Source organism: Oncorhynchus mykiss, chromosome 12 (assembly GCF_013265735.2).
Source record: "Oncorhynchus mykiss isolate Arlee chromosome 12, USDA_OmykA_1.1, whole genome shotgun sequence".
Lineage (NCBI taxonomy): Eukaryota > Metazoa > Chordata > Actinopteri > Salmoniformes > Salmonidae > Oncorhynchus > Oncorhynchus mykiss.
In genome coordinates this window covers 44,968,991-45,029,698 of record NC_048576.1, presented here as the reverse complement: position 1 = coordinate 45,029,698, position 60,708 = coordinate 44,968,991, and the positions used below count along the sequence as shown (strand labels likewise).

The 60,708-nt window shown below is 42.5% G+C and overlaps 2 protein-coding genes and 1 long non-coding RNA gene across 3 annotated transcripts; 2 read left to right on the top strand and 1 right to left on the bottom strand.

The window, feature by feature from the left end:
- Positions 1–3,552: 3,552 nt before the first annotated feature.
- Positions 3,553–6,875, top strand: LOC118937886. Its single transcript, XR_005035297.1, has 3 exons — positions 3,553–3,998; positions 4,582–4,663; positions 6,042–6,875. It is a non-coding gene; the product is annotated as an uncharacterized LOC118937886 (long non-coding RNA).
- A 1,684-nt stretch (positions 6,876–8,559) lies between these two features.
- On the top strand, positions 8,560–57,701 carry LOC110537669 (calpain-5). Its single transcript, XM_021623883.2, has 13 exons — positions 8,560–8,765; positions 25,504–25,676; positions 32,655–32,786; positions 42,346–42,554; positions 43,227–43,419; positions 46,481–46,674; positions 47,973–48,050; positions 48,328–48,523; positions 48,702–48,824; positions 49,271–49,467; positions 49,956–50,077; positions 51,175–51,311; positions 51,491–57,701. The coding sequence occupies exons 2-13, from the start codon at positions 25,512–25,514 to the stop codon at positions 51,671–51,673; spliced, it is 1,929 nt and encodes a 642-aa protein (XP_021479558.2). The 5' UTR covers positions 8,560–8,765; positions 25,504–25,511; the 3' UTR covers positions 51,674–57,701.
- Positions 37,315–39,098, bottom strand: LOC110537670 (olfactory marker protein-like). The gene has a single exon (XM_021623885.2). It carries the CDS (start codon positions 38,896–38,898, stop codon positions 38,407–38,409), a length of 492 nt encoding a protein of 163 aa, XP_021479560.1. The 5' UTR covers positions 38,899–39,098; the 3' UTR covers positions 37,315–38,406.
- Positions 57,702–60,708: the final 3,007 nt, after the last annotated feature.

The following is a 60,708-nucleotide window of genomic DNA, read 5'->3' as shown; positions in this document are numbered from 1 at the left end:
CCTGGTGGGTGAACGAATCAAATAAATTGTGTCATGCTCATTGCAAGTTTATTTATTTAGGAATTTGTCAAATGGAGTCCTTTTGAAAATATTTTTGAAAGTTATTGTTAACTCATGTGGAGCCAATTTCCCCACCCCAGATTAAACATAGTTCTGGAATAAAGTGCACTTTCAATGAAGATTCTTCATTGAGAATATTTTTAAAACAATCTAGGACTAATGTTAGTCTGGGTCCAGGAACGACGTCACGTTTTAATGCAGTGTTCGCATGCTAGTCGGAACTAAGAAACTCTGAAATTTCGACTTGCTTAACGCAGCACCTGTATAACTAGAAACAGTTAGTCGAATGATGCAGGGTTTGCTTTGTGAACTGAAAAACTGCTTGCTGCAATACCCACTTCGAATCCCGTGTGTGCAATATGGTTTATAGCCTAACTCTAGACAAGAAGCCTATGGTCGGGATGCGTCCTTTATAATCTCTCTTTCCTCCAGAAGTTTGCTCTCATTCACTACTCCCCACAAATGTAGACGCATTTAATTGGTGTTGGCATGGGCTAGACAGAGTTTCCGTATAGCAGTAATTTCCAAGTCCATGAAGGAAAGAGAACAAGTATACTCTTCGAAAAACAGTAGTGCTAATTGGGGGACACACCTGGTCCCTTGCGCTATAGGTTCATTCCAGTCCATGGGTTAATCTTTTTACACAGTATTCTTATCTGTTGCACATCTTGACCACACGAGTGGGGCAGAGTGCAGCCAAAATTTTTCAATTCAGTGATGTGATTTCTTACCAACACTCATCCATTGCATTTATCAGACAACATTAATAGCGTATTGAAGACATTTCGCGCATAATGTTTTAAAGTCTGAGCAGACCATCACAAAATTAGCCCGTTTAATAAGATTTGCACTTGCTTTAAGTGTGCGTTTGGTGTCAACACCGACACCGCACATGCTCAGTCCGCAGCTCCTTGTAGGCTCCTCCCTGGCGTGCACTTGGAGAGGGACATATAGAAAGCCAAAAGGTTCAAATCGTCTTTCCCAGAAACATGCAACACTTGTGATTAGTATTTTTTTTCAAGTGTCAAATGTAATTTTCTTTACATGTGCATTTTCCACTTGTCCAGTGTGCTTTTACAGGTGATTTGAATGCTTGTAATGATAATTTTCACTTGCTTTTTTAAAGTGTCAAATGTCATTTGTGCATGTGTTTTTTTTTCACCTGTCCTGTGTGCATTTACAGGTGATTTGAACGATCGTTATGGTCAAATTTTACACATGTTCATTACACCTGTCCAGTGTGCATTTGCAGGTGATGAGAACGCTTGTTTTGGTCCATTTTTGCACGTGTTTATTACACCTGTCCAGTGTGCATTTACAGGCGATGTTAACGCTCTAACCCAGAGACTCGCTCTAGTTACTGGGTGGGATGACGCCCTGAAGGCCACCAGAGGGCGCAAATACAGCCAGCTCCCTTCCCCAGTGATATGGGGAGAGGGCCAGAGAGGACTGAGGCTTTCCCAGGGATGGGGCCCAGACCCCCGTAGAGGGGTGCTTACCCCCTCCCATGGCCACCAGGGGGCACCAGTATATCCAGCCAGCCCCCTGCACCAGGCCAGGGAGATGAGGGGAGAGGGCTGAGGTCGACCGAGGGAGAGGGGGGTCACCCCCCAGAGAGTGGGGCCAAACCCCGACAACGGCAAACAGAGGGCGCCAATACATCCAGACAGCTCCCTGCCCCAGGGATATCGGGGGTGAGGGCCAGAGAAAGCTGAGGCCATCTCAGGGAGGGGGGATCGACCCCTGCCCAGGGCCATCGGGGGCGACACTACATCCACCTATCTCCCTGCACTAGGGATATTGGTGGAGAAGGCCAGAGAGGGATGGGGCCAACCCAGGGAGAGGGGGGCTGACCCCCGCCCACAGCCACCAGGGGGCGTCACTACCTCCACTGCACCAGGAAGAGAGTATGGGAGACTGCCAGAGAGAGATGGTTCAACCCAGGGAGGAGGGGCTGACCTTGAAGAGAGGCCCCGACCACTGCCCGTGGTCACCAGGGTCACCACCTAAATACACCCGGAGAAAGCTGGGGCTGACCCAGAGAGCAGGAGCTGACCCTGATGTATTCCATATTTCCCACTTCCTCACCATACAGTAGCAACAAACTATTAGAAACGGTGCTAATTTCATTCAACCTTTTAAAAATTGTAGTATTTACAGTAGACATTTCCATATCATAGTCTAGTCCAAAACTAATGACAATGTTTCAGAATGTAAAAAATAACAGTACAAAACATACATAATTTTAGCAAACATTGCATTAGAACAACCACTAGATACACTCTTAGAGAAAAAGGTTCCAAAGCTTTCTTCGGCTGTCCCATTAGTATAACCCTTTTGGGTTCCATGTAGAACCATCTGTGGAAAGGGTTCTACATGGAACCCAAAATGGTTCTCCTTGGAACAAAAAAGGTTCTACCTGGAACCAACAAGGGTTCTTCAAAAGTTATCCTATGGGGACAGCCGAATAACCCTTTTAGGGTCTAGACAGCCCCTTTTTTTCTAAGAGTGTAGTTTTATCAGAGACATTTTTAGGAAAAGCAGCTCATTTAGCAAGCGCATAAAATGTCTATCGGATATAAATAGCTAGTAGTTATTGTTCTATAGGCTTTCCTCCTTGCTAGTCTGCAGGTGCTTGAGTACTTGATTATGTTGTGGCTGTAACATTTCCTGGACATTCCATAAGTACAACAACAACTAGAACTAACAACTTTATCAGATATACATTTTCAGGAAAAGCAGCTCATTTAGCAAGCCAATAAAATAATGTATTGCATTGGTTCAACCTTGAAATCTAGCCACTCAAGACAGAGATCTTACCTTTTTGTCTCTGTAGCGGTTTGCTCTAACCTCATCTGGGCACTGCAACAGCCAGATAGAAGCAGCTGCACATCAGATCTTATTCCCCATTCTCTATTGTCTAGATTCTACAGGGAGGTAGCCTGTTCTCCTAAAACATGAGCTACTAGCTAGCCAACTTGAGCAAATACATCTCAGCTTGCTAACTAGCAAAGCCAACCAATTACACAACAAATATACACAAAGTAAACAATTACTTTCCAAACTAATGTTAGTCTCAACCAAATTACAATTACAAAGACCTATTGCTACATTCCACAAAGTAACAACCATTAGTTACAGGCAAGACAGAAGACTATTGCTAGCTAGCTAACCAGCTATGCTATTTCAATGAAAATAAGATAGCTAGTGAGCGTCAACTTTGTAGTTGTAATGCAACATGGAAACACTTTTTTAAATTTCGCCTTGCTGTATTGTTTACATTAGTAAATGTAATTTACAAATTTTAACTATTTGATCCATATTTAGCAACACCCCCCCCCCCCCCCCCCCCCCCCCCGAGTAAGCAATTCACCCTGACCAGACGGATATCAAACAAAGTCAAACTCCTGGAAATTGACAAGGGAGGGCCTACAAAGTGGTACTTTCAGACCCTTGAAATTGTGCTAGTTACTACATAGACGTTCGAAACGTGTGCGGTAGCACAATTTCATGCGTCTGAAAGTACAACATTCATGCTTTCTAACCGATTGGTGTACATTTTTAAACTTAATTCTTCCGCATGTCCTTTTTGCGTGAACAGGTGAATAAAACAGGACTTCTTAATTTCACACATTGTGAGCATTTTTACACTAGATTTTTTTCACCTGTTGTGTTTGCATTTCCAAGTGTAGGAAACGCGTGTCTTCTGTGAAGTTACTTTTCAAAGTAGGAATTTCCCTGTTGAAGGACAATTATATGGTTGATTTTCTCTTTTCCAAAAGCCATAAAGCTTTTCGTAAAGCCTTTAAATTTAGAAAAATATAACTGTTTTAATATACAGTATATATAAATATAGAAGCCTACTGATTGATTCCTTCAAGCAAGCTTATGATCAAAAAACATCGATGGAGGAGCTCCTTCGCTAACGTTACCTATCTGTAAGTGTGCTATTTTATTTCCAGATTTTAGATATCATTTTATACATTCCATCGCGTTTTACAACTAGTACTGTATAGCGTTTATGAATGTGTTTTTCTCTTCTATAAGTCCGCTAGCATGTTGTGCTAACTAGCTTCTCTTACCATTCTATTGTATGTTAGCTAGTTAGCCGGTTATCTTTCTTTTGTACTGACTAGCCAAGAGGATGTTGTACCTAGTTTGTTTACTAATTTCATAGTAAAGATTTCGCCCTTTTCTGACAAGTTATTTGCCATTTCATGCCACCTGTCAGCCCAACAACTTGTGATAGAAATGCATGGCGCCATCGTTATGTTACTGTAACTGACTTTGTTATCTATTTAATTCCCAGTACGTTACGCTTTTGTTTTTCATTTATTTCTACTTGGAAAGTTCCAGGTTCATACAAGGAGAACAGATTGCTATGTTGTTGTGTGCTCCACTATAATAAATGGTCTTTTCACATGTCATAAATACAGTGGATGGTTACAGGGCATTCCTTTCTTCTTTCTTGACATGTGCTTATAGCTCAAGGTATTTAATCTCTGTCATTGTGTTGTACAGCAATCGGCTTCAACGTGGAGACTGTGACTTGCAAGAACCTGAAGTTCCAGGTGTGGGATCTTGATGGACAGACGAGTTTCAGGTAATTATATGAATACCACGACAAGCCTTTCATGTATATGCATAAACACATAGACATTGTTGAGTGTAAAAGGAAGACTGAAGCTTCCTCAAGGCATCACAACATGCCATACATTATTTTGCCACATCTCTTTGTATAAATGGTTTGGCCTTACTTGCCTCTGCTCGCCAGTCTTTCCCCTAAACCTTCTTTCTCTTTCCTCTATCCCCATTTTTGTACCCCAAACCATGAGCTACTGAGCTAATTGATCAATTCAGTTATTGACTTAATTCAACACACCTGGTCTTCCAAGGTCATTTAAATAAAAAACAATGTGCCTGCAGCACTCCAGGACCAGGATTGCCAACCTCTGACATACTGTATCGGAGGGAACACACTGCTTTCATTTTGAGATTTCTGCAATACAACCCAACAAAAGTGGCCACGCTGTTGATCCCTCACTTAAACCACACACACATACAAACATTTGATTGAAGATTACATTATATGCCGGTACTTTATTTGAAATCATAAATTACATTACATTAAATCACTTTTCGCTACACAGCTAGGCTGCCCATAACAGCTAAAACAGAGCAGTACTTCACCAGTTGCTTTGCTCTACTCTTAGATAGGCCTTCAATCTGGAGGACACATACACGTAAGCCTATGTACGTGGCCAAGACGGTATCCACTTGCACTTATATCCAAGGCAGTCCGAGCATGATACAAGATTATCTTATTTCAGATGCTTGTCAGCAAAGGCCTGATCCATTTAACAGTGAAATAGCAGTGCAGCCCCCCTCATCATCATCATCATCAAACCAGCTTCCGCTTACATAGTAATGTTTATGGAGGTGTGTTTGCTGTTGGTGAGGCTACATTTCTCACCTCAATGGCTATCTGGTCATTGAGATGGTCATGTCTAGTTGTATACTTGTCCTTGTATGGACACCAACCATTCAACACACTCCATTGCATTTGACAGTGTGTAAGATACAGAATGGCTAATGTTTTGCAGTGCACCAGAGTGCTACAACGTGTTTTTTAGAAGAAAAACAATTTAAGCACAAAAGCACAATTCTGGTAAATGGAGACAGTGGTCAGCATAGTCCAGCAGTGAGTTTTCCCTGCAGCCTTAAGCTCGACCAATGGTGCCACACACACAGTTGTTTAATATGGCGTATTTGTCTTCCCACTAACATGCCATTCAGTAATATAAAATGAAGATAAATACTGGCCAGGGTCGAGTGTATAGAAAAATCTGCAGTGACATTCAAGTATGAATGTAGTGTATGACGAATGATTTGTTTTACATTACGCAATTAACATCAACTACTACTGAAAAACAGGAATTATTCTAAACTTTCCTGTGTTTTCTGTGTTGCTTTTTTCACAGGGAAATGCACGAATAGTCACCATGCAGTATGTCTGAAGTTGGGAAGCAGCCTCAACTGGGAAACACAAATGGGCTGTTCACACAAGCCAACACTTTTCGAGTGAAACTGTGGTATCCAGTCACGACCATATTCTGTAATAGTCAGATTCAGTAATAGTCTGTCATGAATTGCTTTGTCTTGAAATCCATTTTCCTTACCTTATCCTGACAAGGATTTTTTGGAACCTTTAGATAGAAATGTATTGTGTGGAACAAACAAGCCTCACTGACTGTAGAATAACAAATCATGTCAGCCTTATTTATAACATTTCTATTGGCAACATTTGCCTACTGAAAGTGCCCCTGGAAATCGAGGGGTACAATCAGGGGTGTATTCATTACACAAAATCTATTGCAAAACGTTTAGTCTGTCACAAAACGTTTTGTAACAGAAACCGTTTACTGCCGATGCTGTTCAGTTCCATTTTGTTCTTAACTCCCTTTCCTCTACTATTACTTTTCCTAGCTTCCTTTCCTCGTTTCCTTTCCTATTGTTTGTGTTTCCTTTCCTGGATTGGGATTGGGATATTTTAAATTGCTATTACTTTTTTTTACATTTGTGAATGATGTATGCAAGGTGGCTGACTGTACATAAAAAAGCAATTTTATGTCAGTTCTAAATTTAAATTACACTTCAATTGTTGTGGCAATGAGGGCTTCAAATAGTGATCAAATAAAATAAGTGTATTGGTCGCATACACAGTTTTGTACGTCAAAGAGCATTTGGAATTTTACACCAGTGACAAAGTGTACACACTACTTTTTTCCCCAATATAGTGATTTCTTTTTAATAAACTCAGCAAAAAAAGACATCTTCTCACTGTCAACTGCATTTATTTTCAGCAAACTTAACATGTGTAAATATTTGTATGAGCATAACAAGGTTCAACAACTGAGACATAAACTGAACAAGTTCCACAGACATGTGACTAACAGAAATGGAATAGTGTGTCCCTGAACAAAGGGGGGGGGGGGGGGGGGGGGGGGGGGGGGGTCATTAAGTACTGCATTAAGTACTGCAGTGCATCTCCTCCTCATGGACTGCACTAGATTTGCCAGTTCTTGCTGTGAGATGTTACCCCACTCTTTCACCAAGGCACCTGCAAGTTCCCGGACATTTCTGGGGGGAATGGCCCTAGCCCTCACCCTCCGATCCAACAGGTCCCAGATGTGCTCAATGGGATTGAGATCCGGGCTCTTCCCTGGCCATGGCAGAACACTGACATTCCTGCCTTTCAGGAAATCACGGTACCACATGAGGGAGGAGGATGTCTTCCCTGTAACGCACAGCGTTGAGAATGCCTGCAATGACAACAAGCTCAGTCCAATGATGCTGTGACACACCGCCCCAGACCATGACAGACCCTCCACCTCCAAATCAATCCCACTCCAGAGTGCAGGCCTCAGTGTAATGCTCATTCCTTCGACAATAAAGGTGAATCCGAACATCACCCATGGTGAGACAAAACTGCGATTCGTCAGTGAAGAGCACTTTGTGCCAGTCCTGTCTTGTCCAGCAACGGTGGGTTTTGCCCATAGGCAACGTTGTTGCCAGTGATGTCTGGTGAGGACCTGCCTTTCAACAGGCCTACAAGCCCTCAGACCAGCCTCTCTCAGCCTATTGCAGACAGTCTGAGCACTGATGGAGGAATTGTGCGTTCCTGGTGTAACTCTGGCAGTTGTTGTTGCCATCCTGTACCTGTCCCGCAGGTGTGATGTTCGGATGTATCGATCCTCTGCAGGTGTTGTTACACGTGGTCTGCCACTGTGAGGACGAACAGCTGCCCATCCTGTCTCCCTGTAGAGCTGTCATAGGCATTTCACAGTGCGGACATTGCAATTTATTGCCCTGGCCACATCTGCAGTCCTCGTGCCTAAGGCACGCTAACACAGATGAGCAGGGACCCTAGCCATCTTTCTTTTGGTGTTTTTCAGAATCAGTAGAAAGGCCAATTTAGTGTCCTAAGTTTTCAGAACTGTGACCTTAATTGCCTACCGTCTGTAAGCTGTTAGTGTCTTAATGACAGTTCCACAGGTGCATGTTCATTAATTGTTTATGGTTCATTGACAAGCATGGGAAACAGTGGTTTAAACGCTTTAGAATGAAGATCTGTGAAGTTATTTGGATTTTATGAATTATCTTTGAAAGACAGGGTCCTGAAAAAGGGACGTTTCTTTTCTTGCTGAGTTTATTTATACATTTTCAATATTTTATAACGTATATAATGGCCTAGCTTACTGCTTGGGCTTATTAGTCACCCATGAATAATAATAAAAAATGCTACCTGTAAATGTGCACTGGACAGGTGTTTAGAACACTTGTAAAAATGACATTTGACACTTGAAAAAAGCACGTGAAAAATGATCATTACGAGCGTTCAAATCACACGTAAACGCACACTGAAGTGGGAAAAAACACGTTAAGAAAATCTACATTTGACACTTTTAAAAAGCAAGTGAAACATGATAATGACAAGTGTAGACATGTTCCGGGTAAAACGATTTGAACCTTTTGGCTTTCCATAGGGGAGAGCGAGATTGCAAGCGGTTCGGAGGGGGGTGCGTTGCTCAGGCAGGACCGAGGAGGAATCACAGCAGCCCCGGCTGGGACTGCCATACCTGACCCGCTGGATTCCCGGAGGAACAGAGAGAACACGTCGCCCAAGGGAGAGGAGCTCTGTTCAGGTAACAGTAAAACAACACCGCCTCATTTGCATTAGGGACCTCGCGGCAGATGCCGCTTTTGTAATCCGTGCAATACGAGTGAGTGTGGTTGAGGAGGTGATGGGAGGCGGGAACCGTAGTTGGAAGGAAAATACAGTAGGCTAGTCATGCGAGCTGCTCGCTGCTCGTTGTGTTGTGCTCAAAGCAGGGTGCATATACGAGAGACATGATCAATTACCAACGGAGTTAGCCTATGCCTCGCCGTCCGTTGGGAGCATTGTTTGACCCGTCGCGTGCACTGCTGTGGGATACCACGCGCGAAGGAAGTCTTTCAATATGTGGTTATTAGCTAGGATCTGCTCTTTCCACAATTGGCAACAGAATAACAACATCTTATCCCACCAAACAATAGACTACTGCAACCTTGATTTGTAGCTACAGTTTGCCACTAATGCTATAACCCTATGTTCTTATTTATGCCTTCCAGAAGGGCTTGCAGTAGAGTGGTGCTTATTTGATCATTTTGATATTTCAGGAGAATGCATTGCTAACTTGCTCCTTCTGATATGTGAGGACCAAGTTGATAATTGTCTGGTTTTAAGACCAACACCCACGCGGATACTGTCCTCTCCTTGCCCGACGACCCTGCATTTAATTCCGTTGCTCTATCGACTGCTGGTTGGCCAGAGCGATGTGGATGGATAGGCAGCTGTGTCCAAATTATAGGCTCTTATTATTACCGTTACGACCGTCTAAACCTTCAATCTTTCACCTAAACAGTTACACAGACATGAGTAAATAGCCTACTGTTATAGGCAGACAAATGGTCAGATAGATCTAGGTCAGAACACTAACAGTCCATTGCGAAATAAGAAATGTCTACAGTAGGCCTGATTGCCTTAAATTATGTCATATGCAAGCCATTTGTAAAACTATGTGTAATCTGATTCTTAAATGTAGGTCCATGTGACACAACTAATATAGCCTACTGGATGCTAGCTCTCTCTCTCTCTCCTGTAAGAAGCCTTGCCTATTTGTCCCCCAATGCAGCTTCCCAACTCCAGTCATCGAGTACACCCAACAGTAGGCTACATATTTTTGTTGTGGCCCTGGACAAGCATACCTTGACAAGTTGTATCATGTGTTTTTGTCTGGGGTTACAATTGTGCTCTTGGGGGTACTCAGGCACCGAGGTTGGGAAACACTGCCATAATGCACTCATCTTTTGTTATGACTAATGCATCTGGCCTATAAAGGCCAGCCTATTAGTTATAGCAAATTATGATGCATGTAGGCTGATAGGTTAAGAGAGTGACGGAGGATGACGAAACGGAACGTTCCTATGGAAATGAATTGTATAGAGCGCAAATGATTGTCTGTCAGATAGAAATAGGAAATTGTGTCGTCTCTATTCATTCTATTTCTATATGCAACATTCAGGGCCCGGTTTCCCAAAAGCATCTTAAGGTCATAACTAGACGGATCCATCTTTTACCAATTGTACATCATAATTATATATTTATTTTTTTGCTAACCATATCCCTTTTCTGACTTTAACTTAATTCTCCTAACCTGTTACGTTATTATCCTGCTGCGTAAGTTATCCTATCTGACGTTAATTTGACAAAAGCTGGATCCCTCCTAGTTTTAAGGCTAAGTTAATCGTTAGAACCTTCATAGGAACATCGCTGAATCTCAGAGCTCTTTCCCAAAATCATCCTTCCTAAAGTTGCACATGAAAACACTTGTTATTTACCGACTTCCTCAGACCACTCGTAGAACAGCTAAGTTCGTCGTTAGATTCGTTTTTTCCCTACTGCTTCACTTTATATGCATTACCGCTAAACATAGAATCAATATTGTATCTGTCTCTTTGTGAGCGCCAATAACTTCACAACAAAGATGACTACAAATACAAAGTTGCCAATGTCTTTGCAATTGTAACAAACAAATAAAGGACAAAAATATGCTCAAAATAAAAACTGAGATGACTGCAGTTAAAGATAAATAGCTTGCCTACAGTATAGGCTTCATATTAATATTAAAATCAATTTCATGTTCATTCCATTTCTTTTTCTAGTTGGCTACTGTCTGTAACTTTTGTGTAGCCTGACAGGTGCGCAATGATGTGCCAGATCTTAATTTTATGCATTATTATAGGGTCTTAATATTTTCAGCCATAGGTGATAATATCTCTGTAGGAGCTGATCCGTTGTCATTATTGTGGAATAGTTCTAATGTTAAGGTAAGATTTGAATGGAGAAAGGCAGCGCTGCAATCAGCTTTCTTTCGATCCTAGCAGTATCAATCTAATCGGTATCGATGCGTTCCTCAACACACACACTTAGCAAATGTTCTCTCTGTGTGGTGTTTTGGGAAACACTGTTTAAATCTTCCGCGTTGCAGGACAGATGTATTGTTAAAACACTCGTAAGCCTAAGTTCCTTCGCTATCAGGAAACTGGGGCCTGAACTTTTCAGGTTCCTGAATACACCACTGATGTCAGATGCATGGATCGGCCAACTTCTAGCTTGCTAGAGGAGACTGCAGAGAGGAAGAAAGTATGGCATAATGCTGCTGGCTGGGATAGCCCTCCTCATAACACATTCAGGAGGGGGTGAGGGAGAGGGGGAAGGCCCTGCCTGCCTGTGGTGCACCCCTCCACCAGCCAACCAGTGTAGGTATCCCCTCTTTCAGTTTTTTCTCTGCACTACCACACAGGGAGATGGAGAGAGGTGTAATCTCTCTCTTTTGCACATTCTTTTTCTGCACTACCACACCAACAAAGAAAAAGAGGATCTCTTTCTCCCACGCTCTCTTCTTTGTCTTTCTCTGCACTACCACACCACCAAAGAGGGAAGTGTGTGTGTGTGTGTGTGTGTGGTACTGTTCCTCCAGATCCATGGGTGTAATCAGGATGTTGGCAGTCCTCATCCTAGAGACAATCACTTTGTCTGTGTCCTATCAGAAGAGCAGACATGTGTCCCAAATGGCTCCTTATTTACTGTACTACATTTAAGGGCCCTGTTCAAAATGTCTGAATTGCATTATTTATATTATTTGATACTCTAGTAGTCTCATTAAATGAACCCTTGCAATGACAAACCATATACTGACTTTGTACATTTTTTATTTTCAGATGATTATTGATTTCCAAACTGACGTGGAAATGTGTTGTACGTGTTGTCTGTAGTGTAATATCAAAATTCTGGATGATTCATATTGACTATAGAACTAGAAACGTCATACACTACATGAACAAAAGTATGTGGACACCTGCTCGTCAAACATATAATTCCAAAATCATGGCCATTAATATGGAGTTGGTCCGCCCTTTGCTGCAATAAAAGCCTCCACTCTTCTGGGAAGGCTTTCCACTAGATGTTGGAACATTGCTGCGGGAACTTGCTTCCAGTCAGCAACAAGAGCATTAGTGAGGTCGGGCACTGATGTTTGGCGATTAGGCCTTGCTCGCAGTCTGCGTTCCAATTCATCCCAAAGTTGTTCGATGGGGTTGAGGTCAGGGCTCTGTCCAGTCCAGTCAAGTTCTTCCACACTGATCTCGACAAACCATTTCTGTATGGACCTCGCTTTGTGCACAGGGGCATTGTCATGCTGAAACAGGAAAGGGCCTTCCCCAAACTGTTGCCAAGAAGTTGTAAGCACAGAATTGTCTAGTATGTATGTATGAATGTATACTGTAGCATTAAGATTTCCCTTGACTGGAACTAAGGGGCCTAGCCTGAACCATGAAAAACAGCCCCAGACCATTATTACTCCTCCACCAAACTTTACAGTTGGTACTATGCATTGGGGCAGGTAGCATTCTCCTGGCATCCACCAAGCCCAGATTCATCTGTCGGACTACCAGAGTGATTCATCACTCCAGAGAACGCATTTCCACTGCTCCAGAGTCCAATGGTGGTGAGCTCTAAACCACTCCAGCTGACACTTGGCATTGCACATGGTGATCTTAGGCTTGTGTGCGGCTGCTTGGCCATGGAAGCCAATTTCATGAAGCTACCGGCGAACAGTTCTTGTGCTGACGTTGCTTCCAGAGGCACATTTGGATCTCGGTAGTGAGTGTTGCAGATTATTTTTTACGTGCTACGCGCTTCAGCACTTGGTGGTCCTGTTCTGTGAGCTTGTGTGTCCTACCACTTTGCGGCTGAGCCAATGTTCCTCCTGGACGTTTCCACTTCACAATAACAGCACTTACTGTTGACCGCACTAATCCTAGCAGGGAAGAAATTTGACGAATTGACTTGTTTGAGGGGTGGCATCCTATGACGGTGCCACGTTGAAAGTCACTGAGCTCTTCAGTATGGGCCATTCTACTGCCAATGTTTGTCTATGGAGATTGCATGGCTGTGTGCTCCATTTTATACAGCTGTCAGCAACGGGTGTGGCTGAAATAGCAGAATCCACTCATTTGAAGGAATATACACATACACTATACTGTATATAAAAAAGTATCACCAACATTTCCAAAACTGAGACAGGCCTACAGTATATGGTTCTATGTTGCAAGGCTCAAATGGTACTTTGAAAAGCAAAGTTTTTCTGTATGAAGAGTTTTAGTATTAGCTAATTAGCCTTTTGGAGGCCCTGAGTGAGATTTTGCCATTGGGTGTAGAGAAAATGTTGCAGTTTTGAAGCATTTTATAATAATTTTTTAGCCCCTTTTCTCCCCAATTTCGTGATATCCAATTGGTAGTTACAATCTTGTCTCATCGCTGCAACTCCCCAACGGGCTCGAGAGAGAGAGAGAGAGAGAGAGGCGAAGGTTGAGTCATGCGTCCTCCGAAACATGACCCGCCAAGCTGCGCTGCTTCTTAACACAATGCTTGCTAAACCCGGAAGCCAGCCGCACAAATGTCTCGGAGGAAACACCGTTTATCTCACAACTGAGGTCAGCTTGCAGGCGCCCGGCCCGCCACAAGGAGTCGCTAGAGCTCAATGAGCTTAAGAAATCCCCCAAATAAAAATATTTATTGGTCTGATGTGATTACAGTTTTTCTCAATTGCTAAAACACAATTTCTGAAACCTTGCTCCATTTCCTGAAAACATTAAACACAAAACCTCATCTTCAAGAACTATTTACATAACCTCTGACTCCTCTTGCAAAATGAAACATTCGCCTCAAAACAGTTTTACCTGTGTTCAAAATCAAACACTGCTCTCAAATCAGAAACAAAGTGATCAAAATGATATACACTCTCAAGCAGTCAGTAAACAATACACCGAAAAATAGAAAACACATTGTTCAAAACATACAATTCTCAGGGAATCTAAAAAAATATTCAGATTTTCCCGTCATTGTCTTTTGATGAACGAAAACATGTTCTATCATAGTAGCTCAAAATTGATCAGAAATTACTACTCTGCTTTGCTCTTTGCAATTTTGTTTTTTGTTCTTCCTCCTCCTTGTACCCCTATTTTTACAGTACTGTAACCCTGCATCTCACAAACTTGTCCTTTGTCTCTGTGATACTGTAATTCTTGTTATTTGTTGATATGAACCTGCAACCAGTCAATCTATTGAGCAGTCAATACTGTTAATAAATGGAAAGCACAATGTTCAGGGCCATACAATTTGTCCATTGTACAGTATACAGCCTACAATACACTGTACTACAGTATCCATTCTCAGACTTTCTCCTTCCCACCTTCAACAACCTGTTTGCTCTCTGAACTGGTTGTGTCGCATCATTTGAAACAGGTTAAATCAATTTTGAGTGGTTGTGTTCAATCAATGACATGTCTTCTATTTGATTGTTGCCACTTGTGTTTACCAGTATGGATGACATGTGCATTAGAGTGCAGAATGTGTTTTGAGAATGAGAATGTGTTTAGAGTTTTACTGAAAAGTCTAAGTGAGATCTGCAAATTGTGTTTTACCATGTGAAATGGTTTAAGGTATTGACAACAGACTGCATAATTAGCTAAATGAGTGCAGGCAACTGAATACTTTGTTCAGCCAATGGGTTTTAGTGTTTTAGCAATTGAGAAAAACTGTAATAAGGAGCATCCAGATGATGCACTTGATGAATTTATGACATTGCTTCTACCAATTATCGATAAACATGCACCTGTTAAGAAACTGAATGTTTGAACTTTAAAGGCTCCATGGATTGATGAGGAATTGAAAAACGTTGTGTTTGAAATAGATGGGGCAAAAGGAGTGGCTAATAAATCTGGCTGCACATCTGACTGGTTTACTTATTGCAAATTGAGAAAATATGTGACTAAACTCAACAAAAAGAAGAAGAAACTGTATTATTAAGCCAAGATCAATGGTATAAAGAATGATGGAAAAAAAACTTTGGAGCGCTTTAAATAAAATGATGGGGAGAAAGACATCCTGGGGCCCTTGTTAAGTTCAAATTTACTTTACCAAGACCCTGGACATTTTAGCCAAAAACCTGGTTGCAAGTGGACCTTCCAGCAAGACAATAACCCCAAGCACAAATCAAAATAAATTGTTAATTGACCACAAAATCAACATTTTACAATGACCATCTATCTGTCTTAACCCCATTGAAAACCTGTGGTTTGAATTGGGGAGGGCAGTCAATAAGAGCAGACAAAGGATATCCAGGATCTCGAAGGCTTCTGTATGGAGGAATGGTCTGAGCCCTCCCATCATTTATTCCAGTTTCATAAAACATGTTATTAAAAGGCTGTGTCGTAATCCTGGCAAGGGGAGGGTAATACAGTATTGAATACAGTGGTGCCAATAAATTTGACCTCTCCTCCCCCCACTTTTTTTTCCTTACTTGTTAAACAAAATGTCTTTCAATGAACATTTGTATTAGTATAAAATAATATAATTTCCCAATTTTCTTTTAGCATACAATATATAATATTTGTATTTAATTTATACAGTATTTTTTTGCTCGTCTTTATCAAGGGTGCCAATAATTATGGACCTGACTGTATATGTAATAAAGACATTTCATTCTCATAGTAGTCTCGCCAAGCAGGTCTCGTCATCACAGAGGTTAGAGGATGGTACTGTCTGACTTAGATGGAGATCCAGAACTGCTGGTATGCATTTGATTTGAGACAACAAATATGGCGTCAATCATTGATCATCACATTTTGTGCACTGATTCATTGTCATGTGGCTTGTTCTGAGTGAGATGGATTGGAACTACACTGAGCAAAAATATAAACGCAAATGTAAAGTGTTGGTCCAATGTTTCATGAGCTGAAATAAAACATCCCAGAAATGTTCCATATGCACATTAGTTCTCCAAAATAACGTGCACAGATTTGTTTACATCCCTGTTAGTTAGCATTTCTGCTTTGCCAAGATAATCCATCCATCATTGACCTGACTGCAGTTGAGTGTCGTAACCTTCAATGGCCACTGGCATGCTGGAGAAGTGTGCTCTTCACAGATGTATCCTGGTTTCAACTGTACCGGGCAGATTGCAGACAGCGGTTTGCTGATGTCAATGTTGTGAACAGAGTGCCCCATGGTGGTGTTATGGTATGGGCAGGCTTAAGCTACGGACAACGAACACAATTGCATTTTATCGATGGCAATTTGAATGCTCAGAGATACCGTGACAAGTTCCTGAGGTCCATTGTCGTGGTATTCATCCGCCGCCATCACCTCATGTTTCAGCATGATAATGTGCGTCTCCATGTCGGAAGGATCTGTATACATTTCCTGGAAGCTGAAAATGTCCCAGTTCTTCCATGGCATGCATACTCACCAGACATGTCAACCATTGAGCATGTTTGGGATGCTCGTCATAGACTTGTACGACAACGTGTTCCAGTTTCTGCCAATTTCCAGCAACTTTGCACAGCCATTGAAGGGGAGTGGGACAACATTCCACAAGCCACAATCAACATCCTGATCAACTCTATACGAAGGAGATTTGTCGCACTGCAGGAGGCAAATGGTGGTCACACCAGTTACTGACTGGTTTTCTCATCCAAGCCCCTACTTTTTTGTGTGTGTGACAAACAGTTGCATATCTGTATTCCCAGTCATGTGATGTCCATAGATTAAGGGCCTAATTTATTTATTTCAATTGACTGGGTTCCTTATATTATTTGAAATTCTTGCATGTTGCGTTTTATATTTTTGTTCAGTGTAGATGGTAATTGTATATGAACTACAAGACTGAGCTCAGGTGCATCCTGTTTCCATTAATCATCATTGAGATGTTTCTACAATTTGATTGGAGTCCACCTGTGGTAAATTCAATTGATTGGACATGATTTGGAAAGGCACACAACTGTCTATAAACGGTCCCACAGTTGACCATGCATGTCACAGAAAAAACCAAGCCATGAGGTCGAAGGAATTGTCTGTAGAGTTCCGAGACAGGATTGTGTCGAGACAGATCTGGGGAAGAGTACCATAAAATGTCTGCAGCATTGAAGGTCCCCAAGAACACAGTGGCCTCCATCATTTTTAAATGGAAGAAGTTTGGAACCACCAAGAACTCTTCCTAGTGCTGGCCGCCCAGCCAAACTGAGCAATCGGGGGAGAAGGGCCTTGGTCAGGGAGGTGACCAAGTACCCGATGGTCACTCTGACAGAGCTCTAGAGTTCCTCTGTGGAGATGGGAGAACACTCTCAGAAGGACAACCATCTCTGCTGCTCTCCACCAATCAGGCCTTTATGGTATAGTGGCCAGACGGAAGCCACTCCCCAGTAAAAGGCACATGACAGTCCGCTTGGAGTTTGACAAAAGGCACCTAAAGACTATGAGACACAAGATTCTCTGGTCTGATGAAACCAAGATTGAACTCTTTGGCCTGAATGCCAAGCTTCACGTCTGGCACCATCCCTATGGTGAAGCGTGGTGGTGGTGGTGGTGGCAGCATCATGCTGTGGGAATGTTCTTCATCGGCAGGGAATGGAAGACTAGTCAGGATCGAGGCAAAGATGAATGGAGCAAAGTACAGAGAGATCCTTGAGGAAAACCTTCTCCAGAGCGCTCAAGACCTCGGATTGGGGCGAAGTTTCACCTTCCAACAGGACAATGACCCTAAGCATGCTACCAAGACAGCACAGGAGTGGCTTCGGGACAAGTCTGTGAATGTCCTTGTGTGACCCTTCCAGAGCCCGGACTTGAGCCCAAGACCTGAAAATAGCTGTGCAGCGACGCTCCCCATCTAACCTGACAGCTTGAGAGGATCTGCAGAGAAGAATGGGAGAAACTCCCCAAATATAGGTGTGCCAAGCTTGTAGCGTCATACCCAAAAAGAATCAAGGTTGTAATCGCTGCCAAAGGTGCTTCAACAAAGTACTGAGTAAAGAGTCATGAATAGGTATGTGAATGTGATATCAGTTTTTATTTTTTTGCATTTTTTTTTATATGAAAGTTGTTTATGCTTTGTCATTATGGGGTGTTGTGTATAGATTAATACATTTTAGAATAAGGCTGTAACGTAATAAAATGTGGAAAAAATCAAGGGGTCTGAGTACTTTCTGAGAACACTGTATTTTACAGCAAATGTCATGATGAAATAATTAAAGTATAATTGATCAAATTGTCACGAGGAGGAGCATTGGTGACCTTTTAGAAAATGTAATAAATTGAAAATGAGTAATTCATTTCAGAAAAATAACTTGCTTTTCTATCATCCACCTGGACATTTCCAACGATGACATTTATGTAAAACGTGTTGATTAATTAATGATGAAGTAAATGATGTGATGAATATATTATTTTTTATGCAGTGACAAGGTAAACTAACCATTTCATTGATGTAAATGCTTCAGGTGACGAGGTCACACAACACAGACAGGCAGGTGTGGAGACTGGGACAAGTTTCTATAGGATCAGAAGAAGAAAGAAAGATCTAAGGATTCATAATAGCAGGATCTAACCCAACTTGCATCTTGTTGGTCTCATTTAAAGAGTGAATACAAATGTATTGGGGATTATAATAGATTTGTTAAGGTGACTAGACCTCTAATTCACACACAGAACAAGAAAATATTTCCTGAAGAAAATGTGCTTGCTTTAGTTGTCAACGTGTTTTTTTATAGTAGTGGAAGACGTTGGCACACTGCTCCATTGGTAGTGTCTGACAATACCTTGCAGGCTATCCAGTAAAACCACACTTGTTACAATAGGCTACGAAGTAAAGCTAATGATGCTAATATTTTTGAATAGTAACATGTTTATTATGCCTACCATTAGCCTGTAGACCTATTATTCAAATTCATAAACTTCTCTCCAATCAATTACATATTAGCGTTTGACCTATTAACTGTTGATCGCTGCTAAACCAAATACATGACCGTGTATGTTCTCAAACCTCACCCCCGAGCTCTGGCCATCGACCCATTTGTGCTCGTCTTGCATGGAAAAGAGTGGGCGTGTGCCCGCATGGGGGTTTTCCCTCTGCAGTCTCGATCGAGACTGGTCTGCACCATCTGTGTCATGTTTTGGCTCCAACTGCAACCTCTTTATTTCCCCACGTATTCAGCTGATAAATGCAATCAGTGAGTCTGAATTGAATCAGCTGCCTTCGTCAATATTAGGGGTAGGCTATTTATTTTATTATGACAATATCAAATGTCGTATTTATCCATCTGTGAATAGGCTATTGAAGGCAGCTATTGAGGGCAAACCGAATAGTTAGCCTCTCAAATGGTGGTGATGGCCTCCATTTGAAGTAGATTTGTACCAGATGAAAACACCTCTGTAAAGCAAAGTTGATTTTGAGAGAGTAGAAGTGTTGATCTAGGATACGGCTCCCCCTGTGCATGTGATCTTATTAACTGTGATTTAAAAGCCAAAACGTATCCTAAATCAGCATTCCTACTCTGGAAGCGCTTGATAAATACCTTGCCCATTCCTAGTAGGTGGTAGGCTTTTGGAAAGGTCCCCAGCTCTGAGAGCATATGGCACTATAAGTCCATAGGCTGTGGCTGTGTCCCAAATGGCACCCGATTACCTATAAAGTGTACTACTTTTGACCAGGGCCCATAGGAACTATAGAAAATAGTGTGCCATTTATTATGCACCCTGTGAGTCCATATTAATAAATGGAGAAAAGCAGAATGTGGACATGAATAATTCACTGGTTTAACGGTCAGAGCTCGAAGTTGGGAGCTTTGACAGCCAGCAGCTTAAGTGTTGTGATTTTGATTTGGCATTTTGATTTTGATTTGGCATTCCTCCATTTTCTGTGATCCCGTGTTGCCGGAGACCACTTCAAGATAACTTTTTTTTTTAAATAAAATGCCATAAGGTGTAAAGAATTTTGTTTTAACGGCCGTATTTCCTTTGATTAAATGTTTTATTTCATTTTGATTCAGTGTTGACTTTCATGTGCTTCTGTTGCATTACATCTCCATGTCAGGATGTTTTTTTTTGAAAGACCAAATGTTATGTATTTGCTTTTGAATATGTCACAGCAGGTCAGACTGGGCTTAGAGGAGTAGGGTAATGTTGCCCCCTAGATGCTGATCTTAGGTAAGTTTAGCATTTTCCCCACTAATGGTTATGGTTAGAATTGGGAGATAAGAAGCTGACCCTGAGTCTGTATCTAGGGGAGTCTTCACCTTGGAGCAAAATTTGAGGCTAAAAACCTAAAGGATAGGGGGAAGTATACTGTTTGGTCTATGTGCTTCTGTATTCTACTTCCATTCTTCTCATCGTGGGTCTTTTAATCTTGCGGTTTGTGTTTCTGGTTCTTTTCTGGCAGTTATTGAAGTGTGTGGTGTGTTTGGTCTGAAGTTTGCCTCTAAAAGGCTTCTGCCATCCATCTTTTCCATGCTCCTGTGGAGAACGATCTGTCTGTGATTCAGTTTTTCTTGCGTATTCCTGGCACATTTGAGACTGACAGTCAACATCAGACAGAGACAATGTTACATCCTTAAAAAGACAAGTAGTCTAACTACACACACACACACACACTCCTCCTCTTCCCATTCTGGCCCTCCATAAGATCTCATTACTTGTCTTCTTCCCCACAGGCAAAATAACAGTGTTTTCTTTAACGTAGTTGCCATGCAGAAAATCCTTCCCATTGGTTAATTTCCCAATGGCCTTTAGATTTTGTTGTTGTATGATTAAAGCTGATTTAAAAAGATAAAGAAACCAGCTGTTAACTTAAATAACTATTTTTTTTAAATAATATGAAAAGGCACCTTCTTTCAATGAGTTGTCAATGAACTGAGGAGTAGAAGCTATTTATTTCAAAAGTTTATTTCAAATTGCTAAAGTGATTTAAAATCACTTCCTGAATTGACCTCAGCCTTGATAGATTTTCCTTTTGATTAGCCAACTCATTCTATGTAAGCCTGTTGGACCTGTGTGTACTGTGTAGGCAATTTGGCAGCCATTTTGTGTCATCACAGGCCAGTAGAAAATCATACGTTTCAAATTAACCTAGAACAAAACATCCTGCTTGGTGTCTGGTTATGGAGATTTGTTAAGTTCTTGGTCTCCTGTCACATCGTATGGCGAGGTCATAAACAGCTCGTCGATTTGTGGCTCCAAAGACATTGGCTTGTTCCCTCAACAGCTCAATCCCTCTCTCTCGCTCTCTCGCTCTCTCTCTCTCAATTCAGTTCAAAGGGGCTTTATTGGCATAAAAAACATGTGCAAAAGCAAGTGAAATAAACAATATACAAAAGTGAGAACACTTAACAATTAGAATTGAACAGTAAATATTGCACTCAAAAAGGTTTAAACAATATGCACATTTAAAGTGTTATATTATTAGCTATGTACAGTGTTAGCAATGTGCAAGTAGTAAGGGAAGATAGATAAACAGTTATATATTAGTGGTATTTACAAAGTTGTTTGTGCTCCACTGGTTGCCCTTTTCTCATGTCAACAAGCCACAAATCTTGCTGCTGTGATTGCCTAACAGATATTGAGCTTATCAATGTTTGATTTGTCTTCAAATTCTTTGTGGGTCTGTGTGATCTGTGGGAAATATGTATCTCTAATGTGGTCATCCATTTGGCAGGAGGTTAAGAAGTGCAGCTTGGGGCCCATAGGCAGACCTGCCCCCCCTAATTCTTCCCAAACAGACTCTGTGTCTAGGATGAACAATTCATCTCTGTGGCTGGGCAGATGGTGTTATCGTCCCAGCTTGAGTCTGGAACCTTGGTACTCCTTCACGTATCTCACCGGTCTTCTTATCAGTCAGCAGAGACCTTGAGATTAGGGAGTCAGTCCACTACATAATTGCTCTTCTCATACACAGGGAAAACACATTTCTATTTAACAAATGAGCCATCTATTCATACTAAGATAATATAATGATATGAAACATATTGAGAAAATATGATGAAACCATATTAAGATATAAGACAGTGCTATAGGACACTAAAATATGATTTATCAGCTCGGAACACATAGCTCCTATCCCACCCTTATGGACAGGCCCCCTGTTTACTTTCCCGCTGACCAAATACCATTGTACATACAGTACCAGTCAAAACTTTAGACACACCAACTCATACCAGGGTTTTTCTTTATTTTTGACTATTTTCTACATTGTAGAATAATAATGAAGACCTCAAAACTGTGAACACATATGGAATCATGTAGTAAACAAAAAAGAGTTTAACAAATCCAAATAGATTTTAGATTCTTCAAAGTAGCCAGCCTTTGCCTTGACAGCTTTGCACACTCTTGGCATTCTCTCAACCAGCTTCACCCGGAATGCTTTTCCAACAGTCTTGAAGGCGTTCCCACATATGCTGAGCACTTGTTGGCTGCTTTTCCTTCACTCTGTGGTCCAACTCATCCCAAACCATCTTAATTTGGTTGAGGTCGGGGAATTGTGGAGGGAATTGTGATGCACCACTCCATCACTTTTCTTCTTGGTCAAATAGCCCCTACACAGCCTGGATGTGTGTTGGGTCATTGTCCTGCTGGAAAAACAAATGATAGTCCCACTAAGCGCAAACTAGATGGGATGGTGTATCGCTGCAGAATGCTGTGGTAGCCATGCTGATTAAGTGTGCCTTAAATTCTAAAATAAATAACTGACGGTATCACCAGCAAAGCACCATCACACCTCCTCCATGCTTCTCGGTGGGAACCACACACGCGGAGATCATCCGTTCACCTACTCTGCGTCTAACAAAGACCAAAGGACAGATTTCCAACGGTCTAATGTCCATTGCTCGTGTTTCTTGACTCAAGCAAGTCTCTTCTTATTGGAGTCCTTTTAGTAGTGGTTTCTTTGCAGCAATTCAACCATGAAGGCCTGATTCACACAGTCTCCTCTGAACAGTTGATGTTGAGATGTGTCTGTTACTTGAACTCTGTGAAGCATTTATTTGGGCTGCAATTTCTGAGGCTAGTAACTCTAATGAACTTAGTCTCTGCAGCAGAGGTAACTCTGGGTCTTCCTTTCCTGTGGCGGTCCTCATGAGAGCAAGTTTCATCATAGTGCTTGATGGTTTTTGCAACTGCACTTGAAGAAACGTTCAGTTCTTGAAATGTTTCGTATTAACTGGCCCTTCATGACTTAAAGTAACGATGGACTGTCGTTTCTCTTTACTTATTTGAGCTGTTTTTGCCATAATATGGTCTTGGTCTTTTACCAAATAGGGCTATCTTCTGTATACCACTCCTACTTTGGCACAACACAATTGATTGGCTCAAACTCAAAAATTCCACAAATTAACTTTTAACAAGGCACACCTGTTAATTGATATGGATTACAGTTGACTACCTAATGAAGCTGGTTGAGAGAATGCCAAGAATATTGCCAAGCTGTCGTCAAGGCAAAGGGTGGCTACTTTTGAAGAATCTCAAATATAAAATATATTTAGATTTGTTTAACATTTTCTTGTTTACTACATGTTTCCATATGAGATATTTCATAGTTTTGATGTCTTCACTATTCTTAAATGTAGAAAATAGTAAAAAAAATAAATAAAGAAAAGCCCTTGAATGAGTAGGTGTGCCTGAACTTTTGTCTGGTACTGCAGATCATTCCATCTAACCCATAAAACGTTCATCACTACTTCTAGGCTACTTACAGTATTTATTATAAACATACGAGAACTTGCTCAAGTCAATCTGTCACTTTCCAACAATAGTCAAGGATTTTCTTAATTTTGGGTCAGTCACGGTGGTCAGGTATTTCTGCCACTGTGTACTCTCTGTTTGGGGCCAGATAGCATTCCTATTTTCTCTGTGTTTTGGTTGATTCATTCCATTGTGTCAAATAGTTATCTTTTTGCTTTCTCATTTGGTTGGATCTAATTGTGTTGCTGTCCCGGGGCTCTGTGGGGTCTGTTTGTGTTTGTGAACAAAGAACCAGCTGGCTGAGGGGACTCTTCTCTATGTTAATCTCTCTGTAGGTGAGGGCCTTGTGGTTGAATGTGTGGGCATCACTCCCTTTTTAGGTGGTTGTAAAATTTAACTGCTCTATTCTGGTTTTGATAACTAGCGGTTATAGTCCTAATTCTGCTCTGCAAGCATGTTTTGGGGTTTTGCGTTGTACACAAAGTATATTTTTGCAGAATTGTGCGTACAGTCTCATTTGGGTGTTTGTGCCATTAGTGAATTATTGGTTTGTCTGGCTCTCTCCCTCTCGCTCTGTGTGTGTGTCTGTCTGTCTGTCTGTCTGAAGTTTTGTTTCTAATTGTTCCTAATTGACCTCAAAGGACTTAATATTTGCTAATGTTTTCTACCAAACACCATTCTTTTGTAGCTGCAAAGATATTTCTGCTCTGTTTTTATGGACTCTGTTTACAATGGTGCTTGAGGCACAGCTGTCAGTCAGGCTGAACATCTGTTTGTGGTTTGTGATATACAGTGCATTCGGAAAGTTTTCAGACCCCTTGACTTTTTCCAAATTTTCTTATGTTACCGCCTTATTCTAAAATGATAAAACAAAATCTATCTTAAAAACAATACCCCATAATGACGAAGCGAAACGTTTTTGTTTTACATTTTGGCAAATTTATTGACAATAAAAAAAACATAAATACCTTACTTACATATGTATTCAGACCTTTTTACTATGAGACTCGAAATTGAGTTCAGCTGCATCTTATTTCCATTGATCGTCCTTAAGATGTTTCTACAACTTGATTTGGAGTCCACCTGTGGTAAATACAATTGATTGGACATGATTTGGAAAGACACACAGCTGTCTATATAAGGTCCCACAGTTGACAATGAATGTCAGAGCAAAAACCAAGTCACGAGGTCGAAGGAATTGTCCGTAGAGCGCCCAGACAGGATTGTGTCTAGGCACAGATCTGGGGAAGGCTACCAAAACATTTCTACAGCATTGAAGGTCCCCAAGAACACAGTGGCCTCCATCATTGGAACCACCTAGAGCTAATTTTTTTATTAATTTGCAAATATTTCTAAAAACCTGTTTTTGCTTTGTCATTATGGGGTGTTGTGTGTAGATCGATGAGGAGGGAAAAAACAACTTAATCCATTTTAGAATAAGGCTGTAACGTAACAAAATGTGGAAAAAATGAAGGGTCTGAATACTTTCCAAATGCACTGTATAGTAGGCTAAATTGTATTTTACTTTGTTTGCTCTGAGCTTAAAGCAATGGTGGAAGTTGAATACACTTTTTCCAACCACAGACATTTGGTAGAAACACCCAATTCTGAATTGATTGTCCAATAGTATTTGTCAATAGTGTAGCCTACCCAAATAAGGTACAATTTTATAAAACTGACACATGCTAATCTTCAAGGATATCAGAGACTTGTTGGTAGGAGGTCAGTTCACGTCACTAACAGAGCCCGCTGTTTTTTGTGTCTGGTCCGTACAGGCTGTAGGATGTTCTCGTCAGTGAAGGCCTTCGAGGGGCAGCAATACTCCACCCTGAAGAGGCAATGCCTTGCCAGTGGCCTTCTGTTTGAAGACCCACACTTCCCCGCCTTGGACGACACCCTCTTCTACCAGGGCAACAGGATTGGACGCGTGCACTGGAAAAGACCCCAGGTGAGGGAGCTATCACACACACTAATACTACTACTACTTCCTACACTAATATATATTTTAAAAAATATCAGTTTTTTTTTTAGGAAATGTCCTTTTTAAAATTTAATTCATGGTTTATTTGGAAAGGGACATATTCAAGGATCTGATGACAGGACTCAAGGCTTTGATGAAGGCGATTTATGCCGAAATGTAAGCCTTTTGTTTGTTTGTTTGTTTGTCCCATCAATAAATCTATCCGATTTACAGATGACAGCTTTGCACACTCTTGGCATTCTCTCAACCAGCTTCAGGAGGTAGTCACCTGGAATGCATTTCAATTAACAGGTGTGCCTTGGTAAAGTCCATTAGTGAAATATCTTTCCTTAATGCGTTTGAGCCAATAAGTTGTGTTGTGACAAGGTATGGGTGGTATACAGAAGAAAGACCAAGTCCATATTATGGCAAGAACAGCTCAAATAACAAAGAGAAACAACAGTCCATCATTACCTTAAGACACGAAGGTCAGTCAATCAGGAAAATTTCAAGAACTTTGAACGCTTCTTCAAGCGCCGTTGCAAAAACCAAGCGCTATGATGAAACTTGCTCTCATGAGGACCTCCACAGGAAAGGAAGACCCAGAGTTACTTCTGCTGCAGAGAATAAGTCCATTAGAGTTACCAGCCTCAGAAATTGCAGCCCAAATAAATGCTTCACAGAGTTCAAGTAACAGACACATCTCAACATCAACTGTTCAGAGGAGACTGTGTCAATCAGGCTTTCATGGTCGAATTGCTGCAAAGAAACCACTACAATAGGACACCAAAAAGAAGGAGAGACTTTCTTGGGCCAAGAGACACGAGCAATGGACATTAGACCGTTGGAAATCTGTCCTTTCGTCTGATGAGTCCAAATTTGAGATTTTTTGGTTCTAACCGCCGTGTCTTTGTGAGACGCAGAGAAGTGGAACGGATGGTCTCCGCATGTGTAGTTCCCACCTTGAAGCACGGAGGAGGAGGTGTGATGGTGTGGGGGTCCTTTGCTAGTGACACGGTCTGTGAGTCTCTGAGCAGCTAGAAATGAGATGTGTGGTGCGGCACGGCATCCATTAGTTATGGCAGTAGCCGTTCCATTCACAATCTTCCTTTGTTGTCATCACATTACTCATTTTTTTTTCTCTCTTTTATGGTGGTTGTTTTTTTTTGATGGTTTTGATGCTTCTTTGTGTTTCTTGTTTTCCGGGGTCACTTTCAGGCAATTTCAGTTGAGGTATTTCAGTATTCAGGTATTAAGGCAAGATGCTAATGGTCTGAAATATGTCTTCCCCAATACTTCAAGCAGTTGAAATTTCACGGTTTTAATGTGTAAAAGATAGTGAGAAGAGGTGAGTTAAAAGTGAGTGAGTTATTAGAGTACACATCCGAAACATCAATTTATACTTTTTTAGTTTGTTTACAATCTGTATTTGAAGGGATACTTCGTGATTTTGGCAATTAGTCAGATGGAACTTCCCAAGAGTGGATACCATTTTTATGTCGGTGTCAAGTATGAAGGAATTTAGTTTCTTGAGCTAACTAGCGTTAGCGCAATGACCTCTAAGTCTATGGGTATCTGCTAGCATGGGGAGGGCTAGGGGATTGGAAGGGCGGGGGGATTGGGGGGAAAGGATGGGGAGACTCGGATGGATGGATGGATGGAAGCGTGGGAGGGTGACTGATAAGCTTCTTCGGTTGCTGGGTGGGATGGGTTGGGGTTATCTTTGTATGCATGTCTTTGATTGTTTTGTACCTGTAAACACCCCCTCTGATTAAAAAAAAAATAATAATAAAAAAAACGAAATAAAAAGTTGGTCACAAAAAATATATTAAAGTACAAACAGCATTTAGTGCTACGTTTTTTAAACGGCACTTGGGTATGTTTATGACCACAAGTCAAGACAGTGGAGCATGCAGACATAAATAAGAGGCCTCTATAAAATGCTCCTCTCTCTCCCCTCTCGGTTCTCTGTCTCTCTCGGCTCTCTACTGCAATCCCTCTCAGCCTTCTCTCCCTACTACATCCACTCTGGACTACAGATTAGTTGTGGTTATCTATGACATGACTGACAAGCAATAAAAAGACAGCTCATTTATCTGGGCTCGCTTTGCTGTCCTCCCAAGCCAAACCTATCTGGGCTAAATGAGCTCCCTGATCGTTGTGGCAGTTTTATTGATCTTGTCTGACCGCCATCGACTAGCCTGGTGCTATGACTGGCTGCTGGGCGGCGACTGATTTGGTCACATAGGTACTATGAAGCGGAGTGGCGGCTCTTCAGTACGAGGTAAATTATTTGGTTAGCCATGACACTTATTTCTTACCCTGTAGGGAGACAGACAGATCAGTAGGCAATATTTTTTTTTACAGCCGGGCCAATCCACCCAACAGATATTGGAAGTGAATATTGGAAGTGAACATACTCCTCTGTAAAATAGCCTGTTCCAGCTAGCACATAACGTTCTGAGAACCATATGTTTCTTAGAGCTAGGTTATTTTGCATACAGCCTTCCAACAACTTTCTGGGAATGGTGCAGGATAGTTGCTTTGAAACATTCTCAGCACATTTAAGGAACTTGACAAAAAAATATTACTTCATTATTTTAACAGAACGTTTCCTTAAAGTTCAAACATGGTTACATTTAACATTTTGGTCATGTTCTAGGAACGTTCTTCAGCTGCTTCGACATTGGGAATGTTCTCAAATTGCTCAGAGAACGTTAAACAATGTTCTGTGCGAATTTCAGTACATCAGCATAACGTTTCCTCATGATTCTATTTAAAGTCATGGTCTCAAATTGTTTTGTAATGTTCAGAGAACGTTCTGAGGATGTTATTTATAAAAAAATAATAAATTCCATTCTCACTGTTAACAAAAATGTCCATTAAAAACCACAAGAATGTAGTAACGGTCAGAGAATGTTCTAAAAATGTTATTAAAAATGTATACCTACCGTGTGTTGGCCGCGCCCACTAATTGGCCACACCTGGTCTTAATGAGTGCTTATTTTCTTTTGAAATGGGGTTTGTTTGCGTAGACTGAAATGAACAGCTTTGTATGAGTTTTAAAAAAACATGGCATGCTAGCTCCATCCTGGAGGCGCAGTGAACTAATTCCATAGATAGAGAACAGAAAATGATAGGTTTGAATCCCACTGACGCCGTGCCACAATTAAGCAATAAGGCCCCAGTACAATATGGCCAATGTACCACAGCTAAGAGCTGTTCTTAGGCAAGACGCAACGTGAAGTGCCTTCATACAGCCCTTAACCGTTGTATATTGGCAATATATCACAAACCCCCGAGGTGCCTTATTGCTATTATAAACTGGTTACCAATGTCATTAGAGCAGTAAAAATACATGTTTTGTCATACCCGTTGTATACGGTCTGATATACTATGGTTGTCAGCCAATCAGCATTTCAGACTCGAACCACGCAGTTTATAATAAAAAACGAATGTGTTTGCATGATTAATGCCGAAGCAAATAAATTTCCATGTGTTCCATCTGTGCTTGGAGTTCAAAACATTTAACCCAAAATAAGCTAGCAGAAAGCTTTCAGGGAATCATAGTAAAACGGTTTTAGAAGCTCCCTGCAACCCAAAAATGTATGTTCCCAGAACAGGTGACATTTTCTCTTCCGTTCTCAGAATGTTTTTTAAAGAAAGTTCAGTTTTACCGGTCAGGAAACGTATGGTTTCGTTCCCTGAACCAATAGGAAACCAAAATGGACGTTCCCACAACTTCCAAAGAACCAAATGTGCTAGCTGGGGTGGCTAATGCAATGGAATGTCTTTTTTGTAATGTCAGTTGAATCAACAAATCACAGCCCATGTTGATGGGTAGGTATGCTTCCTGTTTTTACTTCCTGATTTGCTCCTATGGGTACACACGCAATGGCTGCCAGTCCACCCATTATGCCGTCATCGACTTGAATGGGGACACCCGTTCTATTCATTATATTTCTATGGCAGCACATGTAGAGAAAATGTCTATCTAACAGTTATTACTTCCATAGTGGCCTTTGAGTAATAGGAGTGGTGAGAGGGATGGTGGAGAAGTCTCCAGGGGACTCTGCAGTGGCAGTGCAGTGGTGGGGTTCTCCTCTCCGCTGATGAAAAGTTGGCTTTTGCAGCAGCAGATTACTGACCTTGGGTGTGGTGTGGACACAGACACACACGTGCACACATGCATGCAATGCACACACACTTTTTTTTCACAAACATTCCGTCTTTCTCCCTCTCTCTCATCTTCAGTCCATTCCTCCCTCTCTCATCTTCAGTCCATTTCTCCATCCATCTCTCACCACCAGCCGACACTTCAGAGTCAACGTTGAACTGTATTTACGACCTCATCTAAACCCATTTCAGTAGAGCGGTATTGAGCTGTATTGATTGACAGTCTTGTAAAGAGGTGACTGGTGACTGGGACGGGCAATGGAACATCCGTAACGTTTTGTTATGAAACGGGTTTGTAAAACGTGCACCTTACATCGGATCATCTTCAAACGTTCTCTGTGAAGCTAACTTTCATCGAGGTTTTCTATGGTCTGCAATTGGTTTCTCACCTTTTCATCGTCAGCGTTATGGTATGTGTAACATCCATAACGGACGCATTCACCATATTGTGTGTGTGCTTGCTTTGAGATGTATTCTTCAGACCTTTACTGGTGCAATTGTTGATATCTGGAAAATGAGGTGCTCTAGCGAAGATTCTCTTGGAAAATATATGCTGAAATGCATTTGTCATATATGGCAGTAATATACTGTACAAAAAATATAAACGCAACATGTAAAGTGTTGGTTTCATGAGCTGAAATAAAAAGATCTGAGACATTTTCCATACACACAAAGAGCATATTTCTCTCATGGTGTGTACAAATTTGTTTACATCCCTGTTAGTGAGCATTTATCCTTTGCCAAGATAAGATCCATCCACCTGACAGGTGTGGCATATCAAGAAGCGTATTAATTAAACAGCATCATCATTATATAAGTGCAACTTGTACTGGGCACAATAAAAGGCCACTCTAAAATGTGCAGTTTTGCCACACAACACAATGCCACAGATGTCTCAAGTTGAGGGAGCTTGTGATTGGTATGCTGACTGCAGGAATGTCCACCAGACAGGAATGTCCACCAGACAGGAATGTCCACCAGACAGGAATGTCCACCAGACAGGAATGTCCACCATTCCACCTGATGCCAGATCATTTAATGTTAATTTCTTTACCATAAGCCGTCTCCAACGTTTTTTAGAGAATGTGGCAGTACGTCCAACTGGTCTAACAACCGCAGACCACGTGTGGTGTGGGTGAGCGGTTTGCTGATGTCAATGTTGTGAACTGAGTGCCCCATGGTAGCGGTGGGGTTATGGTATGGGCAGGCATAAACTACAGACAATGAACACAATTGCATTTTATCGATGGCAATTTGAACGCACAGCGAGAGCGTGACGATAGCGTGATGAGATCCTGAGGCCCATTGTTGTGCCATTCATCTGCCGCGATCACCTCATGTTTTGAGCATAAAACTGCACGGCCTCATGTCGTAATATTAGGAAGGTGCTCCTAATGTTTGGTATACTCGGTGTATATATTAAGATAAAGTATCTATTAGGGTGTGGTGCCTGGCTGTGTATACTATTCAGCCTACCTAATGATTATGCAATCCTAAGGTACTATGCCTTCTGCTGACATTTTAAAGCATTTCAAATGACAACAAATGTGTTATGATAGATTGCCATGAACACATCTTTATGATTTAAATGTTTATTTCAGACTCTGTAGCATCCATAACGGAGGGTTACCCAAGAATGACAAACTCCCAGACTTTTGATAATACAGTGCCTTGCAAAAGTATTAATTCCCCTTGGTGTTTTTCCTATTCTGTTGCATTACAACCTGTACTTTTTATTTCGATTTCATGTAATGGACATACACAAAATATGAATACTTTCGCAAGCCACTGTATGTTCAGTCTCCCCAAAAAGCTTGTCCATTTCATGTAACATCATAACGCTTTTCATTTGCCTTATTTCTCCAATATGCCAATATTTAGGAGTCTGCATTTTTGGGTATCCGCTCCCCCCAAGGGGTGCTATAGGCACCCAAATCAAAAGTGTCATATCTATTTTGTTTGTCCAGTCTGTGAGACATTAAAGTTTGAGTGCAAATGTGATTTTGCTAATGTAACGTCCATAACTCTGGAATTGCCCGACCCTGTAGATCCTCTTGTGTCGTCACATAATTCACCACAACACCTCTCAGACCTGAGACAGACTTATCAGGGTCGAGGGCTCTCTCTTGCTCTCTCTCTTGCTCTCTCTCTTGCTCTCTCTCTTGCTCTCTCTCTTGCTCTCTCTCTTGCTCTCTCTCTCTCTCTCTCTCTCTCTCGCTCTACCTCATTCCGCTCACTCACTGGAACTCTCTCTCTCTCTACCTCATTCCGCTCACTCACTGGAACTCTCTCTCGCCCTCTTTCTTTCCCCCTCTCTCCTGTCTGTCAGTAGAGGCATGGTGTGTGTGTGTGTGATGGATAGAAGTGGAGTGTTTTGCAGAGCCTCATCTAAATTCCCATCGATTAGGAGCCGTAATTAACGAGTCCTGGCCATGCCTGGCAACTCACTCCATCCATCTGTCTTCTCTCTTTCTTTCCACCCTCCCTTTCTCTTTTTTTTCCCTCTCCCTTTTTCTCTCCATCTATCCATATTTCTCTCTCTTTCTCTGATATATCATTTCCTCTTTTTTTCTCCTTCTCTCACTGACTCTCTCTTTCTCGCGCTCTCACTCTTTCTCTTCATCTTCACCTGTCTATCAATCCCTTTTTTCCGTTCTTCCCTTTCGCACTGACGAACCTCGCATCTTTTTGGGGTTGATAGGCCTCATGTAACCTTTCTAACTCCCTTTCCCTCTCCCCTGCCTCCCCCTTCTTCCTTCTCTCTCACTCTCCCTCCTTTTCTCTGTGTAGGAGCTCTCTGAGGACCCTCACCTGTTTGTGGATGGGATCAGTGCGCACGACTTGCACCAGGGCCAGCTGGGAAACTGCTGGTTTGTGGCAGCGTGCTCCAGCCTGGCCTCCAGAGAGTCCCTGTGGTCTAAAGTAAGTGTGTCTGTGGGTGGGGAAGGTCGTGTGCGCACGTGTGTGACGTGATCTTAAACAAGAGATGCACACTCTTAACTATAACACACACACACACACACACACACACACACACACCACAATACCCATTAGGCCCCATTACCTGGTGGTGAAGGGATAAACAGGGGAAAGCTCCTCTCACCAGAAGCATCATTAGGATAAATCAACACCTATCTCTAACACTCTCAGTAGAGTTGAAGTACACTGCCATGGTCCTTTGTGGCATCCTTCAAGCTTAGAACTCAGTCTGGTGTTTAGGTAAAGTATCAAAGCAGACTTTTCTGGTCCTCCCGGTTGTTTTGAAAGAATGAATGTGTGGGTATCTAGCATTCTTTCATGACACCTTCAAGTTACTGGATGTGTGTACCATGTTGTAGGTTTAAAGCCCTATTAGTTCAGGACTGGTATATGTCGGTTATGAAATTATTATCCCAGCATGTCCGTTTTTTCCAGTGGACCATTCGGACGGGATTAGTTTTACCGAATGAAGAAAATGATATATAATTCAAAATGTCATGTTCTTAGTGTAAAGATGTTTCCGCTTGTCTAGGGAAAGCCTAATATTGGCTTAATGGCCTACAGTTCTGAGAAAGCCAAAATAATAATGCGTATCAATAAGAACCATGAATTGTAGTCTATGCAGATATTTAATTACCTGACGTATTTGGCATTTTGTGAATTAATTGGCACAATATCGCCCTCTTATTCTTTTGAAAGAGAATTAGGCACGGGAAAAGTTGATATGTGACAAAACAGTAAATTGATTTGTAGGCTACTTGCGTTAGACACAACTTGACGGTGGACGTAGATTTACAAATATTAGAAATTTGTACATTTGACCCCCCCCAATAATATACCATGATGAGTTTGATTGATTTGAAAAACATTCTGCACTGTAAAGCTCTGGATTTATGTGGCTTTGCACCACAGTACTCCTAATTTTATGATTGGATCCCCCTGCTGCCAAATGCGCCCGATCCCAAGAGGCAGCCGGCCCATTGGTGTTAAATGGGAAAAGAGTTGAGAACGGCTTGTAAGGAGATTAGAGAAACACACAATTTTTCCTCTTAACCTTTTCATTGGTCTGCGATGCATTGGTTTGGCCTGCAGTAACAGTTCAGCAGCACGCACAACCCACTCTCTCTCTTTCTCTTTGTGGTGTTTGCTGAGGACAGGTATTGACAAGCACTACAATGTAAACATTTTTTGAAAGTTTAAAACTAGGAAAAGTTCATGAACATTTCATAAATGTATTCCTGTTGTTGTGTAACTAGCGACCCATTGGTGAAGATATAATATTGTGTAAAAATAGTTTTATACAGAGTAAAACCGTATAACGTTAGCTAACGTTAGCTATCTAGCTAGCTAAACCAGCACCAAAGCTAGCACACTATCTGGATCTTTTCCTTTTATTTTTTGTTTAAATTTATTTTTTACTTTTACCCCTTTTTCTCCCCAATTTCGTGGTATCCAATTGGTACTTACAGTCTTGTCTCATCGCTGCAACTCCCGTACGGACTCAGGAGAGGCGAAGGTCGAGAGCCATGTGTCATCTGAAACACGACGCAACCAAGCCGCTCTGCTTCTTGACACAATGCCCACTTAACCCGGAAAACAGCCACACCAATGTGTCGGAGGAAACACCGTACAGCCCGCCACAGGAGTCGCTAGAGCTGGATGGGACAAGGATCTCTAGTGACACAGCTAGCAATTGCGATGCAGTGCCTTAGACCACTGCGCCACTCGGGAGGCCAATCCTTTTCCTTTTCAACAGCATTTTCAGATGAGCAGCACTCAGTGAGGTAGTGTTCACCCTGGTGTAAAAGTAGCTAGTGCCCTTAATGGAGGTGCCAACCCCAAAGAGGAGAAAAGTGCAGGAAATAGTAAATTTAATGAATGCTAGCTAGCTAGCTAGCTAAGCACACTGTACAATTCATAATAGATTGGTAGCTATAAATAATTTAGGTAATAAAATCAGTCTAATTCGTGTTAATAAGCTAACCCCATCATTGCTAAGGCCAGTCATTTTTGTCATATGATAATGGTATTTGGTCATGATTATGACAGGGGTCAACGACAGGCAGTAGAGAGCGTGAGAAAGAGAGCACCGCTGATGTTGAGGCAGGGAGATAACGAACAGGTAATCAGGTGAGAATTCAAGTTATAAGGAACTATCAGTTCAACTCCTCTTCTTTGCTGACTTGAAGCCCAAGTGCAACAAAACAGTTGATGACTGCATTCTGAGTTGATTTGTTTGTCATGGCAAGGGTCAGAGACAGGCAGTAGAGAGAGTGTGCGAGAGAGCACCGCCCATGTTGAGGCAGGGAGAGGACGAACAGGTCATTAGGTGAGAATGTATTTATTTTAAAATATTTTTTTAACTAGGCAAGTCAGTTAAGATCAAATTCTTATTTTCAATGACGGCCTAGGAACAGTGGGTTAACTGCCTTGTTCAGGGGCAGAATGACAGATTTTTACCTTGTCAGCTTTGGGATTCGATCTTGCAACCTTTCGGTTACTGGCCCAGCTCTCTAACCACTAAGCTACCTACCTGCCACGGTGGTTATAAGGCAATTTACGTTATAAGGCACTATCAGTTCAACTCATAATCTTTGCTGACCACATGCTATAACAAATGTTTTTGCCTGTATTCTGATTATATGCCCTCGGACCCCCCGAGAGTGAACCCATTGACCCCCACCCCCCATATGCAACAAAATTACGCTCTTGCCTGCATAACACTTGGTTTTAAACATACATTTGCTGTCATGTTCTTAGCCTGTTAAACCCTGCAATATCCCTCAAAACACAGTGATGACGATTTGCACGAGATAAGTATTATTAGAGGAGCTGGGAGTTTGCCAAAAACAGTAGGTTTTTAGGGCTGGGATAATATGAGAAAAAATAAGAAACGTGCACACTGCTCTTGCAAGTATCACTGGTCTTCATTAAGCTTTACGTATCGGCCTCGAGGCATGGGATAATAACCTTCCTGCCAATTAAAAATGACTGACATAGCAGATTCGGAGGGGACTAAAATGACAGATGTGGTCATTTGTGCTCGTGCACATAATTACATTACCTGAGCTCCCCCAGTAAAACTAATCCCGTCCAAATAGGACTTAAGCTTTGTTATAAGACATTATAAAGGCTTGTACTTGCTTATAACAATTTAGAAAGCATTATACCTGCATGCTTTAAGTAAAGTGTTACAACTCAGTAATTAGCTTTTTGTTTTTTTATTTAAAATGTACTGTACATAAAGATGTGTTGACAGATTTGGAAAGCTTGCGCTATTTCAGCTATTTTGTTTTCAGGACCACAACTACTTCTATCACCAGAGTGAGGATGAGGAATTAATGATTTACATAGAAATTACAACCCAATCAACTTTGACCTATTGAAGATAAAGGCATGTTGTCCAACAGTACAACAAGATGAACTTGATGCGTGTGTGACCATGCATTTCCATGATGGAAGCAGTGCAGTGATGGTTTAGTTACACCAGGCATGGGGCAGCGGTACATACAACAACCAAGAGGTAGATCCCCCAGGAAGCTGGTATGTGCAAAGGACTAATTAGCATTGGTGCGGTGTGTGTATGTGTAGTGTGTAGGTGTAGTGTGTGTGTGTGTGTGTGTGTGTGTGTGACCGGCAACTGTAAGTATGAGAGGGAAGAAGTGTGATTGTGAGCTGATGTTATTGAATAAGGAAGAAAAGGACAATGGAGACGACGTCAGATTAATAATTACACTCTTAGACTGCAGGCCATTCTCTTAATTGAGACTCGGGAGACTGTCAGTGTACTCTGCTGCTATTGCTTTTCCATTACTGACAAAAGGAATGGCGTTTGAGAATAATTTGGGAGAAAAGTGGTCAACCGCAAAGAGAGAGAGTCAATCTAGTTCTAAATATGTGTATGTGACCAATACAATGTGATTTGATTTGAGAGACAGTCAATCTAACAGGTGGCTGGTTGTGATTTCAGGCGTTGATTTATGCCTCTGTGGTGAATGAGTGGGTGACTAGGTGTGTGTGTGTGGGAGGGGGGAGGGGGGGGGGGGGTGTGCACAAGCTTGTGGTGCCCATCTCTCCTTCTGTTTTCTTTTTTTCTTTCTGCCTCTCCTACACACCAACATATTCTCTGTTTCCTTTCCCCTCCATCTCTCCCTCTCCACTCCTCAGCTCTGTCTTTGTGGTGGCCTCGGTCCATAATCATAAAGCCTTTCAGAGCTTTGATTTAGGATCAGGTCCCCCCCTCGTCCATGTATCTTATTCATAATGATCTAAAAGGCTGAACTGATTGTAGATCAGCACTTCTGTTCTGACATGTTTATGAATGCGGGGTGACCTTTGGGAGGGAGGGAGTTTAAGTGCCGGTTGCTGTGGAGATATAATCCCCCTCTCTGACGTTTGTCATTCGGGCCGGGGCCAGACGGAGATGGATGAGGTAATAGGAAGCCAGTCTTGTGTCGTGTTCATTAGGGCACACCATAGCAAAAAAAACATCACAGGAAATCTTTAAACGAGTGTTTCTTCTTGGACGAGTCCAGGCTGTTTTTGTCAGATGCCAGTAGAAAAAAAATTGATCCGTAAGTACACACACACGCAGACACAGGCAGGCAGACACCCAACACATAAACATCTGAAAAACATCAGAGCTGACGTTGTGGAGCTAGTCTGTTAGAAATGCCACAGAGAGAACCGTTTGGTCTTTTTGTTACGATTTATTCAAATGCACATCAGTTACACACACGTAGTCATTCTCTAATTAGTCACGTTATGGTATCAAACAAACCTTACGAGTAATGAATAATCACATATCTAGACTCGACTGACTGTAGCTACAGTACGGCTCTGAATGCTCTACAAAGATTTGAAGGAAACATGATTGAAGACTCGGGTTTAAAATTCCACTCACAGGTGAAGCACTTACTGCATCTTTAATAGTAATTTCAACATCAGAAATGCTCCAGTCTTTTGATACACTAGACTAGTATTACCTGAATCCCTACAGAAAGTCTACCTACAGTAGAAAGGGCATATTGCAATCCAAAAAGGTTTTGTTTTTTGTTTTGAGGCCGGTCGTTCTATGCTAAAATGGAAGACAGGAAGATGAAGAGATGGAAGAGAGTGTTAGAAAGGAAGCGATTGAGTCAAGGGAGTGGAGGGTGTCGAGGTGTTATCCTTCCTCTACCCCCAGAGGACGTGAGTGGTTGTGGTCTCTCCGGTCGGTCGATTTGTGTGTCCTGTCCCCTGTGGTACAGCATTCTAACAACTACTGCAGGCCACATAAAATCGCCCAGATTTGGATCACAGGTCGTCATTTTGACCCGTGCTCTAACCCTAACTTTACCTCTAACTCTAAGAAGAAGTAGCATATGTAGAAAATGACTGAAATTCTAAACGAAAAACAAAGTTGTTCTCAGACGAGGACTGGTTGAGGTGGAAAAACATGAAGAAAGACAACAAAAAGAGAGATGGCAAACGTACTTGCTCATAAGGCCAGAGGATAGTCAAATTAAATAAAACATGTCCGCCTAGTACCTTGCCCTCTGTCTGCCATTTCCTCCTACAGTCTTTACTTCTGGTCCACCTGGAAGCTGATGGAGCATTCAACAGCGTCCGGACCAACACCCTCCTCAAATGCCAGCAGGAAGTACATTGTTTTCCGCACCTTCGCCATCTCGGCGATCCGCTCGCCAAACTCCTGGGCGTCTGCCTCATACTGGTGCACGGGTGTGTCATCGCCGTCGCTCTCAGCTCGCCAGAACACCCCCGCTGGCTCCAGCAGTTGGCGGTTCATCAGGTGGGTGAGGTCGGGCGTCCAGAGCTGTGAGGTGGCAGTCACGGTGAGGCGGCCTGAGCGTACCAGCCTCACTCCCCAGTGGGCAAAACGCAATGCCTGCTGGGAGAAGTCCAGGCGGTAGATGGCCTCGTGTGGTCGGAGGAGGCGCTCGCCGTCCTGCCTCTTCCCGCCACGCTGCTGCAGCGACTGGGCCCGCTGACGCATCACCTCGGTCAGATGGGCGTCGGGCCTGAAGGGCAGATCCAGAGTGACTTGGGAGGCCATGTTGGTTTAGGTTCAAGAGTGTGATGGGTCGATAGGGGGAAACGCTTTGACTGGCTGAGTCCTCAGGAATCCTCACTCTCTCTTGGTCACGTTCTCTCTCTTTTCTTTCTCTTTTCTTTCTCTGTCACCGGGTCAGGTAGGCACACGCATGCAGCTCTTCTTTGGACTGTGGTCTCTTCCTCCTATCTCTTTCTACCTCTTTCTTTATTGAGTGCAGTATGTGTGAGTGGAAGACACTTGTGCACACCCACAGCACCCTGAGATGAGGGGCGGGCCTTGCCGTCTTGTCGTTCTTGGTTGGCAAGATGAGCTCTAGGCAACCTGAGCTAATGACATCTGCAGTAGCGACGCGGGGATTGCCCTTGGAGGAACAGGGGACAACTGTGTGTTTGTCACATATTTGTTTTGTCTCACATTTGTACCGTCGTTGTGCTCGGCTAGCGTAGGCTTGCTCTCTCGCATACTTTACTTAACTAAGTGTGACCGAAATCAGAGATTTTCTTTGTCAGTCTGCCAAGTAACCAGTGCAGGCTGGTGTCACTGGAATGGAACGGAATCAAACACATGGAATGTGTTTGATACCTATTCCGTTAATTCCATTACAGCCATTACAATAACCCCGTCTTCTGACTTCTCCCACCACCAGCTTCCACTGCTCAACTTTAACTTCAGATAGAAATAGAAAGAATAGGAAATCGTGTCAGCTTTATTCAATCTGACGGGAAAACATATACAGTCGTATGAAAAAGTTTGGGCACCCCTGACAATTTCCATGATTTCCATTTATAAATAATTGGGTGTTTGGATCAGCAATTTCATTTTGATCTATCAAGTAACTGATGGACACAGTAATATTTCAGTAGTGAAATTAGGTTTATTGGATTAACAGAAAATGTGCAATATGCATCAAAACAAAATTAGACAGGTGCATACATTTGGTTACCCCAATAGAAAAATCACATCAATATTTAGTAGAGCCTACTTTTGCTAAAATAACAGCCTCTAGACGCTTCCCATAGCCTCTAATGAGTATCTGGATGAAGGTATTTTGGACCATTCCTCCTTACAAAACATCTCCAGTTCAGTTAGGTTTGATGGTTGCCGAGCATGGACAGCCCGCTTCAAATCATCCCACAGATTCTCAATGATATTCAGGTCTGGGGACTGAGATGGCCATTCCAGAACATTGTACTTGTTCCTCTGCATAAATGCCTGGGTAGATTTTGAGCAGTGTTTTGGGTCGTTGTCTTGTTGAAATATCCAGCCCCGGCATAACTTCAACTTTGAGACTGATTCTTCAACATTATTCTCAAGAATCTGCTGATATTGAGTGGAATCCATGCGACCCTCAACTTTAACAAGATTCCCAGTACCGGCACTGGCCACACAGCCCCACAGCATGATGGAACCCCCACCAAATTTTACTGTGGGTAGCAAGTGTTTTTCTTGGAGCGCTGTGTTCTTTTGCCGCCATGCATAACGTCCCTTGTTATGACCAAATAATTCAATCTTTGTTTAATCAGTCCACAGCACCTTATTCCAAAATGAAGCTGGCTTGTCCAAATGTGCGTTTGCATACCTCAAGCGACTCTGTTTGTGGCGTGTGTGCAGAAAAGGCTTCTTCTGCATCACTCTCCCATACAGCTTCTCCTTGTGCAAAGTGCGCTGAATTGTTGAACGATGCACAGTGACACCATCTGCAGCAAGATGATGATGTAGGTCTTTGGAGGTGGTCTTTGGGCTGTTTTTGGGACCGTTCTCACCATCCCTCGCCTCCGATATTTTACTTGGCCTGCCACTTCTGGCCTTAACAAGAACTGTGCCTGTGGTCTTCCATTTTCTCACTATGTTCCTCATAGTGGACACTGACAGCTTAAATCTCTGCGATAGCTTTTTGTAGCCTTCCTCTAAACCATAATGTTGAACAATCTTTGTTTTCAGGTCATTTGAGAGTTGTTTTGAGGCCCCCATGTTGCCACTCTTCAGAGGAGAGTCAAAGAGAATAACAACTTGTACTTGGCCACCTTAAATACCGTTTCTCATGATTGGATGCACTTGTCTATGAAGTTCAAGGCTTAATGAGCTCACCAAACCAATTGTGTGTTCCAATTAATCAGTGCTAAGTAGTTACAGGTATTCAAATCAACAGAATGACAAGGGTGCCCACATTTTTCCATAGCCTATTTTTCACATCTGATTTAATTTCATACAACTTAATATTGCTACACTAAAAATCTTTGTCTGGACAATTCCCCAGTACTCAGCTTTTATTAGAAAATGAATGGCATGCCACTGTGATCATTTTCTGTGACGACAGAGGGGTGCACAAACTTTTTCATACGACTATGTTCTACCTGATATATTTCTATCTGCAATGTTCAGAACATTAGGCAGAGGGAGGATGGGGTTTCTGCTGTTTCTGGCCAGAGTCCAGTTTATCCTTTGCAGAGAGAATAAAGTTATTATAGAGCTTTATTATGTTCTGGATGAAACCCTAGATAGATACCCCCCCCCCCCTCCCTCCCTCGTTCTCACTCTCTCTCTCTCTTTCCTTCACCCCCCTCTCTTTCTCTCTATGTCACTGGCTTCCTAAGGGCTCTCACATGACTTGGGGTTTCTATGGTGCAGTATTGTTTTTTATCCTCTCCTCTTAAAGGAGCTGCTACACACACACACAGAACAGCCCCTTGATCTGCAGAACAAAGGTTCCATCAGAACCACCCTGCCAGAACTGACCCATCGACCAGGGCTCTTAGTCCACCACTCCCCAGCATGTACCTCCAAGGGCAGTGGAGGAAGAGTGGTTCATTTCCAACAAGTTTAGCCCTCTGCGCTCCGCAGTACACCTTCATTATGTGACGTCTCATTACTACACTTCCTGTTTAGCCCTGATGGCTGATGGGTATTTCGGGTGGGTGGGCGAGGGGGCTAAGTGCGGTCTTGTTTGCCCCCCAGCCAGCCCATCGCAGTCCGAGGGGGAGCCCCCGGGAAGGGGATGACTGGCTGGTACTTCATTGCAGCTCTAATCATTCCCCGTCCCTCTGTCCTGTTCCATGTATTCTTCCTCCTCTGCATGTATACTTGCCAGAGCCCAGGTGATACGTTACATTTATTCCCTTAATCCTCCGGAACGCAGCGGGCCAGCCGGGGGTGACAAGTTGGAGACAAGAGGTATGTCCAGCAGGGATCACAGGCTCACTCACAAGAGGGTGTGGTATTTACGAGTTCGGCCGACACGCGGCTTGTTCGTTCGGCTTGCATAACTCTGACTCTCTTTTTCCTCCCCCTCCTCCCTCTACGCGTCCTGCCTACCCACACCCACTCCCTCTTTCACCCCCTCCGTTCTTTTCCCAACCTTTCCCTTTCTCTTTCCCACTTTCATCTCCATCCACCCCCTCCTTCTCCGACCTCTCCCTCTGCTCCACTCCCCTCCCTCCCTCCCTTCAGGTCATCCCAGACTGGAAAGAGCAGGAGTGGGACACGGAGACACCCGAGTCGTACGCCGGGATCTTCCACTTCCGCTTCTGGCGCTTCGGAGAGTGGGTGGATGTGGTGATCGACGACCGGCTTCCCACGGTGGACAACCAGCTGGTCTACTGCCACTCGGATGACAGCAACGAGTTCTGGAGCGCACTGGTGGAGAAGGCCTATGCCAAGTTAGTCAATGAATCAATCAATCTGTCAATGGCTTTATTGTCCAAATTGGGAAATGTGTAGTACAGTCTGGTTGGAAAATGTTTTAAACGTTCCATCCATCAAGCAATCAATCAATCAATTTGTTGTCCCAATTGGACAATGTGTAATACAGCCATGGTAAAATACAACATTAAACTGTAATGAACACCTAGGGGCAGGGATAAAGAGATACAGTACTGTAGCAGCCCCAGTAGCCCTGGGGAATATCATCTAGAATAGGATAAAATTCTACTGTATGTTTTACTCTCCCAGTATTTGAGGAATGCAGAAAAAATCTTTAGAACGAGGATGCACTCACTCACTCAGGTAAATAAATATTTCCAATTGGTAACGCTTTACTTAATGCCTGTAGGTATAATGCTTTATAACATCTTATAAGCATGTATAAGCCTTTAATGTCTTAGAATTAGGCTTATTATTGTCTGTCACTATTTTAACTGATTCAAGATACTGTATCTACTAGCCACTGTCTTTATGATTTGAGATGTGGAGTCACATCTTGAGATATGGAGTCAAACAAGAGGTTCAGGTGTCATTCTGTTGTCAACTGTGCACTGTAGATAGAGAGATATTTGACTACAGATTAACTCATACATTTATTCCTCCTCCTCTTCCTCGACCTGTCCCTGCAGAGTGTACGGCTGCTACGAGGCCCTGGATGGCGGGAACACGGCGGATGCCCTGGTGGACTTCACAGGGGGTGTGTCGGAGCCCATGGACCTGCTGGAGGGCCAGATGGCCACTGACGAGTTGGCCCGCAACCAGCTGTTTGAGAGGGTGCTGAAGGTCCACAACCGGGACGGCCTCATCAGCTGCTCCATCCGGGTGAGTCACTCAGGGGGAAGAGCTGTACTAGGCAGCCATTTTGGATCAGGGTCAGCCAGGGGGTCAGTTAGGAGATCTAGGTCATGTTCAATACAAAACATGAGAAAAAATGCTTTGAAAACAGGGAGGTACTGCCTGTACTTCCTGTTTTCCATTGCACATTTTTTTTCTGCCTTGTGTTATTTGGAACACCAAAAAATTGCAACATAAATCGCAAATTACAGGGTTTGGCAATCACCATGATAATGTGCCATCCCGTCTATTTCGAAAGTTGTGGTTAGTTGGCTCATGCAAAGTCTACATTTGCGAGAGGAAAATGTAATCCTTTGTGATTATCCATCTATCTATAATCTATCAATGTAATCATACAAGGCTTTCTCTCTGCTGATGAGACTTGAATTTGTATGAGTGCATATACACTTTCAGAATGCAAATACCGTCCTCTTCTCTATCCATCCATCTACCTGTCATCCTCAATCTGCTTGTTGTTTATCTGTCCATCCGTCAGTCCGTCTATTCATCTGTTCATCAATACGCAACATCTGCTGTTGGGAGCTCCATTTGTATGAGTTCCACTCTCCCCCGGGCAGCCACTGACTGCGTCCCATATGGCAACCTACTCCCTACAAAGTGCACTACTTTTGACCAGAACCCTATGGGCCCTTGTTGAAAGTAGCACTCTGTAAAGGTAATAAGTTGCACATTTGGAACACAGGCACTGACTTTTGATTGTCTGTGCTCGTCCACTTCTGCACTAGAACTAATTTACAGTCCAACATTGTGTGATTCCGAATCAAGTACACTAGCTCAACTGGCAGCGATAGGCGTTTTATATTCATGAGTTTTCATTAGGCTCTATTACGGAACAATAACAACCGAATGGACACGGACATGAAAAAAAATAATGGCTAAACAAACACGTCAGCTAGACGAACGGACCTGACCGCACCGAAAACCGTAGTCCTTAATTCCTCGGACATGACCCATGACTTGGTGGTTGTTGTTTGGCTATGGTTGTAACGTCCTGGCAACATTATAAAAATGCTTGACTACGCATAGGCTTTTTGTTGTGAGGAGGTCTGATTTAGGAATGCAACAAAGGCATCTTAAAAGCCACACTCATGCATCTCTCCCCAGACTCCAAGCCTAATTGCTTTTTGTCTTCTCCCCCCCCTTCGCTGTTTTTTGTAAGCATGGTTTGAAAAATGTTGTGAGTGTGGTAGCAAATGCTCAAAGCACGTCTTCCACAGAGCCTATGGGCCGAGGCAGAATAAGGTAGTGACCTATTTTTTTTTTTTTTAAATGATGTTCAGGCCGAATTCTATATATATTCTTGCCACCTCTCCGTCTTGATTATTGACCTGCCGAACATTCCCCATTTATCTAATCAGACATCATTTTTACCAGTAAGAAGAGGTATTTTGATTGATTTAATTGATGACAATCGTTAGTTGTTTTTTCTCATTAGACTCAAATTAGACTCTGATTTGTAAAGAATTTAATCGTAACATTTGCTACAATTAACCCCTTACCTAAAATTTGGTGGTATTTTATATGGTATTTACACACATTCACATAGTGATATGAAATGTCACTTCTTTACATCAAGTACAAATAAGATAATATCTTAGAGAAATGAAAAAAGTAATTAATTCATTTGAATGCTAAAAGTATCATGTAAAATATTTGCATTTTGTTTACTCCGCTTTTGGTCAATATGACATGGCTAAAATCTAAAATGAAAATATTTTTTTGTCAATTTAGTATATTTTCATCCAACTATCAGTTTCAAGTCAGAAATGTTTTCAATTTATGGGGTGGCAGGTAGCCTAGTGATTAGAGTGTTGGACTAGTAACCGAAAGGTTGCAAGATCGAATCCTTGAGCTGACAAGGTAAAAATCTGTTGTTTTGCCCCTGAACAAGGCAGTTAACCCACTGTTAACTAGGCTATCATTGAAAATAAGAATTTGTTCTTAACTGACTTGCCTAGTAAAATAGAATTGCCTTTCATTTTTACCATTGGAGACAGACATTTCACTTCCACCACTTTCTGTTGAATTGTGAACAACTGGTCCTAGAAACGTACAATGTGTAATCTGATAGCTAAGATATGTACAGTATGTTTGCATATTATTATTCATATTATTAATCTACCTCAAATATTGTTTTCATACTAAGCAAAAGCCTAGCTCTCTGAAGTCCAGACGACTGCTTTCCCGTTGGGCCAGGTGTGAATGTTCTGGTAGCCAACCTACTCAACCAATTTGAATACAATGGGAAGCCCATACACAGTTGATGGCCCATCAGCAGGCAATTAAGTATGCTTAAGTTGAGAGCCTATGAGGTCTATGAGAAGGGTTTGTGCATGCAGGAACGGTCATGTATGTTTTTTTTATGTAGGATCCCCTGGGTCATATTTAGTAGGCACCAAATGGAAGAAAATGGACTGAAACGGGGAGGGACTAAATGATCTCATCCGACATGGATGTCGATTAAGGCAGCCCCCGCACCTCTCTGATGCAGAGGGGTTGGGTTAAACGTGGAAGACACATTTCAGTTGAATGCATTCATTTGTACAATTGACTAGGTATTCCCCTTTCCCAATAAAAAACACTTGTTTTTGTTTTCCGTTGCAAAACATTTTGTTACGTTGTGCACTAATGAAAACGACCCTGGTTTCCCTCATTACCTTCCTGTCTTCTTTATCCTTTTTTCCCCTTCTGTCTCCTTAGTAGTTGCTCCCTTGCTGTCGTTGCATCACACTTTGTTTGTGAAACGGGCTCATTACATCTGGGCCTTGTGCTCAATGATACTTTGATGATCAAGTAGCAAGGGACAGCACCAGCCATCTAGGCCGCAAGCTCAATTCAAACAAATCAATTTTCAGTTCAACTTGACTGGGCCTTGTTCATCATACAAAAAAATGTCTGAATGCACATTGAACACGCCCTAATGAACACAACCCTTGTCACAACTCAAGCACTTTGAGCTACATTCTGTGTATGACATGTAAATACATAAATATTTCTAAATTAATTAATTGATTTAATTGTCTCATAGGCGACCACAGTGGAGGACATGGAGGCACGGCTAGACTGTGGCCTGGTCAAGGGCCACGCATACGCAGTGACGGACGTGAAGAAGGTGCGTCTGGGCCAGGGCCTGCTGGCATTCTTCAAGTCAGAGAAGCTCAATATGATCCGCATGAGGAACCCCTGGGGAGAGAAGGAGTGGAGCGGGCCCTGGAGCGACAGGTAAATACACAACACTGCCTCCTCAGGCCTGGAAGTGGTACTACACAACCATAGTATTAGATGTATAATTCTTATTCTAATTTGATGTACACAACACTGCTTAATGAAAGCTTCTCCTATTCAGAGTGCCTTTACTGCCTCGAAACGACTAGACCGTGTAGGAGTAATGAGGTGGAGAAAGAGGTGTCCTCCATCTTCTGAAATGGAGGGGGGTTGATAAATGCCATAAATTAACTGTTGTACATGTATACGTGTGAATGTGTGTTTTTGTTTTATTTATTTATTTTAAGAAAAACAACAATGTGGAGGGAAAATTAAGGGTAGGCTCTACATTTGTTTTTTACATTTCAGTAATAATGCAGAAGAAGGAGACACAAAAAGTGAAAGCCATTACAATGTCATTCCGAGATCTGCAGGGGTGCTGTTAGTACAGTGACTATTATATTGTGGAGTGAATTCTATTAACTCAACTGTTTGGAACTGAGTTAATCAGATGTGTACGAGTCGTATTGTTATACATAAACTTGGTTGAATGGTAAAAAAATGTAAAGAAGAATAATAATAGTTATTATTTTTGAAGGCACATGTTCACACGTTTAAGTCACCTTAAAGTTTTACAAAATATATAGAATCCAAAAAATATCTAACGTAATAAATCAAATCACACGCTCAACAGTTCATTTATGGCATTTATCATGTAATAGGATGGGGAGAAGACTAAGAGCTTCTCTCTTCCTCCTCCTGTTGTGTCCTATTGTTTATCGCTAGGTTGTATGACATAGCACAGATTGTAGGGCTCGCTCATGAAGGCAGCTGAATTATTGAGTAGGTAAAGGAGAGAGATGTTACTTCTTAAAGGGGAAGTGACTGAGTGGTGTTATTAAAGGAGTCGTCTCCTTTCATTCATATAGTCATAGGAATGCATGTATAATACATCTGGGGTTTGATCACAATTGGAGAAATGTAATTTTATTGTTTAATGTGGAAGTTTGTCAGAGTCCCACAGAAGTTGTGGAACTGGCAGTAATTTCATAGAAACAGAAGAGAGGTTTATTTTCATATGCACGTAGGCACACACACAATTGCTATGTATTGCCGATACCTACAATTCTTACTTCCTGGGGTAAGTCTTCCTGTTTTAATCTATGACTGCTCCTGAGAAAATTGCTGTCCGTTGTCATGTGGTGCTGAACTTCGGGAATCTCCAATCCAAAGGGTTTTTCAGTGGTGTGTTTGCTCTGTAATTTCCTTTGTGTCATACTGTCGAACATGAGGTAATTTCATGTCTGTGCCCCCAGCTCAGAGGAGTGGAAGAAGGTGAGCAAGAGTGAGAGAGAGAAGCTGGGCGTCACCGTGCAGGATGACGGAGAATTCTGGTGAGAGGGACCAACATACACACACACACACACACACACACACACACACACACACACACACACACACACACACACACACCCCATTAAAACATTAGGGGCCATTTACCCACACACAGATTAAGCCTAGGCCTGGACTAAAAAGCATGCTCCGGACTATGCTTAATCTGTATCCGGGAAACCAGCCCTAGTTAATTCATCTGTATTTTATTAACTGATTGAGCGGCACTTTCCTAAATATACTGTCCCTCCCTCTTGCCCTCCCTCCCTTCCACCCTAGGATGACGTTTGATGACTTCTGCCAGTACTTCACGGACCTGATCCTGTGCCGCCTCATCAACACCTCTTATCTGAGCATCCACAAAACATGGGAGGAGGAAGTGATGAGGGGCTCCTGGGTCCCCCGCCAAGACCCTCTGAGGAACCGCTCTGGGGGATGCATCAACCACAAGGCCACCTTCCTCCAGAACCCACAGGTGGGGTGCATGAGGGTGGAGGATGTGTGGAAGTGGGTGGATGGTGGGAGGCTGGGTAGGAGTGTTTGTACTGTGTAAGTTTATTTGTGTTTTTCTGTTGGTGTCTCTGCATGTACTGCATATTCTGTATTTGATTTGAGGAGATTGATCTAATTAGTGTGTTTATGTCTCTCTGCAGTATGTGTTTGATGTGAATAAGGTAGAGGATGAGGTGTTGATCGCCCTGCAGCAGAAGGAGAGAAGAGCCACCACCAAAGAGGGCAAAGGAGATAACCTGGCCATAGGCTTCGACATTCACCGGGTATGCGGGCACACACACACACACACACACACACACACACACAGAGAGATGAAGGCACACACACGAGAACAGACTCACCGAGTTTAAGAGACACACACCCAGATGGACACACCCAGATGGACACACACAGATGGACACAAACAGATGGACACACACAGATGGATACACAGGAAGATGAACACACTCTGTCGCTCCACATGAATTTTTCCTTTTGCCTCTTCATGCTTTACTTCATGGTATTGCCATCTCTTTACTTCCTTGCTACTCATAACAAAATATAAGACTTAAGGATCCTGGTTCAGTCCCTGCATGTGCCATCTTTCCACCTCCTATATCTGTCTCCCTGCTTCTGCCTCTATCCTTGCTCTGCCTGATGATGCCATATCTACCTTGAACGTCTCCCTTTAAAATGTGACCCTGATGTCATGTCCCCACCCGTCCTCTAGGTGGAGCTGAACAGAAAGTACCGCATGCACACGGCCCAGCAGAAGGTGGCGGGCTCCATCTACATCAACTCGCGCTGCGTCTTCCTCAGGAAGGAGCTCAAGGAGGGTCGCTACGTCATCATCCCCACGACTTTTGACCCCGGGCAGCAGGGCGACTTCCTGTTGCGGGTCTTCACCGACGTGCCTTCAGACTGCAAGTAAACCAGCCGGCCGACATACAGACCCACCCCCACACCCCTTCCGTTTAACCTCCTTACCTTTACAAAGGGATAGTTCACTGGGATCATAGAATTGAATAGAACCGTATTGTTTTGTACCTCTATGATAGGGATGGCCTAATTTGAATCAGTTAAAATTGATCAAATAACAAACCTCATTTTATAGAAACCCATCAAATTCAACTGGTGTGTATATTAAAGGGATATTACATTTTGGTATTTTACAACACTTGGGGTTCAAGTATTTTTTGCAGTTTACTACTTACTTCAAAAAAGTGAACGATCCCTTTAAGATGCACACCAGTTGAATTGTATGGGTTTCTATAAAAGGATTTTTAGCTTGTTGATAAAGTTGAATTGATTATCTAAGTGGACCCAGAACCCTTTTCACGTAATTTGTCATCCACTGCCATTACTCTCACCAAAATGAATGACACCCATATTCACTTTCTTTCCCTACCCAACAGAGAGTTGAACCTAGATGAGCCCCCACAGACGTGTTGGACGGGCATGTGTGGTTACCCCCAGCTGGTCACCCAGGTCCACGTTCTGAGTGCTGAGGGACTCCAGGGCCAGGACTCTAATGGAGGTAAGTTAGTAAGGCTGCAGTAGGAAATAGTAGGCCTACAGTAGGAAATAGTAGGCCTACAGTAAAGTAAGCTACAGTATGCACCCATGTCGATGGGAGGCTTTGGGAGCTGACTTGCATAGACCATTTTCACACGCGCTATACTAGGATGGCCCGGTTGTATCTCCACCATTGTTACTGGACCATGCTGGAAAGGATGGGGGATATTTGGAGGGGAAAGGTTCTGGTCGACACAATAAACTCTTCTGCCGATGGGTAACTTGAGTTTAAGTGTGAACTGTACATTTTGTGCGAGTGTGTATGTGTTTTTCCGTGCCCCAGCATGTGTTGCTAGGTGAACTCTTCTGGTCATACACAGAGCTGCACTGTCTCATTCCCAACAAGAAGAGGCACCCGGCCAAAACACAAGGAGGTACATCGGCATCACCTAGTGGCTAGCGGCTTAGCTACAACTAGACATATTGCACAGTTAATAGTCCAATAGGCTTTGGCTCAGCCCAGAAACAGCCCCTAGCCCCTAGCCCCTAAACCCCTTCAAACTCAACTCTGGACCTCAAAGCCAGTTCCACTACATTTTTACATTGTTCCCCTCTAATCAGGGAAGGATTTAGACCTGGGACACCAGGTGTGTTCAATAAATTATCAGGTAGAACAGAAAACCAGCAGGCTCTGGACTTCGTAGGGCAAGAGTTGAATACCCATGTCCTAACCCTTAACCCCTAGCTTCATGTAGATCGAAGAGGATTGGATAGATATAAGCAAAATGGTAGTAGTTCCACAAAGGGCTATGTCTAGGAATACTTTTTTCCAAATGGCTGAAACCTATCCCCTCCCTTTCAGATTTATAGTCTTCTATAGTTCCTTCTCCCCATATCCTCTACCTACCTAGTAGCAACTAAAGCCCTTCTCCACCTACCTGTCGGAGACCTGTCTACTTGCTGGTTGGTCTGATGGCCAGATAAGGATTGGATTCATTTAGACCTCGAGTTGGTTTTGGCCTGCATAGTTGAGTACACATGCACACACACGTTTACACTTCCCATGCCGATACAGAGATTGACAGCTGTCCCCCATCCTTCCTTCCCTCTCCCTCCCAGCCTTGGACCCGTACGTCATCATCACCTGTGAGGGAGAGAGAGTGCGCTCGCCGGTGCACAAGGACACGCGGAGCCCCAACTTCGATGTCAAAGGCCTGTTCTACCGCAAGAAGCCCAAGGAAGGCATCCACATTGAGGTAAGCACAGACGGAGAGGAGGAACTATTTTTTTTGTATCTGTCTGTCTGTGTTCATACAGTATGTATCCCTCTATCTCTTGAATGTTTAACTTTTTGAAAATCACTTTTCCTATATTTCCCCTCTCTCCCGCTTTGTCTCTTTCTTCTCTGCTCTCCTTGGACCTTGGACCATAATAGATCTACAATAAGAACGTAATTGTGGATACCTTCCTGGGTCAGGTGACCCTGTCCAGTGACCCAAACGACCGGCAGGAGCAGCACACACTCCACCTGCGCGACAAGGGCAACCGCCAAGACAACGACCTCCCGGGCACGGTCACCGTGCGCCTCATCACCTGCATCACACTCATCAACATATGACGTCACAACCACCGCCGTCGCCGCTCTCGCCATGAGATGTCGAAGGAGCTTGACCTTTGTCATCTTGACGACCTTTCGCCCCCCCTAAACCGAGCATGTCAGTTAAACGGTTAATCCCCCCCCACCCCTGCTCCACCCTACCCAACACCCCCTTCAACATATACACACAGCTTTCTTTCTTTCTTTCTGACTCTTTCTCTCACTCTCACTGTTACACACACACACACACACACACACACACACACACACACACACACAGGCCATGTCTGAGTTCCAAATAGTAGGCTGATTGGGTATGCGAAAATATAAAGTTTTATAGTATGTGAAATATTGAACATTTGGTTTGCTTTAAATGCCAGGATGTCATACTCATTTAATCTTTCCATCTAGTAGAATTCACTGCACACCATTGAGGAAGAGAAGTGTATTTTCAGACCCACGTAGGTGTGACAGCAGCCGATAAACCGCTGATAATCAGCTACCAAAATGAAAGAATGGTGGGAAACAAAGCAATTGTGCGTTAGATGTCTCATTCTCAGTATGGGTGAGCCTGGTATGTTTTTTTTTTTTAAGCTTACTGCCTACATATACTAAACAGTACATTCTAAATAGTATGAAGTATGACTAGTACACAGTATGTATATCGTTTTAGTAAGTAGTAGGCAAGACTACTCTCTCTACATGCCTTCAACTCTCTCTCACACACACACACACACACACTTTTAACATGCTCCTGCACCCCTCATGCATCTGCCAGCGTCTCTAAGGGCTATACATCGCCTTAAGGCTGAGTGGGTCCCTTTAGGAGCCTGTGACCAGCCATATGTCGGGTGGGAGGGGGGTCATTGTATTGGGTGGTACACTGGGTGTAGCCTTGCCTCCTCCCCCCTCCATCACATCTTTCCCCTCTTCCCACTCCCATCCCCTCAGAATACGCTACCCTTCGCTTCTACAGGCTGCCATGGACAAAATAGAGTTTAGCACGGCAAAAAGATTCTGCCTGCATTGCACACGCCCCATTCCCCGTTTACACACAAATGTTTTATTTAATTTACCTTTATTTAACTAGGCATCACACTCTTAGCTTAGCAACCGGCGCTTTTGATATGCTCCAGTGGAGTGCCATGTTCAAGTGCTTTACGGGACCAAAGACGGACCAGGCCCTCCCTCCCTCTCTCTTTTGCCGAAGGCAGTTGCCACCGTGCCACGTCAGTCGGTCATCTCTATGGCAACGCCACTGCCTGACGCTTCCTAAGTCATGGGACTCCTGTCAATTGACCTGAATCGCGTGAACTGAGAGACACAGCAGCTGTTGTCCCTGTGTGTGTGTGTGTGTGTGTGTGTGTGTGTGTGTGTGTGTGTGTGTGTGTGTGTGTGTGTGTGTGTGTGTGTGTGTGTGTGTGTGTGTGTGTGTGTGTGCGTGCATTCGTACGTGTTATGCCTGCGCCTTTGAACATCATGCACCTCGCCTGGCTCTGACAGGCTCACGGACACGGCTGGATGGAGGGATGAGCAGAAGAAGAGAGAGAAGAGGCAGGAAATCCATCAGTCGACTCCTGCCAAAAACAGCGTGCCATAGCCTTGTTCCTGGCTCTGACTCTGTTGTGACTCGATACCGCTATTCCCGACCGGAACACAGTTTGGATTAGCATCATTTTAAACTATTTGAAATGGTAGTGTGGAAAGAGTGGGTTTTTGTCTGGCCAAGACAGAGACTATCACATCATTCAGAAGCATCACTGGTACAGTCCCCAAAACCGTTAGCATCTCTGTTCACGTAGATGATGTCGCGCTTTCTCTTTTGACCTGCTTTCCACAGGCTGTTTATCTCCCTCTGACAGTGGCAAGCGGCGGAGAAAGAAGATATACAAGGAGATTCAAGCCCCAAACGCTACGTTGTCAAGTATCTTTTCAAAAGTGCAATATGATTGCAGAGACTTTTCTAGGGCAGGATCTGACGTGGGATCCCACGTACGTTAAGAATCATTCCAGAGACACTTGATTTTTTTTGAATGTAATGCGGAGAGCTTTCGACCGACCGATCTCTCGCTTTCTCTCTATCGAACCATCAATCCCTTTTACTTGTTTATGTGCTTGTTTCAACGCCTTTTCTTTTTTTGCATTACTCGGAACAACAACGGCATTTATTGCATTTGATTTATTTATTGCATTATCACAGTTTATATATTTATTGAATTAATGTGTCTCGCATAGATCATTTTTAATGATATGTTCATGGCCTTGTATTGTTCTTCCAGTGTTACTATTTTATATTTTCTTTCCATCTTCAGTGTGGGGAAACAAATGGTTGTGTTTAAGAATCAGCATGTTTACACTATTGCACCTCATATCAATGTCATATCAAGATGTTTAAAAGGGTCACTTTTTAAGGTACTGATCAGTGACATCCACCATTCATAACCATATGTTTTTACTATTTACTGTCATTCGTGGCTTCAAATGACGAAAATGCCATTCAAGTGCTGTGTGACGTATGTATTTCCTTCTATGTTGTTCAGTTGCAGACTAAGACAGAGAGACTAAACTGGTTGCTAAAAAAAACCTCTGAAAGGGATAGTTCATGCTAAATCTATTTTTGTGTCGATTTACTCTTACCTTGAGTTGTGTCTGAAGGCCCATAGCGACAGAATCTGCCAGTAGTTAGCATAATTAGAATCGTCCAAATTCATTCATGTAAACAGCGGTGCCGATATTGGCAGAGCTGCTTTGCAAGCTGAAACTTCAAACTGTCTTGTTATAAGGCAATATGTTATACAAGTAACATATAGTAACAAAAACTGAAACAAAAAATAGAAACAAAAATTGGACAAACAATTTAGTAAACTGAAATAAAATAATTCAGAAAAACATTTTTAAAACTACATGACCAAAAGTATGTGGATACCCGCTCGTTGAACCTCTCATTCCAAATCATGGACATTAATATGGAGTTGGTGCCCCTTTGCTGCTATAACATCCTCCACTCTTCTGGGAAGACTTTCCACTAGATGTTGGAACTTTGCTGGGGGGGACTTGCTTCCATTCAGCCATAAGAGGTTGGGCACTAATGTCGGGCGATCAGGCCTGGCCCGCAGTCAGGGCTCTGTGCAGGCTAGTCAAGTTTTTCCACACCGATCTCGACAAACCCTTTCTGTATGGACCTCGCTTTGTGCACGCGGGTATTGTCATGCTGGAACAGGAAAGAGGCTTCCTCAAACTGTTGCCACAAAATTGTAAGCACAGAATCGTCTAGACTGTCATTGCATGCTGTAGCGTTAAGATTTCACTGGAACTAAGGGGCCTAGCCAGACCATTATTCCTCCTCCACCAAAGTTTACAGTTGGCACTATGCATTCGGGCAGGTAGCGTTCTACTGGCATCCGTCAAGCCTGTAGCTAACAGGGAAGAAATCCGAGCGTGAATGTGAATATAGGCCTGCCACACATGCATAATGCTACTTTCTGTCCCTAACACACATTTAAACTGAAATGAAATAATATACAATTATATAGAAATTATTTTATCCAACTCAAAGTAAATTTAAAAAAAATAGTACATTTGTCTGAAGACGAGCTGAAACTAAACTGAATTTGAAATAAAAATCTATAAACGAAAACAAAATCACAACTATAATAACCTAGATGTTTTGTCTCTATGAAGGAAACGTTCAAGTTACTCATAATGGCTGTAATTTAGTCAGGATCATTTTGAGATGATAATGAAGTGATAATGCCTGAGAAGCCGGTGTTTGGGGGATATATTGGCACGGGTGTTGTTAGGCCTATTCATACGATTCAGTTTCACAATCTTGTTGTGACCCCCACAGACAAACAATGTCTTCAGTTAGGTAGTTTGCCTTATCGTCCTTATCGTTAGCTATTGCTAGTGGCAGTATTACAGCGTCTGTTCTGACCATATCTGAACCAATAATAGTCACCAGGACCAAGGGGTTGTATCACATTGTGGTAGACCATCGCTCGTCTTTTTAACTCCAGACAAATATGTGCCACAGCGGTGTCAAAATGGACGGGAGGAAAATACCATTGTACTGCAGTGTACTGTTGGTTCAGGTTCTGCAGTAGATTAGCTTTGTTTGCCACTCTTGTGGACATACAATAACTAGTTAAACATTGTGGGTATTGTCAAGCTTTTCTCGTTCCGATATGCTTTTTTTTGTGTGTCTTTGCCAAACACGCGTGCTGGTTGAGATCTTATTGCGTTAACATTGCACGTTCTTGTCATTTGCCAGAAGCATCACTTACTCAAGGTACGATTGGTTTACCCTTGGTGAGCGGAGTGTCGATTCGGTGATCTGATTTTTCTGGCTCTGTATACATTTTTCTGATGGTCCATGGCAAATGTTTTAAGGACACAAAACGCATAAGAATGTTCAGAACTTTGGCCAGTTTTATATCAAACCAACAACACCAATGCATGAAGCAAATGACTTCAAATCAGCTTGCACAGTTTGATTTTCAAAGATATTATATTTTTTATTCAAAGTGTTGTAAACAGTGTTACTACTTTCATAAATTGAAGGCTTCTGTTGCATACTTGCATGTATTTTACAGATTCTGAACATTTGAATTCAGCATCCCAAACAGTATGTACTGTATATGAAAAGGGGCAGCAGCCAAAGTGTTTGTCCACTACATCAGGACTCCTATTGTGGCAAATGTAGATATATGGTGACGAACAAGGAAGTAGCACAAGGTCCCCCGTGGGCCGCAAACCCCAGTCGCCTGATCTTGACACAAACACCCTTATTGGAGATCCCAATAAGGATATCCCCACTGGAAGAGATTGTTAGGCACCTATCAAGGATAGGATCGTTACACTCTTAAGTTCATCATTACCCCCTCTGTTTACAGGACTTACCTTCGAAAGCCACGATCACTATCCCACTTCTGACGTCCAGTGTGATAAATGTGGAAGTTGTGCTAAGTCTGTAGTGGGCTGTGAACACCAGTTGCCTAGCCTAAAGATGAACACCCTATCCACAATTACAATAGGGCTATCCCAGTTGGGAGGGATTGTACTGTGCTTATCAAGTCCAGGGTCAATACAATATATTCTTTACATTTCAGACGCAAGAGCATATAATAGTTGAGAGACATTTTTAAGCAATGGTCCGCAAGAATACTTGTCAGATACTTATCCAGTTAAATTTGAAAGCAAAACAAATTGTTAGAGATGGACAACATAAAAAATGTGAGGAATACCGAAAATAATTGATTGCAGAGAGTGTTTGTGTTGTGTTTACGATTTATTTGGATTATGTGTTTTATTAAAGCCTGTGTAATGGCCAAACAGTACTTTCTATGTTTCAGTTGAATACAGACATCACCATGGTGCAATGATTTACCTATGTTAGCTCAGTTAGCCTCGGAGCTACCTGGCGTTTGTTAGCCTGCATACCGCTGCATGTGAACTTTAAAGGACATTGGTCATGAAACGTCATACATGTTTATGCTAGGTGTTACGTCATCTTTACGATAGCATTATGTAGATTATATGACATTGCTCACTCAAATTTGCCAAGTCATGAGACACCTTCTGTGGTGGCCATGTTTCCAAAATGGAGTCTGATACGTTCGACGAAGGAGCTTGTGATTCTCTTGTACTTTTCTGCGGATGTTTATTAACTCGAGGCTGGAATATACTGCATGGTGACACTTATAGAAGATACTAAGGTCTTTATAACGAGTAGCCTATCTTTTATCAATATTTTATACTCTTGTTAATTTTATATATCCAATTAACCTTGTGTTCTCTACGCTTAACACTGATATGTTTACTGATCGCTAGATATCAGAAGGCTGTATCTTATGTACTGTATGCTTATCTGAGTGTTCTTAGGTTGTCTTTTTTTGTTACCGTGCATGTTTGTTTGATTTCATTATCGGTTACACTGTGGTTATTTTATAGTTATGATCTGGAAATCATTTATTTTCATTTTGTATTTTATGTCAACTTGTGGCATGACTTTCAAATAAAACATTAAACCTGATTTTTATTTTCAATTGTATCTGTCAGAAATGGCTGCCAATGTGTGTTCCAGGGTTGGGGTCAATTCCATTAAATTCAGGAAGTAAATTGAATCTAACTTTGGTGTAATCACGTCTGTCTCATTATACGGTTAGTAGTTGTCGTTTTAAAAAACAAGACCCTCAGTCTTCACATGGCATTATCAACTGGCACATACACATAGTCCCCAAACCCACCCTATTCATAAGCCAGGAATTACACAACTGTGTTAACCCTCCTTCTCCTCCTTATACATAGTGGGGTCCAAAATTATTGACACCCTTGCACATTTTTATCAAGGGTGTCAATCATTTCAAACCCCACTGTAACGTGTCTTCAAAAACTATTCATACCCCTTGAATTATTCCACATTTTGTTTTTACAGCCTGAATTCAAAATATATTAAAAATAAAAAAAATCTAAGCCATCTTCACAAAATACCCCATAATGACAAAGTTATAAAAAAAATGAAAATGAGGTAGAGAAGTATCTAACTTACGTAAGTATTCACACCCCTGGGTCAATAATTTGTAGAAGCACCATTGGCTGCGATTACAGCTTTGAGTGGTCTTTGACATCTTGATTTTCTCCCATTCTTCCTTTGCAGATTTTCTCAAACTCTGGTAAATTAGATGAGGAGCGGCAGTTAACAGCAATCTTCAGGTCTTTCCACAGATTTAAAATGGAATTCAAGTCTGGGCTTTGGCTGGGCCACTCAAGGACTTTCACATTATTTTTCTTTAGACATTCCAGCATTGCTTTTGCTGTATGCTTGGGGTCATTGTCCTGTTGGAATGTAACCCCCCCCCCCAGTCTAAGGGAATTTAAACTCTAAAGCAGGTCTTCATCAAGGATTTGCCTGTATTTGGCTCCATTCATTGCTCCTGCTAACCTTACCATTCCCCTAGTCCCTGTTGCTGAAAAGCATCCCCATAGCATGATGCTGCCACTACCATACTTCACATTAAGAATGTTGTTAGACTGGTGATGAGCTGTGCCTGGTTTTCTCCTGACATTGAGCTTTGCACTTAGGCCAAAGAGTAAAATTTTGGTCTCATCAGACCATTGCCTTATGCTCAGTCTTTCATGCGCCTTTCTGCAAACTCCAGACGTGCTGTCATGTGCCTTTTTCTCAGGATTGGCTTTCATCTGGCCACTCTCCCACAAATCCCAGGATGGTGACGTGCTGTAGAGACTGGTCCTTCTGGCAGGTTCTCCCATCTCAGCTAAGTCGCTCAGTAGTTTTGTCAGATTGGTAATTTGGTTATTGGTCACCTCCCTGACAAAGGTCCTTCTTGCCCAGTTGCTCAGTTTGGTTGGACGGCCAGCTTTAGGAAGAGTCTTTTTTGCTTGTCATACCCAATTACGATCTTGTCTCATGGCTGCAACTCCCCAACGGGCTCGGGAGAGGCGAAGGTCGAGTCATGCGTCCTCCGAAAACATGACCCGCCAAACCGTGCTCCTTAACACCCGCCCGCTTAACCCGGAAGCCAGCCGCACCAATGTGTCGGAGGAAACGCCATAGAACTGAAGACCGAGGTCAGTCTGCCTAACCCGGACGACGCTGGGCCATTTATGTAAAGCCCTATGGGATCAAACCCGGGTCTGTGTTACAGCCCTATTCTAAAATTGATTACATTGTTTTTTTTCTTCCAACAATCTACATACAATACCCCATAATGATGAAGCAAAAACAGGTTTGGCACACGTGTATTTTGGGAGTTTCCATCACTATGCTTCACAGTAGGGTTGGTATTGGCCAGGTGATGAGCGATGCCTGGTTTCCTCCAGATGTGCATTCAGGCCAAAGAGTTCAATCTTGGTTTCATCAGACCAGAGAATCTTGTTTCTCGTGGTCGGAGAGTCCTTTAGGTGCCTTTTGGCGAACTCCAAGCGGGCTGTCGTGCCTTTTCCTGAGTGGCTTCTGTCTGGCCACTCTACCATAATGGTCTGATTGGTGGAGTGCTGCAGAGATGAGAGAACCTTCCAGTAGGACAACCATCTCCACAGAGGAACTCTGGAGGTCTGTCAGAGTGACCATTAGATTCTTGGTCACCTCCCTGACCAAGGCCCTTCTCGGCCGGGGGGCCAGCTCTAGGAAGTCTTGGTGGTTCCAAACTTCTTCCATTTAAGAATGATGGAGGCCGCTGTGTCCTTGGGGACCTTCAATGCTGCAGAATATCTTTTGTACCCTTCCCCAGATCTGTGCCTCGACACAGTCCTATCTCAGAGCTCTACGGACAATTCCTTCGATCTCATGGCTTGGTTTTTGCTTTGACATGCACTGTCAACTGTCGGACTTTAAATAGACAGGTGTGTGGCTTTCCAAATCATGTCCAATACATTTAATTTACCACAGGTGGACTCCTATCAAGTTGTTGAAACATCTCAAGGATGATAAATGGAAACAGGATGCACCCTAGTTAAATTTCGGTTCAAGGCAAAGGGTCTGAATATTTATGTAAATAAGGTATTCGTGTTTCATCTTATTAATAAATTAGCAAAAATGTCTAAACAACTGTTTTCACTTTGTCATTATGGGGCATTGTGTGTAGATTGAGGAAAAAAAATATTTAATCAGTTTTAGAATAAGGCTGTAACGTAACAATGTGGAAAGAGTGAAGGGGTCTGAATACTTTCCGAATGCAATGTATGCCTCCTCACAAATCTCTGAGATTTACTGACAATTCCTTGGACTTCAAGGTATAGTTTCTGCTCTGACATGCACTGTCAACTGTGGGACCTTATATAGACAGCTGTGTTTCTAAATCATTACCAAACAATATAACTGGCCACAAATGGACTCCAATCAAATTGCCGTGGCATCTCAAGGATGATCAAAGGAAATCGGATGCACCTGTGCTATATTTGGAGTGTCATAGCAAAGGCGTGTGAATACTTACAGTACCAGTCAAAACTTTACACACTCATTCCAGGGTTTTTCTTAATTTTACTATTTTCTACATTGTAGAATAATAGTGACGACTGCCACGAACCGGCTCAAAGTC

Bases quoted from the DNA above. Each gene is read 5' to 3' on its own strand.
- LOC110537669 (XM_021623883.2), top strand. From the start codon at position 25,512: ATGTTCTCGTCAGTGAAGGCCTTCGAGGGGCAGCAATACTCCACCCTG. The intron at 46,675-47,972 runs GTAAATACACAA...CTGTGCCCCCAG, and splicing joins AGCGGGCCCTGGAGCGACAG to CTCAGAGGAGTGGAAGAAGG. The intron at 48,051-48,327 runs GTGAGAGGGACC...CTTCCACCCTAG, and splicing joins CAGGATGACGGAGAATTCTG to GATGACGTTTGATGACTTCT.
- LOC110537670 (XM_021623885.2), bottom strand. From the start codon at position 38,898: ATGGCCTCCCAAGTCACTCTGGATCTGCCCTTCAGGCCCGACGCCCAT.